Below are 72,089 nucleotides of genomic sequence, written 5' to 3'. Positions count from 1 at the left end.
GTTGATTCAGCCAAGGATGGGGAATGTAACCCCATCCACCTAACTGGGAGCTAATGCAACATCCCTTAGTACAACTGATGCCATCACGTAAGGGGCAGTCACACAGATCTGAGATGTTCCATTCTGGCTGTATCACAGCCTTGTCCCACTGGGGGATTGCAGTTATTCAGCAAGAATGTAACAGATAGTCCACATCTTTCTGTTTAGGGAATGCTAATAGTACTTAACCCTCCATATTTTTGGTGTCAGCCAGTCCTCAGCAAGGCCAATCTTCATTCCTGGAAGCTAATCCCTAGGAGTCCCTAAATAATATCTGAGCTTCTCTCACTCTGGAATTCCAGTAAATGGGTATTTCCACATGGATTCTTTGTATTAGTTTCCTATTGCTATTGTAACAAGTTATCGCAGACCTACTGCTAAAAACAACATAAGCATTAAAGGTGCCTAGGTGGCTCAGTTGGTTAAGCATCTGACTCTTGATTTCAATTCAGGTCATGAACTCAGCATCCTAAGATCAAGCCCCACATCAGGCCCTGTGCTCAGCGTTGAGTATGCTTGAGATTCTCTCTCCTTCTTCCCCTCCCACTGTTCTCCCTCTCTCTCTAAAACAAACATTATATGGTCTCATTCATTTGGGTAATATAAATAATAGTGAAAGGGTAAAAAGAAAAGAAAGGGAATAGAGGGGAAGGGAGAAGAAATGGGTAGGAAATATCAGAAAGGGAGACAGAACATGAAGACTCCTAACTCTGGGAAACGAACTAGGGGTGGAGGAGGGTGGGGAGTGGGGATGACTGGATGGTGGGCACTGAGGGGGGCACTTGATGGGATGAGCACTGGGTGTTATTCTGTATGTTGGCAAATTGAACACCAATAAAAAATAAATTTATTATTAAAAAATAAAAGAAATTAGTAAATCTTTAAAAAAAACAGAAACATTTATCTTACATATCTAGAAGTTTAAAGTTTCAAATGGGTCTTATGGGAGTAAAATCAAGGTGTCAGCATAGCTGAGTTCCCTCTGGAGACTTGAGGAAAGTTTGAATTCTTGTTTTTTTCCAGCACCTAGAGGCTGGCTGCATACCTTAGCTAGTAGCCCCTCACTCTATTTACCTTTCAAAGCCTACAGTGCAGCATCTTCAACTGTAACTCTATCACTCTCTCTCTCTCTCTCTCTCTCTCTCTCACACACACACACACACAGACACACACACACACACACTCTTCCTCTCTCCCTTGCTTCTGTCATTGTATCTCCCTTGCTCTCTTCGACTTTCCTGCCTCCCTCTTTCCCTTAAAAAGACCTTAATCATTACATTGCCTCACTTTCCATTTATAATACTTAATTTTATCTGGAAAGTCAATTTTTTTCTGTGTAAAATGAAATATTCACAGGATCCAGAGATTAGAATGTGGGCATCTTTTGTGGAATCCTTACTCTGTGTACCACACTATGGTAGGATGTCTACTGTACATAGGTTTGGTTTGCATATTGTAGAGCCACCAAAATCTGCCTCAGGTTATAGTATTTGAGTAAATATCAACCCCACCCCCTGTGATGATCTATACAGTGAAAAACATACTTTCTGTGAGAAAAATAGCACCTCAAAGCCAAGGAATGTATTAAAATTTGAGTAATCTTATCACTGTTTCTACTGTCTTTGGGAAAAGGACTAAGCAAATTCATTCCTTTACGTATTTGTATCTTCTACTGTCTCCTAAAATTTGGTGCCTCTGGTGTTTAAAGATATAAGGAATGTTTCCCTCTCATCCTGTCATCTCTTCTGTGGTGTCCTGTAGTCTTGTTCAAGAAAAGCACTTGTGTTTAGTTCTAAGTAATTTCATGATGCATATTTTTTATAAGCTCATTGTGTAGAGATAAGCATGTGAAGTTGCCTAACTCAAAAACCAGAAATCACACTAAAGTTCCTATAGACACAGGAACAAATAACTCATATTGGGAATAACAAGGATAAGTGGGAAAAGGAGAATTCAGTGTTTTTTCCTTTATATCTTAGCTGATTGACAACAGATAACATTTCTTTTTTTTATAAATTTATTTTTTATTGGTATTCAATTTGCCAACATATAGAATAATACCCAGTGCTCATCCTGTCAAGTGCCCACCTCAGTGCCGGTACGTTTCTGACCTTGTGTTAATTTCTCACTTACTGAAACGCCTAGGTGGCTCAGCAGTTGACCATCTGCCTTTGGCCCAGGGCGAGATCCTGGAGTCCCAGGATTGAGTCCCACATCAGGCTCCCTTCATGGAGCCTGCCTCTCCCTCTGCTTAAGTCTCTGACTCTCTGTGTCTCTCATGAATAAATAAATAAAATGTTAAAAAAATTTCCCATCTTTTTAGTTTCTCTATATGTAGAGTAGCATTTCACAAACCCTGTATCAGAGCGATTTGGACATACATCTTGAAACAGATAATATTTTTCTATCGCACATTTCATTACTCTTATCTTTTGTAACTTAGGGGTTAAGAAATATAGGGAGATGGGACTTCTGGTGAAGATGTCAGAAATATCTGATATTTTACTCTGACATATTCACTTGGCAAGGGGATTTTGTGACTGAAAGCTTCTTAAATTTCCTATATCTTTTTTTCAAAGGAAACTTTTAAAAAAGAGTTGTTGATTAATTTTGAGAGAGAGAGAGGTGGAGAGGGAGGGACAGAAGGAGAGGGAGAGAGAATCTCAAGCAGACTGTGCACTGAGTGTGGAGCCCAACATGGGGCTTGATATCATGGCTTTCATCATGACTTGAGCTGAATCCAAGAGTCAGATGTGTAACTGACTCAGCCACCCAGATGCTTCAAAGGAATTTTTTGAATTATCTTTCTGTAGTCTTGTATATCATTTCTAAATATTTTTTTTCTAGGTTAATTAAAAAATCTGATGAATTATATCCCCATCTCCCATGGAAAATTGGAACTGTTAATCTCTGAGCCCTTGAGTGAGGATAAACAAGACTTCATTGTGTGTGTATTTCAAGAAATTCACCATGTCAACAGTGTGAAAGAAGTCAACCTTGCTTGATACTCAATGCCTGCAAAATCTGGAATTTGTCTGTGCCCTTCAGTGTGCTTAGAAAACTCTCAACATATAAAGAGCCATCTGTGGACCAATTTCTTGGTCACTTTGGTTTACAACCTTTTCTGAAGCCTCTCCTTCCTACAAAGATGCTTCTAGATGCTGAACGTCTATGAGCAGGAAAACCTGCCTCAATGGATTTTCCTACCTACAGCAACCATGAAAGTGGAAATGTTCACCCCAGAGTCTGGATTTTGAAATTTCTTTGTTCTGTGTTCTGTGAGCTTAATTATTCATACTTTCAAAGATATCAATTTCTCACTAGGTCCAAGGGAGTGATCACAAGAGACACAGGTTTAACCTTCATTGAGATTTCAGGGGGAAATAAAGTGATTTTCGCAGCTATGGTTGACTCAGAGTCTGAAAGATTCCTATAAATCACATCTCTATAGCTGGACAACTGAAACATGAACCATTTCACAGTCATCGCTGTCTTGTTTCATCATCACCTGATGATACAGATAGTTGGAAAACTCCGATCATGAGATGTATGTTTCAGGCTTTGTGGGCCAGTGTATTAGTCAGGGTTGTCCAGAGAAATAGAACCAACAGAACACACACACACACACACACACACACGTTTTTATGAAGGGATTATATATATATATATATATATATATATATATATATATATATATATATATATAAAATATATTTGTATATTTTTTATTGGAGTCCGGTTTGCCAACATATAGTATAACATCCAGTGCTCATCCCATCCAGTGCCCCCCTCAGTGCCCGTCACCCAGCCACCCCATCCCCCTACCCAACTCCCATGAAGGGATTTATAATGAAGTATTGGCTCAAGTGATTATGGAGCTGAGTCCCACAGTCTGCTTTCTGCAAGCTGGAGACCCAGGAAAGATGGTGGTTTAGTTTAAAGGCCTGAGATCCTGGGAGCTGATGGTATAGATTCCATACTGTGTCTGAAGGCCTGAGATTTGAGCCTGTTGATTGTAGAAGATGTACGTCCCAGTCAATTTACCAGACTGAATTCTTTCAACCTTCTTCCACTTAAAAAAATTTTATTTAGGCTCTCAAGGGATTGGATGATGCCTATCCACATTGGAGAGCACCTTCTGCTTTACCCAGTCCATTGAAATGCTAATCTCTTCTGGAAACACCCTTACAGATACACCTAGAAATCATGTTTAACCAGCTATCTGGCATCCTGGGGCCCAGTCAAATTAACACATGAAATTAGACATCACTGCTAGAATCTATAGCAACAATATGACTCTGCCATTGTAGCATGAAAACTGCTATAGACATTCATAAATTGATGGTTATGACTGTTTTAATAAATCTTTATTTTTAGACACTGAATTTGAATTTCATGAAATGTTCATATGACACAAAATATCATTCTTCTTTTGATTTTTTCACATGTTTAAAAATATAAATACTGTTCTTACCTCGTATGAATGGGAACCTGCAACTCAATGGTGCATAGACCTGGTGTTGAGCCAGATTTTGCACATGGGCTGTTGTTTGCTGACCTGTATCCTAGGATGTTTGGGGGAACTCTTCATCCACACCAATTTATTCAGGCACTTTTCAAATATTTGAGTACTTACTGTTTAAGGCACGATGTTAAATTGAAAGAAATGGAAATGGCGCTTGACAGGATGAGCACTGTGTTATTCTGTATGTTGGCAAATTGAAGACCAATAAAAAATTAATTTATTATTAAAAAAAAGAAATGGAAATGAAGAAGGTAGACATGCTTCCCCTGTCCAGGAATCCTGAGGACCTTGTATTAGCTTAGACTTCCATAACAAAATACCATAGACTGAGGGCTGAAACAACGGAAATTTATTTTGTCCCAAACGTGGAGGCTGGGAAGTCCAAATCTAGTTTTGACAGTGTTTGGTATTTGGTGAGAGCACTCTTCCTGTGTACCTTCTCACTGTGCTCTCTCTCTCTCTCTCACACACACACGCAATCATTCTATAGGCATCTATTGTTTACAGTTTTGTATCTATCCTTATTATCATTATTTCTGTACATGTACATATGTATTTATGTATCTCCATACATGTTATAGAAATGGATTCATGCTGTGTGGATAAAACTGTGGAATTTATTTTTTATACACAGCTTTTACACAGTTATAGAGTAGTCCCTAGTATGGCTATATCGTGTTTAACTACTTCTTATTAATGAACATTTGGGTTACCTCCTGGCAGTGAAAATTCTGAATATAGAAGTTGCATATTTGATATTTTAATGGACATTTGGGTCAGAAGCTACTGTTCTGGATACCACACTTATAATGGAAGGGGATGAGGCCTATCTCTGAGATCCTTCACCTACTACACCAGAGGTCAGTAAACCTTCTTTAAAGGTCCAGATAGGAAATATTTTCAGCTTTGTGAGCCATATGGCCTCTTACAAGGCCTCAACTTAACTCTGTGGTTGTCCCCCCAAAACAATTATGTAGACAATACATCAATGAATGGGAATGACTATGTGCCAACAAAACTTTATATACAGACTCAGGCAGCCAGCTCATGAACTGTTGTTTGCCAACCTCTAAAATAAACAGAAGTAAGTCCTAGGGTCAGAGTCCGAATTCAGGGACCTGCACATCTGAGAAGACAGAGGAGAAATTGAATGGGGTAAGACAGAGTGTTCATATGTAAGTGGCCCTCTTTGCAGCCCTGACTACATCAGCATAGTCCCGCCCTGAAGCTGGATCTGCTGGATGTGACAGCACACCTGATTCAGTGCATCCACGTGTTCCAACTGTTACTTCCTGTTAACAGTACCCTGTCCTCTGCTGTCCTCTGCCTGCAGTTGTTTCTGATAAGAGCTCAGTGAAAACTTATGTTGCGGTTTCTCCTCATGTAAAGTGTCATTTTTCTTTGTTTTTTAGGATTTTGATTAGGATGTCTGTAGATGTGCTTTTCTTTGTATTTGTCCTGGTTAGGGTTTACAGGGCTTTGTGAATCAATAAATTATGTCTTTCAACAAATTTGGGGAATTCTTAGCCATTATTTAAATATTTTTCTGCTCCATTTCTCTCCTCTCCTTATTTCTTTTTTTAAAGATTTTATTTACTTATGAGAGAGACTCATTCCTGGGACTCCTAGATCATGCCTTGAGCCGAAGGCAGACGCTCAAACACTGAGCCACCCAGGCGTCCCTTTTTCTCTCTTTTCCTTGAAATTCAGATACAGAGAGTCCTCAGAAAACTGTATAAAACATTACTTTAAATGTAGAATGTGTGTTTTTCTTTGTGAAATAGATTATTTGTAATTGACTAATTCATAATGAAAATGAATGGCTATCAATGTACACTCATAAATACCCATAAAAGGGCTTATGTTTTTGTATTGGATGACAGTCCTTTGGATGTATTCTCCCGACCCACTGGTGATCTTAGAACCAATGTAAGGATGACCACGTTAAAGCATTACTTACAGGAACATCTTAGGAGGAAGGGGAGCAAGTGGGAAACAACAAGAAATTTGGGACTGGGTGACGGGCACTGAGGGGGCACTTGATGGGATGAGCACTACTGGGTGTTTTTTTAAAAATAATAAATTTATTTTTTATTGGTGTTCAATTTGCCAACATACAGAATAACACCCAGTGCTCATCCCGCCAAGTGCCCCCCTCAGTGCCCATCACCCATTTACCCCCACCCCCCGCCCTCCTCCCCTTCCACCACTCCTAGTATGTTTCCCAGAGTTAGGAGTCTTCATGTTCTGTCTCCCTTTCTGATATTACCTACCCATTTCTTCTCCCTTCCATTCTATTTCCTTCACTATTTTTTATATTCCCCAAAAGAATGAGACCATATAATGTTTGTCCTTCTCCGATTGACTTATTTCACTCAGCATAATACCCTCCAGTTCCATCCACGTTGAAGCAAATGGTGAGTATTTGTCATTTCTAATGGCTGAGTAATATTCCATTGTATACATAAACCACATCTTCTTTATCCATTCATCTTTCGATGGACACCGAGGCTCCTTCCACAGTTTGGCTATTGTGGACATTGCTGCTAGAAACATTGGGGTGCAGGTGTCCCAGCGTTTCATTGCATCTGCATCGTTGGGGTAAATCTCCAGCAGAGCACTGGGTGTTATACTATATGTTGGCAAATTGAACTCCAATAATATATATACCATAGTCCATAGTTTACATTAGGGTTCACTCTTGGCATTGTGCATTCTATTGCTTGCATAGTTTTCAATACTTCACTCTTGCAAAATGGATTAAAAAAAAAAAAACCTTCTCAGCCATTAGAAATGACAAATACCCACCATTTGCTTCAACGTGGATGGAACTGGAGGGTATTATGCTGAGTGAAATAGGTCAATCGGAGGACAAACATTATATGTTCTCATTTATTTGGGGAATATAAATAATAGTGAAAGGGAATAGAAGGGAAGGGAGAAGAAATGGGTAGGAAATATCAGAAAGGGAGACAGAACATAAAGACTCCTAACTCTGGGAACTGAACTAGGGGTGGTGGAAAGGGAGGAGGGCGGGGGATCAGGGTGAATGGGTGATGGGCACTGAGGGGGGCACTTGACGGGGTGAGCACTGGGTGTTATTCTGTATGTTGGCAAATTGAACACCAATAAAAATAAATTTATTATTAATAAAAACCTTCTTGTAAATATCTTCCTATGAATATGGTAGTGTTTCTCTGAGGTAAGATCAAAGGAAGTGGGATTCCTGGGTATGTAGGTGTGTGGGTATGTGCATCTTAAACTTTCATTGCTAATAACAAATTGCTGAATAAAGTGTTTATATCATTTACCCTAATGCCATAAAACTATAACCATTTCATCCTGGTCTAACCCATATTGAATACTGTACAGTTTTGAGGATTTAAAAAAATATCTTATTTATTTATTCATAAGAGACACAGAGAGAGGCAGAGACATAGGTAAAAGGAGAAGCAGGCTCACTATGGGGAGCTTGATGTGGGACTTGATCCCAGGACCCTGGGCCATGACCTGAGCCAAAGGCAGATGCTCAAGCACTGAGCCATCCAGGTACCCCTTGAGGATTTTTTTTTTCCCCTCGAGGATTTTTATTTCAATCTAATTAATGCATGATAAAATTAGCTTCTTCTGTTAGCTTTCTTGATTACTATGTATTTTTTAGTAATTTGTTTTTTCTCTTTCTGAGAATTACCAATTAATTTTAAAATATTTTATGAACCTTTTTATTATACAATTTTAGAAGTTCTCTGTACATGATAGATATCAGTCTCATATGAACATAGCAAATGTTTTATCTGGTCTTTAGGCTTTGTTAACATTGCCTTCTATCATCCCAAAACAATTATTTAAGTAATAAAGCCATCTACGAAAAGCCCACAGCAAATATCATTCTCAATGGGGAAGCACTGGGAGCCTTTCCCCTAAGATCAGGAACAAGACAGGGATGTCCACTCTCACCACTGCTATTCAACATAGTACTGGAAGTCCTAGCCTCAGCAATCAGACAACAAAAAACCATTAAAGGCATTCGAATTGGCAAAGAAGAAGTCAAACTCTCCCTCTTCACCAATGACATGACACTCTACATAGAAAACCCAAAAGCCTCCACCCCAAGATTGCTAGAACTCATACAGCAATTTGGCAGTGTGGCAGGATACAAAATCAATGCCCAGAAGTCAGTGGCATTTCTATACACTAACAATGAGACTGAAGAAAGAGAAATTAAGGAGTCAATCCCATTTACAATTGCACCCAAAAGCATAAGATACCTAGGAATAAACCTTACCAAAGAGGTGAAGGATCTATACCCTAAAAACTACAGAACACTTCTGAAAGAAACTGAGGAAGACACAAAGAGATGGAAAAATATTCCATGCTCATGGATTGGCAGAATTAATATTGTGAAAATGTCAATGTTACCCAGGGCAATATACACGTTTAATGCAATCCCTATCAAAATACCATGGACTTTCTTCAGAGAGTTGGAACAAATTATTTTAAGATTTGTGTGGAATCAGAAAAGACCCCGAATAGCCAGGGGAATTTTAAAAAAGAAAACCATATCTGGGGGCATCACAATGCCAGATTTCAGGTTGTACTACAAAGCTGTGGTCATCAAGACAGTGTGGTACTGGCACAAAAACAGACACATAGATCAATGGAACAGAATAGAGAACCCAGAAGTGGACCCTCAACTTTATGGTCAACTAATATTCGAAGGAGAAAACACTATCCACTGGAAGAAAGACAGTCTCTTCAATAAATGGTGCTGGGAAAATTGGATATCCACGTGCAGAAGAATGAAACTAGACCACTCTCTTTCACCATACACAAAGATAAACTCAAAATGGATGAAAGATCTAAATGTGAGACAAGATTCCATCAAAATCCTAGAGGAGAACACAGGCAACACCCTTTTTGAACTCGGCCACAGTAATTTCTTACAAGATACATCCACGAAGGCAAGAGAAACAAAAGCAAAAATGAACTATTGGGACTTCATCAAGAAAGGAAGCTTTTGCACAGCAAAGGATACAGTCAACAAAACTAAAAGACAACCTACAGAATGGGAGAAGATATTTGCAAATGACGTATCAGATAAAGGGCTAGTTTCCAAGATCTATAAGAACTTTTCAAACTCAACACCAAAGAAACAAACAATCCAATCATGAAATGGGCAAAAGACAGGAAGAGAAATCTCAGAGGAAGACATAGACACGGCCAACATGCACATGAGAAAATGCTCTGCATCACTTGCCATCAGGGAAATACAAATCAAAACCACAATGAGATACCACCTCACACCAGTGAGAATGGGGAAATTTAACAAGGCAGGAAACCACAAATGTTGGAGAGGATGCGGAGAAAAGGGAGCCCTCTTACACTGTTGGTGGGAATGTGAACTGGTGCAGCCACTCTGGAAAACTGTGTGGAGGTTCCTCAAACAGTTAAAAATAGACCTGCCCTACGACCCAGCAATTGCACTGTTGGGGATTTACCCCAAAGATACAAATGCAATGAAACGCAGGGACACCTGCACCCCGATGTTTATAGCAGCAATGGCCACGATAGCCAAACTGTGGAAGGAGCCTCGGTGTCCAACGAAAGATGAATGGATAAAGAAGATGTGGTTTATGTATACAATGGAATATTACTCAGCCATTAGAAATGACAAATACCCACCATTTGCTTCAACGTGGATGGAACTGGAGGGTATTATGCTGAGTGAAATGAGTCAATAGGAGAAGGACAAACATTATATGGTCTTATTAATTTGGGGAATATAAATAATAGTGAAAGGGAATAGAAGGGAAGGGAGAAGAAATGGGTAGGAAATATCAGAAAGGGAGACAGAACATGAAGGCTCCTAACTCTGGGAACCTAACTAGGGGTGGTGGAAGGGGAGGAGGGCGGGGGGTGGGAGTGAATGGGTGATGGGCACTGAGGGGGGCACTTGTTGGGGTGAGCACTGGGTGTTATTCTGTATGTTGGCAAGTTGAACACCAATAAAAAATTTATTATTAAGAAAATAATAAAAAAATAAAGTTTACCTCCCCCTCCAAGCCTTTGACTTTTGATTAAAAGGATGTTATTAATGAAGTTTTAAATTGTGGCCTGTATTTTGTTTGAGATTTTCTATAAATTCATAATATCATCTCCTTTTCCCAGTAGAACAGGATTTCTCAACTTTGGGGATAACAGAAGAGAATATGAAATTTTCCGTTAACAAATAGTTTCTCTTTACACGTATATGTTGCTGTAGAAATTTTCTTGTTTCTAATGGAGGATAGGAAAACACCTGTTTATAGCCAGTATATAATGTAAGGGAGTTCCAGCAGTTTCTCAAGCTCAGCATTATTAACACGGGGTGGGGAAGGTGAGGGCTGGATAATTCTTTTTGTCTGGAGCTGTCCTTTGTATTGTACAACTTTGAGTAGAATCTCTTTCCTTTGTTCACTAAATGCGAGTAGGTACCCCTCCAGCTGTGAAACCACAGATATCTCTAGAAATTGCCAAATATTCCCTGGGGCAAAAGTGTCTCCCAGGTAAGAACTACTGCACTAGAGCCTTTGAAATGTGAAGGAGGGTTATTTTAAACTTCCCTTGCTGCTAGTTTTCTTTAAGTCTGGTTCGGTTGACTTCTACATGGGCTGTTTTACTTGTGTTTAATAACTTTTGATTCAATGCTGGACAATGTGTATAGAACAGCAGACACTGAGGTATATGCTATTTATTACTGGAAATAGGCACACGTATTCTTCTGCTAGGCTATTTTTGAGGGAGCTTGAGTCTAATCAGGAGTCCTTGCACTCTGGGCTTCAATTTATTCTGGTGTTACCTTTTTATTTGTACTTACCGTCTGTTTTGCCAGAAGATTTTTTCTCATTGTTCTTTCAGCTGTAGACCTTCCTTTTGTGGCTGCATCTGAGAGAGTCTCTCCACATTTTTGCCACTCTCTTAAGAGTGGCACTTTCTATACTCTCATGATTGTCTACACTTGGGCCTGAGCAATTCATTCAGAAATGTAAGTTCTCTTTAAGTCTTTCTATGGTACCCAGATGACTTCTTTTTGTCCTTTGCCATAGGTCAGCCAGGACTCCAGATGGTCTCTCTGTGGATGATCCTGTCTTTCCTTAGACTTTAGGCTACTTTGTTGTCTTTACCTCCCCTCTCTTATAGGTTCAAGAAAATGAATGATTTTGTAGTTTATGTGGATTTTTCTTATTGTTAGGTTGAAAGCAATACCTGTTTCCATTTTTTATTTTCTTTATTTTCCAAAGATTTTATTTATTTATTCATGAGAGACACACAGAGAAAGAGAGAGAGAGAAAGAGAGAAGCAGAGACACAGGCAGAGGGGGAAGCAGGCTCCATGGAGGGAGCCCAATGTGGGACTCAATCCCAGGTCTCCAGGATCACTGGATCCCTGGGCCAAAGGCAGATGCTCAACCGCTGAGCCACCCAGGCATCCCCCATTTTTTATTTTCTAGGCAGAAGTGAAGATTCCCTCTATTTTCTTATATTTTAATGATTTTGTTTTACTTTTAATTTTTGATTTTAAATCCACCACCATTAGTCATGAAAATTCTTAGTTTTAGAAAATATCTATTCTGGGGCACTGGGATGGCTCATTTGGTTAAGCTGCCAACTCTTGATTTCAGCTCAGGCAGGTCATGATCTCAGGGTCATAGAATCAAGCCCTGAGTAGGGCTCTGAGCTCAGTGTGGAGTCTGCTTGTCCTTCTCCCTCTGCTCTTTCCCCTACCCTCCCTGCTAGCAAGCTTTATTTCTTTCTCAAATAAATAAATAAAATATTTAAAAAATCCATTCACAAAGTTAGTTTTGTGCAGAGGAAAAGGCATTTTATCTGGACATATAGGAATTTACAAGGGTATATATCTTTAATGAATTAATAGCTAATCAGTATATTACTTACTTTTCTGACACCTTTAAAAAATTAATTAATTAATTAATTAATTTTGGGGGCTTTTTACATATTTTTTTAAATTGAAGTTCAATTTGCCAACATATAGCATAACACCCAGTGCTCATCCCATCAAGTGCCCCCCTCAGTGCCCGTCACTCAGACTGACACCTTTTATTTACCATTTTAAACTTAGAATTTGGAAAAGTGATATAATTAATACTCATATACTCTCCATCCAGAGTCAGTAATTGTTAACATAGTGCCACATTAAAACATTTTTCTCAATGTATTTCCACACATGGATAAATTTTCTTGCTAAAACATATGATAGTCAGTGGCAGACATCATGACACTTCATTCGTCAATACTTCTTTCACAAGTATTTGTGAATTCAAGGAATCCTCTCTACATAACCACAATACTATCATTATACCTAAGAAAATTAGCAACAATTTCAAAATAACTTTCAATGTCTGATACATATTCAAATTACCCTAATTGCCTCCAAAAAGTCATGGACAGCTGTATATCTGAACCAGAGTGCCACTAAAATTGCCTCTGAATTTGTTATGTCACTTTCATTTCTTTTAATTTAGAGTAACATCTAGTCACTTTAAAAAATGATATTGGTTTTAGAAGAGGCCAAGCCAATTGTCTTGTTGAATGCTTATGCTCAGGATTTTCCTGATGGTTTCTTCATGATGTCACTTAAATTGTTTTGTCTCCTGCATTACCTATATATTGAAAGTTACCTAAAAGGATATGTACCAGCAAGTTTCTTCTATAAGGGCCAGGCAGCAAATATTTTTTGTGGCCTTACAGCCTCTGTCACAACTCAACTCTGACATTATAGCATGAAAGCAGCCATAGACAATACATCGATGAATGGGTGTGGCTGTGTTCCAATAAAACTTTATTAACAAAACAGGCAGATGCCTGGATCTGGACTGCATGCTGTACTTTGTCAACCCATAGTCTAAAGGCTGGATTAGATCTCAGACTGATTTGTTAATAATTCTTTATTGACTAAAAATGGGATGTTGTAAATTCATGACATATCAGGAGATACATAGGTCAGTTTGCCCACCATTGATGATATTAAGCTTCATTAATTTCAGGTGATGGCTGTCAGATCTCTACATTGCAAATGTACACTTCAGCCTTTGTAATTAGTTGGCATTCTTGAGGTGATTCTTTGGTGCTATGGTCCCAGCCTGCTCTCCAAAGCCTTTCAGTCAATGCTTTTAGTGGCCACTTACGGGATATTGAAAGAATCATGCTCTTCTAATTCTGTTGTATTTTCTGCATCTATTAGCTGATATTTTAAAGTATCACTATGGATACATGGATATGTTTATTTAAAATATAATCTTGTACAGTCATTTTCCTTGATATTCAAATTGACACAGAATTGGTCAGAGGAAACCCACGTAGAGTTTCCTGTAGGTTTAACTGCTCTAGATTTAGATCTTGCCTAGGCTGCATGATGAAGGTGAAATAATATGTTATCTTGAAATACATTTCACAAAATGTGTAGTAGCTGTATACACCTTTTTCCACAACTCAACTTAAAAAACATAAAGATGCAGATTCTAGTCCCAAGCTCTAATTTTGCTCTGATGAAATTTTTTTCTTCACATTTAAATTTTGTGAAATCAGAAATTGGATCTTCTTGATCTGTTCCCAGCACGTATTTTTGGAATAAAAAATTAGTAAGTCCTTAGAAATGGAGAGTGAAGTTGAGGCATGCCATACAGAGACCAACTGGTCTACTTTTCTGTAACCAAAGTGTTTTCTGGGATGTAATACTTCCAGCACTAAAACTGGGAATGTCTTGAGCAACTGGGATTAGTTGTTTACACTATATGCAGGTATGTGAATTACTTTCCTCTCTTATGCTATTTTAGGAAAGTCCTATGGGGCAGGTTTTCCTTATTATATATCATCAACCCGAGGAAGAATTTTTGTAGAAGAGGCTTCTAATGAGATATTCGGTAATAGTTCTTGATTATACTGGGAGTAAGATGAGAGTGTTGTATGCACCAGAAAATCCAAGTTTCTAGCAACTGAATGTCAAATATTTCCTGCATACTTTCTCCCACAGTGGTGCCAAGAAGAGTTATTTGTAACAAACATGAAAAAAGCATTTTTTATATTCTTTGTCCAAAGGATGGCAGCCAGTATTTTCTTCATTTTCTAAGAGACAAGTTCATCAGGTTTAGCTGTTAATTATAATTCTCCTAAGAAGGAAGGTGTAAACATGATTCTATGTTAGAAAGTGCAAGATGGGTACACAGAAAACTACAAAATACTGTCAAAAGAAGCCTAAAAAGAGAAAAGGTTTTTGTTAAGCTGAACATACAAATGCTCAGTATAATTCACATTGCTGGGATTTCCCCTCTGTCCTCTGTGATTCTCTAGTGGGGTTTTGAAGTATTTGTGTATTTGGAAACACTAGGAATGATTGCAAACTTTGAAGAGAAGTCTCCATTCCAGCTTAATACTTATTTCAATTTAATTTTATGACTATAGATACATATTTATTGTTCATCACATACAGGGATGGCATAGAGTGACTTGAGATAATTAATGTGCGGTGACTCTGAGCATCTTGTGTAACAGTGTTACAGATCATTACTTACTGATTACTTGGTTGACCACAGCATCTTTTTCTGTTTATGAGTACTTTGTATTTTGTCACTAAGTACAATTAAAAAGGGATTGCACCCATGTCACACAAGGTGGGTGCTTTACAATTGTGGGGAAAGAGGACAGTCATGTACAAGGGTCAACATGAGCATATAAATGAATGAAAGTATAAAAAGACCTCCTTTCAAGACAGGGAAGTGCTTTCTGGGGATTCCAGGAGAAAACCAAGTGTGAGCCATCCTAGGGCACTGACTGCTATATACAGGTTGTCCAGTGAGGTAGGCACGAACTTCCCAAGAGGATTGGTTAGTGCTCTGGGAACACTGCAAAATCTTACCACACTGTGTTTGGAGGCATTGGACATGGTCCCACTGGAGAGAGTGTACTGCTCAGACTCAGCTTTGGTTTTCCTGACACCTTTGAACCATTTCTTGTATTGCTCTCGGACCTGCAGAGGCAAAGCATGCTTGGGTCAGCTCATTTGAGGGGACAGAAGTGGGGAGGAGTCCCAGGTGGGAGCTGGGCAGTGATACCTGATGGCTGAGGAGGCAGTACACCAGGAAGATGAAGACACCCTGCAGACTGTTGATGATGGTGAATAGGTAAGCCATGATGTGGGCAGCTGGACCCACCTGAAGGACGCCCAGGCACCATGTGCAGCCCAGGATGAAGAGCTGAGCTGTGGCTTTAAATGTCAGCATCCTGGGTAGGAAGAGAAAGGAGGCTCATGATGCCTGCACAAAGAGCAACACAACCAGAGCTGGTTTTATATCTACTCCATGGATGCTTCTGACTGAGTTGTGATTGACTTTGATCTTTATTGTCAATGATTCCCTAAAAAGAAACACTATTTGGATCCAGGATGGCATTTTGACTTGGACTGAGGATTATGGTGACACTACAGAATGTGGGTCTCAAAAAGCTCATGATGTTTCATGAAGACCCCCAATTTTATTCGACCAACATTACCCAGAGAGTTCTGTGCACCTGGCTTTAGGCTGGGGTCAGGGCATTCAACAAAGACAAGACTTCTATTCTTGCAGGTCTTAAAGTCTAGTGGAAACCCAAAAACAAATGATCACTTATACCCTTTGCAAAGTAAGTTACTTCTGCTCAGGTCCAATCTAGGGCTGTTCCTGTCCTCACCCTCCCCATGAATGAGCCAGGACATGCTTTGCCCAGCATAGAGGCCACTGATTCTGTGCAAAGTTGAGGAGAGCAGAGGACATTCCAAAACTCTCAGATGATGTGATATGTGGATGATGAAGCTGAGTTCACTGGGTGCAAGAGAAGGGGAAGGCAGAGAGCAGAGCATGCATGAAGGTATGGGCATGATGGGGTGGAGTGGTTCTGGAAACTGCTATGTGATTTCCTGAATGCATTATAAGGGTATGAATGTTCTCAGGACCTTTTTCATAGGGCCATAGTAGCAATCCCTGCTTATCAGAACAAAGCTGGTTCTCTCTGCAGCTGAAGTAGTTTATTGGTGGGGTGTGCACAGATGGAATGTTTTTGGCATGGGTGTCAGTAACAAACCACAGAATCTGAGCTGGTGGCCAAGGAGGGTGGTGGCACCTCTCTCCTCCAGTCCCCTAGGGAGCCCTGTGAAGGGACATCAGAGCCTTGGAGCCAGGAGGATAATGCTCTGTATGGGTGGCGGTGTGTACCTCTGACCCATAACACACCTTGTGTTCCGGAGGGTGGATACATCTCTGTTGAGTGAAGAGAGATTCTTTTTCACAATCCAAAAGGTCATCAGAAAGAAAGCCAAATTTATCTGCAGAAAACCCACAGATATATTACCTACACTCCACATCTGGCAAAATTTCCTCTTTGCTCACCCAACACCTAACCCAGCAGGGAAGATTTGAGTTTCAAACAGTCCGAGAAAAGCAGACTAAACACCCAGTAGTAACTCAGGCCCATGTCTGTCCCGTAACTTTGATGACCACTTCAATGCAATTTGCATGGGAATTCCGAATTTTAGTCCTGACAGTGCCATGTCTCAGGAAACACCTTAGTCCTGGTTTTACAATGGGAATTCCTGCCTCCTGGGAGCCTCTCATCATTCCTGGGGCAACTGGAATGATTGCTCATCCTGCCTGTAACCCTCCTGATACACCTGGCCTTTGAATGATCCTCAGCTGGGCAGGTGGGCTGCTCTGATATCATGCACTACTCACGGAGAAGATGGTGCAGATGGGGCCAAGGAAGGTCCATATAAATCCCTTGTCTGTGTGGAGCCAGCACCTAAGAGAGATGGAAAGAGATTCAAGAAAATATGGGCCTTGTGGATTAATAAATAAACATCTCCCTCACCTCCTAGTGTTTCCTCCTGCTTCATTCATTATTTTATTACTGCTTTTTTTTTTGGTTAAAACATTTAACATACCCTCCTACCAAACTTTAAGTATATAATACACTATTGTTAATGATATGTACTATGTGCTATAGATCTAAACTTATTTATTTTTGCAGAACTACAACTTTGTATATGCCTTTGATGGTGGCAATGGTCATGGGTATTAGCCCCAAACTCATCAGGTTGTGTACATTTAATTACATACATCATTTTACATGTCAATCACACCTTACTAAAGTGGTCTTTAAAAAAGATGAGTTCCTTTCAAAAAGCTCTTCTATATCTTGGCTCCCAGGTATGCTGGCAGAAATAAATATAATTTTAAAAAAGAAAATAAAGGTATTGATCAACAAATTATGTTTTTTTTGACAAATATTGAATGTCTCTTCTATGTTAGGATCTGTGCTTGGCTCTGAAGACCCAGATGGATTAGGGTAGAGTGGTCTCAGTTCTCAGGGGGACATCAGTGATATGGGAGGATCAACAATTAGCCCTTAGATAAAAACAAGATGATTAGTTTTATGATCAAGTATGAGGAGCTCAGACACCTGCACCCCGATGTTTATAGCAGCAATGTCCACAATAGCCAAACTGTGGAAGGAGTCTCGGTGTCCATCGAAAGATGAATGGATAAAGAAGATGTGGTTTATGTATACAATGGAATATTACTCAGCCATTAGAAATGACAAGTATCCACCATTTGCTTCGATGTGGATGGAACTGGAGGGTATTTTACTTATTTAAATAAGTCAATCGGAGAAGGACAAACATTATACGTTCTCATTCATTTGGGGAATATAAATAACAGCGAAAGGGAATAGAAGGGAAGGGAGAAGAAATGGGTAGGAAATATCAGAAAGGGAGACAGAACATGAAGACTCCTAACTCTGGGAACCGAACTAGGGGTGGTGGAAGGGGAGGAGGGCGGGGGGTGGGGGTGACCGGGTGACGGGCATTGAGGTGGGCACTTGACGGGATGAGCACTGGGTGTTATTCTATATGTTGGTAAATTGAACACCAATAAAAAATAAATTTATAAAAAAATAAAATAAAATATTGTGTATAACATGCAAAAAAAAAAAAGTATGAGTAGCTATGAGGACATGTAGTTGGATCCATAACTTGGTCCAGAGTATAGGAAATCCAGATACTTGGGAAGGGTTTCCCTGAAAGAACTGAATTGTATTTATGCTGAGATATGAGGGGTGAGTAGGTGTATAGACAAGGTGAAACTTTTGGACCATGGAAGAGATGAGTAAAAAAACACAAATGAAACAACACAGTGAGCCTGCCCCAGTGGTACGGCTCATGAGCACTACATACTTTATTCCTCTTGAGGACACAGGTACTCACATGCCCACAGGTCAGGCATCTCAAGACCACTCTGAGAGCAATGACAGAGTTGGACTTCAGCCCCAGAGAGGGGAGCTGTGAGTGAGGTGGGAGGTGTGAGGGCCAGGGAGAGGGTCAAACGGACCCAGCAAGAAGCATCAAAGTGAAGCTTTGAAGGGAGGCAAATTGCAGCCTGTGGGCCAGGGTGGTTACCACCTGCTGTTGTAAGTGGGTTTTACTGGAACGCACAGTCCTTCCCTCCTGGATTGTCTGTGACTGTTTCTGTGCTCTGATGACAGAGCTGAGTAGTTGCAGCAAAGACCAGAGGGCCCACAAAACTAGAAGTCTTGATTATTTGGCTCTTTATGGACAAGTTCCCTGACCTTTATGCTCAACTCCCTAGGGAGGCTAGCTGGCCAGGGCTCGCTGATGTAGCTGAGTACTCATGTCATCAGGATAGGTGTGTGTTGTGAGTGCCAGACTGCATGTGACCAACTCTGCCATCAACCTGCTGTGTGACCTTGGCCATGTTAGTGAATCTCCTTGTATCTCAGTTCCTCATCTGTATAATGGCTTGATACTAGTTTCTACTTCATAGGTTGTGAGGGGATGATTTGAGCTGACACACAAAACAGTGATTGTATATCAGAAGTTGTTTCTAGATCTTAGCTGTGGTCAGTTACTTCATCATGCAAATGACCCTCTGTTTCTTTTAAAATTAGAAGAGAGGGCAGCCCGGGTGGCTCAGCGGTTTAGCGCCACCTTCATCCCAGGGCATGATCCTGGAGACCAGGGATCAAGTCCCACGATCCCCACGTCAGGCTCCCTGCATGGAGCCTGCTTCTCCTTCTTCCTGTGTCTCTGCTTCTCTCTCTCTCTCTCTCTCTCTCTCCCTGCCCCCTCTGTGTTCTCTCATGAATAAATAAATAAAATCTTAAAAAAAATAAAATTAGAAGAGAGTTTACACAAATCAATGCCATCTATTCATTTCAGTTTTACTTTCTGGAGGATAAAACTGCCCCTCAATCAATGCAATAAATACTATATTAATATATATTTACTAATACATATAAAGCTATTTATATTATAGACTGTATCCATTAATATAAAATAGCTATTAATATAATATACACTTAATATTTATTTATTTATTTTTTTGTCTTTAATATAATCCCTTTTATTTCAGCCTTTCTGCTTACTTCTCTGACCAATTACAGTTTTTTTTTTCAACTCTAGAATATATGTAAAGCCATTCAAAATTGTTAACTAGTGCCCCCGTGGGCAACAATTTACCAACTAGAGTACAATCTTTCTGGAATGTTCCTTCTATATTTAAAATAATGAAATCTAAAAGATTAAAAACCATCACCTCATTTATCTTAAGTAAAGATTAATTTGTAATCATTAAACACCATTAATGTTATAGTAATGTACAGCTATTAACATAATGCACAATATTATTTAAATAAATAATTATTAACATACTTTATAATAAACATTTAAAATAATTACATCCTAATGACTTAAAAACAATTATTTCAGTGAACACAATCTTTCACCAGGTAGATGTTTTTGGAGTGGTCATTGACCTTTTCTCTGCCTATCATGATCTGATGGAATTAAATCACTATTGGTTCTATGATGGCCATGGTCATGCTGGAGAAGAGGACAGTGGAAATTTGCACTTACCGGGTGGGTGTTCCATAAAGGTGAGGCCTGGATGCAGCAGAAATGGCCACAATTACAGCCGGGACTCCGTAGCCCACAGGGAACATGAGCTTCTTCATAAGCATGCTCACACTGGAGTAGTTGATCACTTTCAGGTTGCGTGCAGTGAGGAAGAGGTGTAGAGCCTCCAGCAGCATCCAGGTGAAGGAGGCCAGGTAGAGATAGTGTAAGGCACCCGCAATGATGGAGCACAGCACCTGGGGGAGGAGAAAGGTGCCACCAGGAGTGATTGTCAGAGAGGAGGGTGGCCCCAGGACCTGTTCCATACCTTGCATTGGAGAGAATGCTCATATATATGGTGGAGTTGTCAGGAGACGATTTGTCTTCTAGTTCGTTAGTCAATGTGGAATAGGCTATTTACCCTTCAAAATATCCCTGGGACCCAATATTATTTTATTAAGATATCAATGCAGCACAGCTCCATGAACTGAGCATCCTCTGGGGCAGGGCAGGGGCTCCCTTGAGACTGTGTCAATACCTTGATCTTGGTCTGGTCAATGGCGATGAGGAAGAGCAGGTGGGCCAGGAAGAGGCAGATTGAGAGCTGCAGGTGGAGGGAGGTGCTGGTGTTCTGGATTGCTTTGCACAGCAGGAAGGTGAGGGCTGCCAGGAGGAGGCACAGCAGAGAGAGGCTCAGCCCCATGTAGGTGATCACAGCCAGCACGGGATCATCCTCCTGGGATCCAGCCAAGAGAAGCAAAGACATCACAGTCACATTTTCCTGGTCTGGGGTAATGACTCTTCCATTTAAATTTTTTTTTGTTGTTTTTATTTTTGTTGTAGCCAAGTCAGGAAAGAAGGAGGCAGGTAAGTTTATGTTTTTGATTAAGTTCCTCCAGGATCAGAATGCTAGAATTTTATGGAAATCTGAACTGATTAACTCAGTCCTTGGAAGTGAGGAGTAAGAGAGTCCTTACTTAAGACAAAGCTCTGGAACCCCCAACGGTTTATTTTACTTTACAGATCACCTAAGTAAGTCTTTGGTTGTAATCCAGAGGAAGTAACCAGTTCACGTGGCCAGGGGAGCAGGCAAACATAACTCCTAACCCACTTTCACTCACTGGCTTTCCTGGCCCCATTGGACCTCTGCCACCACGGAATCTTTCTTTTAAGGCCCCAGAGAGCCCCTGTCTACAGCCTTCCTGTCCTGAAGACCCCTGTGATAGGCAGAATTTTAATTTGGCAATGATAGAATGTGTACACACAGTTTCTTCAGTTAAAGCCATTTAAGGTGCTGCTGTGAAAGGATTTTGGAGCTGTAATTCCGGTCCTGTGTCTATTGTGGGTGGGCCTGGCCTAATCATGTTAGCTCTTAAAAGCTCTGGGTACTCTGAGAGAAGATTCAAAGTTTGAGTGTTTGCGGTGAGAGGGCTCCTCCTGCTGGCCTCTGGTTAAAAATGGCAATACACTGTAAGAGCCCATGACAGAAGGAATGGAGGTAGCCCCTAGGAGCTGAGCAGGGTCCCCTGCTCACAGTTTGCTAGAAAGTGGAACCCCAGTCTTACAACTGCAAGGAACTGAAACCTGCCAGCAACCAGGGAGCTCACAGGAGGACCCTGAGCCTCAGAGGAGGATGCGGCTCTGGCTGATTTCAGACTTGTAAGACCCTGAACAGCAACTGAGCCACACCATGACTGACTGCTGCTCTGAAGAAACCACAAGATATAAACATCTGTTTTTTTTTTTAAAAAGTAATAGACATGAGGTGCAGCCCCTTTCAAGGCTCTCACCTGCACATCATAGTGGGCCATGAGGACGGCAAAGCTGCTGAGGTGGGTGCACTGGCAGGTGGTGCTGGTATCTCTACTGTTCACCATTGTGCAGCCTCTGGTGGACCAATGACCAGATCCATCCTGACTGTGCTCCCAGAAGACACAGAACACCTTTTGTGTTGGCCCAGCGGTCACTGACTGTAGGAAAAACATAGGTGGGAGTTGGTGGTTCTGGTGCTCAGAAATGCTTATCCAAAGCTGGCTTGCAAAGGGCTTTCCTGGGGGAATGATGCACTAATGGGGGACCTCCCGCAGAACCTCAAGGCTGAGTTAGGCAGCGAGGCTGTGCCCAGGACCCAGGTTCCTTCCACATCCACAGCCCCATGCCATCAGCACTCACATGGTGGGAGAAGATGAAAGTGACGGGGGAACTGAGATTCTGGGTGACCTTGTTGCTCATAAATGCAGAGATGACATCTGAGAGCAGGACAGGGGAGGGTTCTTGCAGCGAGATCTTGTGTGCCTCATGCAGAACTGCCTGCTTCTCAGGCTCCACGACCAGAGGGGCTTCAGCCAGCAACTTGCCCATCCCCGGAGTGGAGATGAGGCCCACCACAGAAGGGCCTGCAGGACGAGACCGATGTTGATATCTTGCGGTGCACAATGAACCCCGTCCTCCTCAGATGGACTCTTTGTGGTCCCACCAAAGCCCCCTTTCCCTTTAATCTTCAGTTCCCTGTTTGTCACATCCTTTGGCATCTTGTGAGCTTCCTCCCATCTTGGCCATTACCTGAGTCACCAGAATCATGCACCACATCCCAGTTCAACATCATCTTCACCTGATTCTGACTCAAGATGACATTTCTGTCTCCTTGCTCCCACAGTTTCAGGGACAGGTCTGTATGATGTCAGAGTTATATAAGGGAGTAAGTTAGTATTTGTGGCTGTAATGGTTGGTATAATATCATTTTATGTGTGTATATAGATATATTTTTATAAAAATATTTAATACATTACATAAATCTATAATATAGATACTGTGTATATAATATAAAAATACACAAAAACCATATAATATATAATATGATGTTGAATATTACATATTGTATAATTTATGGAATGCACACATAATATATAAGTATAATATAGCATATGCATATTTTAGATAGCATATGTAATTTTAGTATTTTATTTAAATTCAACTTGCCAAACATTATATGGTCTCATTCGTTTGGGGAATATAAAAAATAGTGAAAGGGAATAAAGGGGAAAGGAGAAAAAATGAGTGGGAAATATCAGAAAGGGGGACAGAACATGAAAGCCTAACTCTGGGAAACGAACTAGGGGTGGTGGAAGGGGAGGTGGGTGGGGGGTGGGGGTGACTGGGTGACGGGCACTGAGGGGGGCACTTGACGGGATGAGCACTGGGTGTTATTCTGTATGTTGGCAAATTGAACACCAATAAAAAAATAAATTTATAAAAAATAGTGAAAGGAAATAAAGGGGAAAGGGGAGAAAATGAGTGAAAATATCAGTGAGGGTGACAAAACATGAGAGACACCTAGCTCTGGGAAATGAACAAGGGGTGGTGAAAGGGGAGGTGGGTGGGGGTTTGGGGGGACTAGATGACGGGCACTGAGGGGGGCACTTGACGGGATGAGCACTGGGTGTTATGCTATATGTTGGCAAATTGAACTCCAATAAAAAAAACATCACAAGAAAATAAAACTATAAACCAATCTGTTATGAACATAGATGCCAAAATCATCAATAAAATATGAGGAATAATTTTATGCAAGATTGCTCAAGACTTGTACATAGAAAACTGTAAACCATGTTCATGGGTGGAAGATTCATTATTATTATGGCAGTAGTCCTCTCAGAGACGTACAGATTCAATGCAGTCTCTAGCAGGATTCCAAAATAGTTTTAATTATTTAATTTTGCAGAAATGAAAAAGCTCATCCTAATCTTCACAGGGCATTGCAAGTGGGCCAAATACTGAAAACTATCCTGAAAATGAAAAACAAAATTGGAGTACTAAAAAAAAAAAATTGGAGTACTTACACCTTCTAATTTCAAAACTGATTACTAACTTACAGTAATCAGAACAGTAGGGCACTGACATAAAGAGAGTCACACAGACCAGTAAAATAGAATTGAAAGTCCAGAAACAAACCCATACATCTCTGGTTCATTAATTTCCAACAACTGGTGCCAAGACCCTTCAGTGGAAAAAGAGAAGTCTCTCAACAAAAACTGGCACAAGTCCTGGCACATCTGGCTATCCACACACAAAAAAGGAAGCTGGAAAAATTAATTCAAAATGAGTCAAAGACTTACATTTAATTTTTTAAAAATTTATTTCATTTTTTAAAATTTAAATTCAATTTAATTAATATATAGTGTATTATATGTTTCAGAGGTAGAATTTAGTGATGCATCAGTTGCATATAGCACCCAGTGCCCATTACATCAAGTGTCCTCCTTAATGCCTATCATCCAGTTACCCCATCCCCTACTGCCCTCCCTTCCAGCAACCCTCAGTTTGTTTCCTATAGTTAAGTGTCTCTTATGGTTTGTCTCCCTTCCTGATTTTATCTTATTTTATTTTTCCTACCCTTTGCCTAAGTTCATTTGTTTTGTTTCTTAAATTCCACATATGAGTGAAATCATAAGATATTTTTCTTTCTCTGACTTATTTCACTTAGCATAATACTCTCTAGTTCCATCCATGTTGTTACAAATGGCAAGATTTCATTCTTTTTGATGGTCAAGTAATATTCATTGCATCCATATATATACATATATATACAAACCACATTTATATTATATATATATATAACATATATATACAAAACACATTCTCTTCATCCATTCAGCTGAAAGACCTACATTTATGAGCTAAAACTAGAACACTTTGGAGAAAACACACTTTGGAGAAATCTTCATGGCCTTGGATTTGGCAGTGGATTCTTAGGTATGACACCAAATATCCATTTCGCAAAAGAAAAAAAAAAACAGAGAAAATGAATTTCATCACAATGGAAGCATCTATTCATTAAAGTGAAAGACCATGGAGAAAGTGCAAAGATAATCTATGGAGTGGGAGAAAAAATTAGTGGATCATACGTGTCATAGAGAGCACACCTGAACTCCAATGTCCATAGCAGCAATGTCCACAATAGCCAAACTGTGGAAGGAGCCATGATGTCTTTCAATAGATGAATGGATAAAGAAGATGTGGCATATATATACAAGGGAATAATACCCAGTCATCAGAGAGGATGAATACCTACCATTTACATTGACATGGATGGCACTGGAGGGTATTATGCTGAATGAAAGAAGTCACTTGGAGAAAGACAGTTATCATATGATTTCACTCATATGTAGAATATAAGAAATAGTGAAAGGGACCATAAGAGAGAGGAGAGAAACTGAGTGGGGAAAAATCAGAGAGGAAGACAAACCATGAGAGACTCCTAACTCTGGGAAACAATTAAGAGGTTGCAGGAGGGGAGGTGGGTGAGGGGGGTAGGGTAAATGGGTGGCAGGCATTAAGGAGGGCACATGATGAGATGAGCACTAGGTGTTATACTATATGTTGACAAATTGAATTTAAATAAAATATAAAAAAATAAAAGAGTCTACTATCAGAATACATAAAGAACTCTTACAGCTCAACAACGAAAAGCCAAATGAATTAAAACATAGTCAAAGGACTTGCATAGACATTTCTCCAAGAATTTACACATATGTTCAACAATTTACAGAAAAAGATGTGAAACATCATGAATCATCAGAGAAGTGCAAATCAAAACCACCATGAGATATCCCCTGACATATACTGAAAAGACTACAGGAAAACAAACAAACAAACAAAAAACAAACAAACAAACAAACAAAAACAAAAAAAGGAAAGTACCAAGTGTTGCTGAAGGTGTAGAAATTGGAGCCCATTTCTGGTGGGGATGGAAAATAATTTGGTGGTTCTCAAAATGTTGAACATAGAATTACCCTATAACTCACAAACTCCAATGCTAATTGTGTATCCCCAAAGAACTGAAAACAGTTATTCATCCAAAAAACATGAACCCATTTTCATAGTAGCACTATTCACAATAGTTGAAAAGTGGCAACAAACTAAATGTTCATCAGTGCATGGAGGGCTGAACAGGTGCTGTATCCATATGCAATGGAATATTATTCAGCCATAAGAAAGAATGAAACACTGATAGAATCTACATCATGGATGAACCTTGAAAACATTATACTAGGTAAAAGAAGCCACACTATGAAGCAACATAGTGCATGATTCTCTCTATATGAAATGTCCAGAACAGGCATAGAAAACAGACCGGTGTGGCCAGGGATTGAGGGAGGGGAGAAATGAGGAATGACTCCTGAAGGAGGCACAGTGCTTACTTCAGGGCTGATGAATATATTTTAGAAGTACAGGCGATGATTACAACTTTGTAGTGTACTAAATGCCACTGAATTTGGGCACCTGGGTGGCTCAGTTGGTTGAGCATCTGACTCTTGATTTCAGCTCAGGTCATGATCTCAGTGTCATGGGAGAGAGCCTTGCATCAGGCTCCTTCTCGACTTGGAGTCTGCTTGAGGATTTTCTTCTCTCTATGTCCCTCCCCACTGCTCTTGCCTTCTCTCTCCCTCTAAAATAAATAAATAAATCTTAAAAAATAAATGCCACTGAATTGCACACTTTGTTTAAAATGGAGAATTTTATGGTACATGAATTTTACCTCAAATAAAACACTTAAATATCAGACTGTATTAAATTCATATTAATCCAAATTAAATAAATTGCTTTCTTGGGAAGCCATTTCTCCTTTCTCTTAAATTCTTCACTATCATTAATTCATCTGCTCATAATTTATTTTGTATTAACATGTATATTAGTTATACTTTTTTTTTATTTATTTATGATAGGCACACAGTGAGAGAGAGAGAGGCAGAGACACAGGCAGAGGGAGAAGCAGGCTCCATACACCGGGAGCCCGATGTGGGATTCGATCCCGGGTCTCCAGGATCGCGCCCTGGGCCAAAGGCAGGCGCCAAACCGCTGCGCCACCCAGGGATCCCTAGTTATACTTTTATTCATTTCCTTTTTTATTAGAACACTATACTAGTTTCAAGTGTACAACATAATGATTTCTTATTTGTATATATTGCAAAAGGATCACCACAGAAAGCCTAGGTAAGATCTGGCACCACACAGTCAAAAATTTTTTTTCCCCTGTGATAAGAACTTTCAAGATTTACTCTTGCAGCAACTTTGAAATATGTAACATCATATTAGTAATTATAGTCACAATGCTGTGCCTTACATCCCATGGCTTATTTATTTTGTATCTCCTGACCTCCTTCACCCATTTAGCTCACTGCCCACATCCACACACCGCACGAATACCCTTCTCATCCCCACCGCTGGCAACCACCAATCTGTATCTATGAGTTTGTGTTTGTGTGTGTGTGTTTTTTTTAAAGATTCCACATATAAGTAAGATCACATGACACTGTCCTTCTATGACTTATTTTACTTAGCATAATTTATTCATTTCTTTTTAACCACTTTTTAAAAGTTGTTTATAACTGTAACACTAAGATACAAGTATGGTCTCTCTGCTCCAGTGAGATCAGGCAACAAATGAGGTGGGGAACGGGCAGAGCAGGAGCCCAGTACTTACCTGTGCCTGCAGATGCATTGAAGGTCAATGTCCCATTGGACAGAGCCTGGCTCATATTTCTCAGGGAATTCTCCAGGCCAGTGAGCAGATTAGTGGCCACACGGTGTTGCTCTGAGCGAGGCAGGGCCTTCAGGTCCTCGGGGGTCTCCAGCAGCTCATCTACCCCCTGTATGAGGTCCTGGGGGAAAGCAGCTGCTGAAGTAAGTGATTCATGGGCCAGGCAGACTGCATGAAAAGGCTGTCCACTTAGCCTCAGAGTAAAGATCCTAGAGACTATCTATTTGGGGGATCAAAGTGGCATTGTTTGGGATATCCTGGGATTACCCCTGCAATCCAGCCACTCATGGTCAATCCTACTCATGAATGCCAAGGATGACATCAGCCCAAATTCCAGGAATAGTAAGAGGAAGGGTTGTAAGTGCAAGTAGGTGTCTAATAGTGAGTACAAATACTTGGATGTTTGCTTTTCCTGCCCACCCTGGGAGAGGTGGGGCCTCAGAGAGCCTTGATGGGATGCCTCCAATTTGTTTCCCCTGGATTCTGGTCTTACCTGGATGGTGTTCTGGACAAAGTCTGGTTTGAACTCTCTGTGCAGATCTTGGACTCTTTGAAAGAAGCGAGAGAGTGTCTGGGGAGAGGGGAGATGAGGAAGTCAAAGAGCCTCAGTGTGGGTCCTGAAGCTTGAGGAAAATGGTGGCCAGGCAGGGTAAGGGGCTCATGCTTTAAGGAAGGATTTCCTGTCTTATGGTCCCTGCTGGGGCCACTCACCTGGCTCTTGATTCCACGGGGTGGAGTCCAGGTGGGGAAAAAGATGCCTGCAGGGGATAACGGTGGTTCACTAGGTGTGAGAATCTCTGTGTGTGTGTGTGTTGAGGGGAGTGGTCTGGGGATAGGTAAGGCTAGGTAAATTCCCAGGTGGTCACTTGGTTATTTAGGGACCCTAGTTTGGGCATATAAGCATTAGGAAGGCCCTATGTCTCCTCCCTGTTGAGTGGGTGCCTTTTCTTATTCATACAGAGATGCACTATGGGTCAATGTGGTGGCCCAGATGCTCAGCTATCTAGGTGTGGATGGAATTGGACTGAGTCCTCCCTGTCTTCAGCCCCAATGCCCTCAGCTTCCCTGGGCAGCTTTAAGCCAAGGTGAAGAAATCATGGCCATCTATGTCCTAGCCTGAGCATTTGGACAAAGGCCAGAGTAGGTCTTCTAGGGAACCATGTGCAGGGAAAGTGCCACAGTTCCCAGTCAAGATCCTGTCTGGCTCCCAGTGATGGACTTTGTTTTAATTCCATCACGGCAACTGCTTACTTGCTGGTGTTCAATGATAACTTCCATTGGTACCTCTTCTAGATGAAAACCTCTTATCATCCAGCTCTCCATGTGTGTATGGTGGATCCTTGTTATCCAGCTTAGGCTTGACACAACATCCTTCTGGGTTCTGGTCATCTGGTCTGCTCGTAGTATTATGAACTGAAATTATTTGGGACAGTCAGGGTAAGCTTTGTGCAGGGAAATAGACAGAGGCTGGGTAGCTGAGAAGGGGCGCCTAGATGTCATAACTGTTGCCCAGGGAGAATGCTGGCCCAGGAAAGGGGGCTGGCCCTCCCATATTCCCATTGCAGTGTTTCTGGATGGGGTTCCTGGGTCCAACATGGCCAGGAAGTCTGAGGTTTCCTGACATGGGTAAACCCAAGTAGGCTCTGCAGAGGAAAGGTCTCATCCTGGCAGTTGATGATGATGAGAAGGGATTTTGCACTGGAAACAATATCCTGTGAGTTCCTGAAATATCTTTTTTTAAAAAATATTTTATTTATTTATTCATGAGAGACACACACAGAGAGAGGCAGAGACATAGGCAGAGGGAGAAGCAGGCTCCCTGCAGGGAGCCCAATGTGGGACTCGATTCCAGAACCCTGGGATCACAATGTGAGCCAAAGGCATATGCTCAGCCACTGAGACACCCAGATGCCCCAGTTTTTCTGAAATATCTTGAGTGCCATCCTTTTTTTTTTATTTTACAAAAATAAGATAGCAGGGGGGCAAGGGGATGCTTTAAAGTGACCCTCTGCAGAGGGCTCTGAGCCCTGGGGTTTAAAGCTGGATGGGTGACTGGGTAGGTGCTGAGGATGGCTGTCTGATGCCTGGAGAAAGTGGAGCAGATTAAGCCTCATGGATGAGGGTATGGAAGATGGGGAGGTTCTTACCTTGACACGTATTCTCACTCTCATCCATGAACATTGTTTCCCCAGAAGCAAGCACATATCCTGGGATGCACATGCAGTAGTAGCTCCCCTCTGTGTTCTGACAGTCTGCTAACTTTCCACAGGACACTGTTGGGGGTGGTCCACACTCATTGATGTCTAGAACACAACAGGACAAAGGGTCACCTCCCAAAGGTGTGAGTTCCTACAGGGCAGAGGCCTACCTCCAGCCTGACTCTGCCAACAGGACTGGAGAGAACTCAGTTTGCAGGTGGCATTCCTGGAGCAGGTCTGAGCTGGAGCCAGCCACTCTAGAAAGTCTGCTGCCTGCTCTGCTCATCTCTACTCTCTGGCTGGCCCTGAGGGCACCTAGATTCAGACACTCTGCTGTACCATGACGGGGGCTGGAAGGAGATCTGTATCCCCTTCTGCAGGCCTTGTAGGGAGGATGGAGGCACTGAGTCCCTGTTTGCACTACTGGAGATGTGGGGGTGGGTTCCAGTCAGGGTGACTAGTGGCACTGAAGGCCACTCTCAATGCTGATTCAGTGAAGGGAGTCATGGCTGGAATCTGTCCAGGATAACACTCATTCACACCTGAGGACAAAGCCAGGTGGTCAGGCCCCTGCCCATTGACAGCTTCTACCTCTGATTACTCACTGTGACCCTAGTAAATCCCACAGTCTTTATTACCTGCTACTTTAATATCCCAATGTCAGGCATTTTTAAGGTTCTCCAAGATGTCTCTGTGGGAGTCATACTATCTCCACTCTGGAGGGATGTCCTCTCTTATAAAAGACATTGGGGATGTGAAATGAAGAAGCTGCACACAGCTAAGCCATTGGGGATGTTTTCTGGCATCTTATCTCTACCTGTTCTTTAAACATGACAGGAAAGATATCCATAGCCAGATCCTCTTTTAATAGCTCAGGGACTCACAGAGCTGGGCCTCCACCCCACCCCACAACCTTGAGGACAGGTCTCTCACCATTGCCACCATCTAAAAAGAGGAGAGGGCATTCCAATTGCCCAGATGGGGGTGAACATGAATGGATCAGGTGTGCATCTTCCCACATCTGTCATGTCCTGGTGCTATGGTCCCATAGCCTGGACCTGGGGCCTTAGAAGGAAGTCCACAATTTCTGGTGGGAAACTGCTCAGCATCATGCTGAGTCATTTCAGACTCTCAAAGTCTTGTTCCCTTGATTGGAATGTACAAGACCAAATATTCTGTCCCTGCATTCTTACTCATTTTTGCGTCCATGGTTCTTATAAAACTGTTGCTGTATTTAGCCAACAGTGTCCAGCCTCAGCTCTTTGAGTCCCTGAGCTACTCAAAGGAGACGGTTGAGAATGAGGTGCAAGGTGTGGAAGGCATGAGGACAGGAAACCCCTCAACCAGATAGATATGAATCCAGAAAGGAGCTGGGATCCAGTTATATTAGCAGTAGGATCTCCTCAGCATGATCACCCAGCCATGAATCTCCATGACAGACACATGTGCAAATGCATCAAGACTGGCTAATAGTCACAATGATATCTTTTCTTTTTTAAATCTGATAACATCTTCTTCCCAATGACACGTGGATACTTAGAAAACAAAGAAAATGTGAAAAATAAGAACAAAGAAAATCAACTGTAAGTCTACTACATGGACCATTGGATGATTTAGGTTATTTTTTTCCCTCTGCTTTTCAAACATATCAGGAACATTTTCCCTTATTATCAATAAATATGCATCTAAGATGATTTTGAGTAGAAGAATATTTCTTGGTGCAAAAATTGTTCATTTCCCCTTTTCTCCACTATTTTTTATTGTTGTAAAATGCCCATAACATAAAATTTACCTTGTTAACCATATTTAAAGCATATAAATTTCTTTTATGATCTTGCATTCTTGAAGAATAAAAGCTCTTTTGTTTTAGACCTTGATCTAGGTTCTATGACCTTATTAATTGTGCCTTTGGATAAATCAATCTCTTTGAGCCCAATTATGATCTTTTAAAAAGATGAAGGCGGGATCCCTGGGTGGCGCAGCGGTTTGGCGCCTGCCTTTGGCCCAGGGCGCGGTCCTGGATATCCGGGATCGAATCCCACGTCGGGCTCCCGGGGCATGGAGCCTGCTTCTCCCTCTGCCTGTGTCTCTGCCTCTCTCTCTCTCACTGTGTGCCTATCCTAAATAAATAAAAGTTAAAAAAAATAAAAAAAATAAAAAGATGAAGGCATAAAATTCATAGAAAAAAAAAAAACCATGGGATAAGCTCTTTGAAATTGGTCTCGGCATAGATTTTTTTGGATTTGACTCCAAACACAAAGATAAAGAAGTGGGAACACACCAAACTAAAAAGCTTCTGAACAGCAAGGGAAACCATCTACAAAGTGAAAAGGCAATCTATAATTTAGGAGAATATATTTGCAGATCATATATCTGAGAAGTGATTAACATTCAAAAAATATAAAGAACTCATTTAACACAACAGATAAAACCTAAACAATCCAACTTAAAAATGGGGAGTAGATCTGAATAAGCATTTTCCAAAGATATCCAAGTGGCCAACGGGTACATGAAAAGGTACTCATTCATTTCATCATTCATCATCAAGGAGATGTGAATCCAAACCATACTGTGATATCATCTCACAACTGTGGGAATGGCTATTAAAAAAAAGTTAAGAAATAACAAGTATTGGTGACAATGTGGGGAAAAGGGTATCTTGTGTCCTGTTGGAAGGAATGCAAATTAGTGCAGCCACTGTGGGAAAAATTCTGGAGGTTCCTCAAAAAATTAAAAATGATTCAGTAATTTCATTTCTGGATATTTATTTGAAGGAACCAGACACTCACTTGAAAAGATATCCGTGCCCTTGTGTTCATTGCAGTTTTATTTATACTAGGCAAATAATCTGTTTCTATCAATGCATGAGTGGATAATGAAAAAGTGGGTGTATTTATACAGGGGAATATCATTCAGCCATAAAAGAGAAGGCAGTCCCACCATTTGCAATGACATGGATTGATCTTGAAGGCATTATGCTAAGCGAGACAAGTCAGACAGAGAAGGACAGATGCCACATGATTTCACTTATATGCGGAATTTAAAAACAAACAACAAACAAACTAGAACTCATGGAGAGAGCAGATGAGTGAGTACCGGAGGTGGGGAGGGGTTGTTTGGGTGTGGGGGCGGAGTGGGAAGAATGGATGTAAGTGGGAAGGAAAAGCCATGCTAACTGCTTGTCTCATGGGGCTGCTGTGAGGAGCGAGGTAGGAGGAGAACCTGAGCTTCCAGGCCCTGAGTGTTTCTCTCCTCTTGTTGCTTCCACTACTTCTCTTTCCTTGCGCTATGAGAATCATCACAATAATAACAGCAGTGACCATGATAAAAGCTTGTGTTTGACAGTCTGCTCTGTACTAGGCTTTATCTGTTCTTTTTTTAATAATAAATTTATTTTTTATAATAAATTTATTTTTTATTGGTGTTCAATTTGCCAACATACAGAATAACACCCAGTGCTCATCCCGTCAAGTGCCCCCCTCAGTGCCTGTCACCCATTCACCCCCACCCCCTGCCCTCCTCCCCTTCCACCACCCCTAGTTCGTTTCCCACACATGTAAAGTTTAAACCTCACGTCATCCATGGGGGGTAGGTACAATGATTATCCCCAATTTACAGGCAAGAAAACTGAGGCATAGAGAGGAGAAATAATTTCTTACATGTCAGGTATAATCAGTGGTGAGCTGGACCTTGAACCCACGTAGCCCAGCTCTGCTGTGTAAGCTCTCATCACTCTACCTACTGATCATGAAAACCTGATTGTCCACTTCCCTCCTACTCTATTTGCTTTGTCATCTTTTTTCCTTGTTGAAGTGCTGGGTGATGCTCTCAGTGAGGCTGAGGGCTTGAGGTGTCCCCCCATTCCCCCTCATCTCCACTAACTGTGTCTGTGCCCCTCCCCCCCTCAAACCCCTGTACCATGACAACTGTCCAAGCGGCTGGTGAAGATCTCCCCAGACAAAGAACTGAAACCCGGAGAGCAGCGACAGGCGGTGGCATTGACACATGTGGATTTCAGAGGGCACCACGGAGCACAGTCTGTGGGGGCAGAGACTGTGGGAACAAAGGCCACAGTCAGAAGGCTCAAGAAATGGAGGGAGCTAGCTGCCAGCTTGGGGGTCCAGGAGTAGAGCAGAGGAGGGTAGGGAAGGGATGGCTGCCATTGGAAGAGCTCAGGAAACTCTGGATATTTTGGGAGGAGGAAGCAGCTTCTCTTATACCCAGAAGACCATCTGTGAGCCTTATCTGTGGAATAAGATTCTTTCCCCACTGCTTGTCGGTGAGACAATCCAAACCCCAGCATGCACTCCTCAGCTTATGTCACCAATGGAGCTGGCTGGGCAGACTCACCTCTCAGTTTCTGTACAGGTCCCAGTGTCAACAGCAGCAGCACCAACATCCCTAGGGAAGAAAAACAGATGACAAAGAGAGAATAGTCAAGCTCCAGTTTCAACCAGTGTCTGCAAGGTTATTGCATCCTGGCGGGTGTTTCTGCCTGTAGCCCAGGCTTTCCAGCAGAATCCACAAGCCTCCTATAGTGAACACAGAACAAGACTCAGCTTGTCTCCTCCATCTCCCTGGACTCCCTGAGAAGTCAATCAAGATAACCATAGCCTTTATGGGACCCGAGGTGCTACATGTGAGAGGACAGAGAACACACAGACAGCTGATGTCAGAGACACAACCTAGAGACTCCAACCTCTCCCAAAGAAAGGGAGTACATCTTGAAGGAGAAACTCTTCAAATCCAAGTGTCTTGCCCATATGCATGTTCTGTGTTCTCTGGCAATAGCAGAAATATGCCTGGAGAAGGCCCCGTGCTCTCTTCTGTGGTGAGTGGGTGCCTTTTCTATTTCACATGGAGCCTCTTATGGGAGAATAGTGTGGCTAGATCCTCTGCTGTCCATATGTGGATGGAAGTGGCCCAAGCCCTCTTACTCTGTCAGGCCTAGTGCCCTCAGCTTCCCTGGGTGGTTCCCAAGTGGAGTGGGGACATCATGGCCACCTGAGTCCCAGCCTAAGGACTTGGACAAGTCCAGGGTGGGCCTTTCTGGGAACTGAGTACAGGGGAAATGCTGCATTCCCTACCAGGACCTGTCATGGTTCCCAGAGATGGCCTTTGTCCTGACTTTTCCCAGGTGGATTCTCACTGCCTGCATAACTCTTGGAATCCTGGTTGTCCTGGTGGGACAGTAAACTCCCATCCATGCTAACTGTGAGACTCCAGCTTCTTGGAGATAGCCAAGAACCACACCTGAACCAGGCCCTTTAAGGGGCTTGAGGGAAAGAGTCAGGAGAATGAAGGTGATGCCAGATAGGCAAGGTCACTTGGACAGTGAGCACCAGGGCTGTAGTAAACAGTGGGGTTGAGATCCAGTCAGGCAGCTTTGGGGCAGTGAATTTACCTTTTCTGATTCCCATGAAGGAATTATCCAGACTAAAAGAAAGTGGTGAGAATTTGCATCTGAGAAAGATCAGTGGTGGGTGAGGGCGAGTGGCTGAAGAGAGGAGCAGGTGCTGATGGGTGAAAGGTGGCAGATGTTTCTGTGTTCTTGGCCCTTGGCCTCCCACCAGGGATGCAGACCTGTGGGCCATGCCAAGTAGGGATCAGCCTCCATCTTCTGTCTCTGAGTGGTCTGGGTCAAAATAGGGCCTGGGTTGACCTCCTTGGAAGTAGGTCAGGTGTCTGGCAATAGTACCCTCTCTTTCCATCCAGTCCAGATGGCAGCCTCCTCCATTCACCTAAATCTCAGAGTATGTGTAGGGTGGTCCACATCACTCTGCCCACCCACCCTTGTACAACATCTTCCAGGTCCTAGTCATCTGCCCACAAGCCTGTGGACTAAAATTATCAGAAAGGCTCAGGGAAGAGCCTTGCATGGGAAACTAGAGACAAAGGCCAAGAAGCAGTTCACAGTGCCAGGAGGCATCTTCTCCAGGCAAGGTTGTTGGCCAGGGGCAGGGCTGGTCAGAAAAGGTAGGCCCACCTTCGAATTTCCTCCCTTCCCACATTTCTGGACAGGGTTCCTGGGTACATTCTGGCATGGCTGAGCCTTTGTGGATTCTGGGGAGGGGTGGGAAGGTCTCATCTTGGCTGCTACTGATGAAGCAGAGGAAGACAGATATTGCACTGAAACATAACATGCTGTAAGCTTGTGAAGTATCTTGAATGCTACCCTGCTGTTTTCTGAAAATAAAGTGCCATGTGTCAAAGAAGATGTTCTAAGACTGTGTGAGTGGCACGTTGGAGGTATCTGAGCCTTGAGGTTTGGAAAGGGACAGGATACCAGGTAGATGCCCAGGGTGTTCTCTGATGCTTGGAGAAAGTGGGCTGAGTAATCTCAAACCGCAGGGACGAGGAGTTGGAAGGTGCAAAGTCATTCTTACCTTGACACATGTTCTCACTCTCATTCCTGAAGGCTGTCTCAGAAATAAGCTCCTGTCCTGGGCCGCACATGCAGTACTTCCCATCCATGCCCTGGCAGTCAGCATAGGCTGCACAGGACTTTCTCAATGATGGTTCACACATGTTGATGTCTGGAATACAACAAGGTGAAGGATCACTTCTCAAAGGAATAAGTTCCTACAGGGAAGAGGCCCTGGTCTCTAGTCTGACCCCATGATGAATGTTGGAAAGACACAGCTCCTAGGCAGCACTCCTGGGGGAGATCTCAGCTAGAGCCAGCTGCTCCAAAATATTGCTTACTGCTCTGCTCATCTCTGCTCTCTGGCTGGATTTGAGTCCACCTAGATTCAGGCACTGCTGTGCCTTGCATGATGGGGACAGGAAGGCCACCCTCCTCTGCAGGCCTTGTGGGGTGGACAGAGGCACTGAGTCAGGCTCCAGACCCTCCCCTGTAGTGCTGTTTGCACCACTGGAGACCTGGGGTGGTGGGCTCTAGTCAGGGTGGCAGTAGCATAGAAGGCCACCCTTGATGCTGAGGCAGCTTAGGGGCTGTCCAGAGTGATGATATGCATCATTTGCACCTGATGATAGAAACAGATGGTCAGGCCCATACTCAGAGTGGCCCAAGGTCACCTTACAATCCTCATCAAGCACTCCCCCAAATCCCAATGTCGAGCCTTTACAGGTGCCCCAGGATGTCTCTGGGGAGAATTCCCTTTAATCAGAGCCCATAATATATGAGAAATGAAGAAACAACAGGAAGATACTCCTATCTGAGTCATTGCAGGGTGGGTTCCTTGCCTCTTATCTCTTCTTGTTCTCTAAAAATGAGAGGAAAGATGCCTGTGAGCTAGGTCCCCTTTGAGTAGTTTCAGGTCCCACAGAGCTGGGGCTACACATCACTGATTAAAAATAACAGTTTAATAAGAACCAACAAGGGTGGCACGGGTGGCTCAGCGGTTTAGCGCCGCCTTCCGCCCAAGGCCTGATCCTGGAAACCCGGAATCGAGTCCCACGTCAGGCTCCCTGCATGGAGCCTGCTTCTCCCTCTGTCTGTGTCTCTGCCTCTCTCTCTGTCTCTTATGAATATATAAATAAATCTTTAAAAAAATAAGAACCAACAAGACAAGAATGCATCAAAATGCAGGGATAGAATGTTTTCTCCCAGGGCAGCCCAGGTGGCTCAGCGGTTTAGCGCCGCCTTCAGCCCAGGGTGTGATCTTGGGGACCCGGGATCGAGTCCCACGTCGGGCTCCCTGCATGGAGCCTGCTTCTCCCTCTGCCTCTCTCTCTCTCTCTCTGTCTCTCATGAATAAATAAGAAGGAGGAGAGTGGAGTTGGGGGTTGGGTGAAGGGGAGTGGGAGATACAGGCTATCCGTTATGGAATGAATAAGATATGGGAAGAAAAGGCACAGAATAAGGAATATAGTCAATGACATTGTAAGAGCAATGTGTCGATTTATGGGGATAGATGGTAGCTACACTTGTGGTGAACATAGTATAAATTTGTTGAATCGTTATGTTGTACATCTGAAGTTAATGTAACATTGTGTGTCACGTATACTTAAATAAAACAGACTTTAGAAATGTTTTCTTTAATTAGAGAGGGAGACAAACCAGGAGAGACTCCTAACTCTGGGAAGCAAACAAAGGGTTGCAGAAGGGGAGGTAGGTGGGGGGAATGGGGTGACTGGGTGACAGGCACTAAGGAGGGCATTTGATGGGATGAGCACTGGGTATTATACTATATGTTGGCAAATTGAGCTTTAATAAAATATTTAAAAAAGAAATCTTTTTTCTTTTTTAAAGTGTATTTTCATTGAAGTATAATTAACATATAGTTTTATGTTAGTTCAAGATGTACAACATAATAATTTAACAATTCTACAATGGAATATTACTCAGCCATTAGAAATGACAAATACCCACCATTTGCTTCAACATGGATGGAACTGGAGGGTATTATGCTGAGTGAAATAAGTCAATCGGAGAAGGACAAACATTATATGGTCTTATTCATTTGGGGAATATAAATAATAGTGAAAGGGAATAGATGGGAAGGGAGAAGAAATGGGTAGGAAATATCAGAAAGGGAGACAGAATATGAAGACTCCTAACTCTGGGAAACGAACTAGGGGTGGTGGAAGGGGAGGAGGACGGGGGGTGGGGGTGACTGGGTGGCGGGCACTGAGGGGGGCACTTGACGGGATGAGCACTGGGTGTTATTCTGTATGTTGGCAAATTGAACACCAATAAAAAATAAATTTATTATTAAAAAAACAATTCTAGACATTACACAGTGCTCACCATGGTGAGTGTAGTCATCACTTGTCACCAATGTTGTTATAGTATTATTGCCTCTATTCCTCATGCTGTGCTTCTCATCTCTATGACTTATTTATTTTATAGCTTTAAGCTAATCCCCTTATCTATTTTGTCCATCCCCCTGCCACCTCCCCTCTGACAACCATCAGTTTGCTCTCTGTATTTAAGAGGCTGGTTTTGTTAGTTTTATATTTTAGATTCCACATATATGTGAAATCACATGACATTTGTCTTTCTCAGTTTGACTTACTGTACTTGGCATAAGTGCAGATGGCAAGATGTCTTTTTTATGGGTAATTTTCCATTGCAGACAGATGTCACATCTTTTTTAAAAAAATATTTTATTGATTTTTAGAGAGATAGAGGGAGAGAGAGAATGAGCAGAGCAAGAGGGAGAAGCAGACTGTGTTGAGCAGGGAACCTGATGCCGGGCTTGATCCCAGGACTCTAGGATCATGACCTGAGCCAAAGGCAGACACTTAACAGACTGAGACACCCAGGTGCTCCAGATGTTGCATCTTATTTATTCTTTCATCTATGATGGACCCTTGAGTTGCTTCCATGTGTTGGCCATAGTAAATAATGCTGTAGTAAATGTTAGGGTGCATGTATCTTTTTGAATATATATGCCACATCTTCTTTATACATTAATCTGTCAAAGGACATTGTGGTTCCTTCCACAGTTGGGCTATTGTGGACATTGCTGCTATGAACATTGGAGTGCAGGTGTCCTGTCATTTCACTACATCTATATCTTTGGGGTAAATAAGTTTCTTTTGTTTTCTTTGGGTAAATACCCAGTAGTATAATTACTGGATCATATAGTATTTCTATTTTTAATTTTTTGAGGAACCTACATATAGTTTTCCACAGTGGCTACACCAGTTTCCATTCCCACTGACAGTGCATGAGGGTTCCCTTTTCTCCACATCCTCACCAATACTTAAAAACCCCTTAGTTTTATACCTGGATATGCTTCTACCACTTTATTAGTTGTAAGACTTTGGATAAGTCACTCAATCTCTTTGAGCCCAAATTTGATAATTTAAAAAATGATGCTACCTGGAAATCATAAAGTTCATGGAAGAAAACAGAGAGTAAGCTTTTTGACATTGGTGTAGGCAATGATTTTTTTGGACTTGACGCCAAAAGCAAAGGCAACAAAAGCAAAAATAGACAAGTGGGACTATATTAAACTAAAAACTTTTTTACAGCAGGGATAGCACCAAAAAAATTAAAAGGCAACCTACAATTTGGGAGAAAATATTTGCCAATCATATGTCTGATAAAGGATTAACATTAAAAATATATAAAGAATTCATACAATTCAATAGCAAAAAAACCCTTCCAAAGATTAATAATAATAATAATAATAATAATAATAATAACAACAGGTATAGGATTGAATAAACATTTTTCCAAAGAAGACATCCAAATAGTCAAGAGGTACGTGAAAATGTACTCAACATTGCTAAATCATCAGGGAAATGCAAATCAAAACAATAAGATATCACCGTCACCTGTCAGAATGGCTGTTATAAAAAAGACAAGGAATAACAACTGCTGGTGAGGATATAGGGAAAAGGGAATCTTGCGCACTGTTGGAGGGAATTTAAATTGGCAAACCATGACCATGAGGCAGGAGTTCCCCGTGAGCTCATTCTAGGAAGAGAGCCTGAGCTTTCAGGTTTGGGGGTCCTTTCCTCGTCTTATGAAAATAATCACAGTAATAACAGCAGTGACCATGATAATAGCTCATATTTGACAGTCTGCTCCATACCAGTCTTTACCTGTTCTGCACACACATAAACTTTAAACCTCACTCCATCCATGGGGGATAGGTACAATGATTATCCCCAATTTACAGACAAGCAAATTGAGGCATAGAGAGGAGAAATAATTTCTTACATGTCAGATGTAGTCAGTGGTGAGCTGGACCTTGAACCCACATTATCCCAGCTCTGCCCAGTTTCCAGTCTGGGCAGACTCACCTCTAGTCTTCTGGGCTGAAGCTCCTAATGGCAACAGCAGCAGCATCAAGAGTTCTAGGGCAGAAAAAAACAGCGAGAGAACAAAGAGAGGAGAGTGGAGCTCTAGTTTCAACCTCTGATGGCATGGTCATTGCCTCCTGGGGAAGTGGCTCTGGCCCTGCAGCGCAAAGCTTTCCAGCATCATCCACAAGGCTCTGGTACCTTATGTAGAATTGAGGACCAGTCCCATTACCTCCCTCTCCCTGGACTCCCTGAAGAGTCATTCACTAATGGATACCATCCTCACGGAGACTTGGTGCTACAGGTAAGGGGACAGAATATATTCAGACAGCTGATGTAAGGGACAAAACTTAGAAATGCCAGCCTCTCCCAATGGAGGGGGTAAATCTTGAAGCACAAAGTCCTTAGATTGCTGTTCTCTGCCCATAGCCAGGTTCTTTGTTCTCTGGCAGTGGCAGAAATCTACCCTGAACATTTCTCTTTCAGGAACACTTCCCCTCCCTGTTCAACATACATGTTTCATGGCCCATGAGAAGAGTGTGTATTGAGGGATCAGAGAGCCCCAATCCTGAGTCCCAGCTCACAGTGGCATTGGCTAGTCAGGAAGTCCTGGAATCACGAGATGGGGAGCTGATGACAGGTGAGGGGTGAGAACTATGGCACTGGCAGGTGGAACCACCGTCTCCTGATTAAGGAGATGTTGCACCTTTTCAGGTGCAACATCTGTGGTTTCTATGGTTCCTTCCAAGGGAGCTCCTGGCCCTCCTACAACACACTGAGGGCACAGCCTTTCCCTTTCTCTCCCAGGCTGGTCCTGAGCAATGGGTCACAGGCCTCGTGGTATGAAAACCATTGCAGGTGGGAAGGAATCTACCCCACAGGCAATCATCACCTGGCCAGCTGTTAAAGTCTGTCATTCCATTCATGAGAGGCAATGAACCCTATGAAAACCTTTTAATATCTCAGGGCCTTTACAGGATTTTCCTATAATGTGCCCAGCATTAAAAAAAATCATGTTCCACACATCAGATGATAAGAATGTGGTTATTTTCACAACCAGGAAACAAATTACAACCAATGAGGACAATATATAGGAACACTTAATTTGCTATGTATCAGGTATTATCCTAAGCATGAAAGGATAGAAAGGCTAATCAGAATTAAGCTGACCTTCCCATTATGCATCTTTATTGCCCTTTCAACCACCCAAAGCCTATGGACTAAAGGATGATGTTTTTCTTAGCTCATTAGCATTTTCAGAGAGTTTGGTTATATACCCTTGTGAAAAACACAGTATAGGTGACAGGACGGTTAATTTCATGTATCAATTTGGTGGTAATTTCATGTACCACAGCACGCAGGCATTTGGTCAAACACTAGTTTAGATTTGTTGTGTGGATGTTTGAGGAGGGGCAAGACGGCAGAAGAGTAGGGTCCCCAAATCACCTGTCCCCACCAAATTACCTAGATAACCTCCAAATCATCCTGAAAATCTACGAATTCGGCCTAAGATTTAAAGAGAGACCCGCTGGAATGCTACAGTGAGAAGAGTTTGCGCTTCTATCAAGGTAGGAAGACGGGGAAAAAGAAATAAAGAAACAAAAGGCCTCCAAGGGGGAGGGGCCCCACGAGGAGCCGGGCTGAGGCCAGGGCGAGTGTCCCCAGGACAGGAGATCCCCGTCCTGGAGAAGCAGGAGCTGCACCAACCTTCCCGGGGGAAAGGATCCGACCTCCCCCCGGACAGGCAGAGGCCGGGAGGGCCCAGTACCAGGAGGACGCTCCTGCCCCGAGCTGAGCAGATCAGCGGCCCCACCCCCGGAGCATCCAGGCCCTGCAGACGGAGAGCTCCGGAGTTACCGTGGGAGCTGAATCCAGGTTTCCAGAGCTGCAGCCGCCACTGGGGTTGTTCCTCCTGGGACCTCACAGGGTAAACAACCCCCATTGAGCCCTGCACCAGGCAGGGGCAGAGCAGCTCCCCCAAGTGCTAACACCTGAAAATCAGCACAACAGGCCCCTCCTCCAGAAGACCAGCTAGAAGGACAAGCTCCAGGGGAAGTCAAGGGACTTAAAGTATACAGAATCAGAAGATACTCCCCGTGTTTTTTTTTTTCTTTTTGTTGTGTGGATGTTTTTTGGATGAAATTAATAGTTAAATAGTAGACTCTGAGTAAAGCAGATTACCCTCCATAATGTGGGTAGGCCTCCTCCAATCAGTTGAAGACCTTAGGAGGAAAAAGACTGACTTCCTCTGAGGAAGAAGGCATTCTGCTTCCAGATTGACTTCAAACTTGAGATGTAACATCAAGTCTTCCTGGGGTCCCAGCTTGCTGGCCTGCACTGCAGGATATTAACTTCCCAACCTCCACAATCTTATAAACCAATTCCTTAAAATGAATGAATCTCTCTCTCTCTCTCTCTCTCTCTCTCTCTCTCTCTCTCTCACACATACACACACCTCACACACACACACACACACACACACACACTATATTGGTTATGTTTCTCTGGAGAAACTGGACCAATAGAGGTAGTAAAATGAGAAGTCTTTGTTGGATGGGCTCTGGGAATAAATTTTACTGATTTTCTCCTTTGAGACAATATAAATGAGCCAATATCCTTCTTAAAATCTTTTCCCTTTGTCCTTTATAGAAAGTGGGAAAACAAATCAGATCATCAAGAACACAGAATATTCTCTAACTGGATAGAGTTCCCAGATAGCTCTAGTAATCTGTCATTATTGTTATAATTCTACCTACCTGGGAGCAGTAGATTTCTGTTTTTCATGGTGCAAGACACCAGCAAGCTCAAGCACGGAGGACGTCTGGTCTTGGTCTGCGTGTGTTACAAAAACTTCCTGTTTTAAGTCTTATTTGGCCTCCAGAGGATCTGACATAGGAAACCACTGGTCTAGATCCTTTCTTTCCCGATAATCTGTCCTATGATTAACTTCTCAGAAACTCACTTCTGTTTTTAAAAGTATTTGCATAGCATTACTGGGTGTTTGTATTGAAAGCCTCCTTGAAGGTGGTTTTTAAATCTTTGTGGTATGGGAAGATGTGATCCTGTGTATTATAAGAACTTCCCAATGTGAAGAATTACTCTGCTGCTCTTTCTACCCCATGAAGACCTTGGATTAGAGTGAACAGAATTATCTATTTAGTATTTGTTAAAAGACAGTTTTTGAAAAAACATTTTATTTATTTATTTTAGAGAGAGAGAGAGAGAGAGAGAGAGAGCAAGTGTGAGAGAGACCCTATGTGAGCAGGGGGAGATGCAGAGGGAGAGGGAAGGAAGAGAATCTCAAGCAGACTACGTGCTGAGCTTGGAGCCCTACACAAGGCTGGATTCCAAAACTCCAAGATCATGGCCTGAGCAGAAATCAAGAGTTGGATGTATAATGGACTGAGTCACCCAAGCACCCCTAAAAGACAATTTTATTAATGTATAATTGCCTTACGGCACTATATTAGCTTTAGATATATATACACCATAATGATTTAAAATCTTATATATTGTGAAATAATCACCACAATAAGCCTACTTGACATCCATTACCATACATAGCTGCAAATTTCGTGTGTGTGTGTGTGATGAGAACTTTTAAGATCTATTCTGTTAGTGACTTTCAAATATGCAATACAATATTATTAATTGTAATCACCATGCTGAACTTCTATATCCTTAGGACTTAGTGATTTTGTAACTGGCTGAATAATTTTCATATACATATAAAATTCCATTATATATATAGACACCACATTTTATTTATTCAATCATCCACACCATGAAAAATGTTGTGCTATATTCCACTGGCACCCATGATTTTTGATGAGCAATAACAGCTTATTCATACGTGAAATGTTTGTTCCCTTAGTGATGAGAAATCACAATCTCTCATTACTTTCAAGATTTTTTTCTATGTCTTTAGTCATTAAAAGTTTGATCGTGATGTATCTTGGCCCTAATTTGTTTAAGTTGATTCTGTTTGGAGTTTCCTAAGCTTTTTGAATCTATATGTTTTCATCTTTTGGAAATTTGAGAAACTTTAATCATTTTTTTCTCTGAATGATTTTTTCAGTTCCATATTCTCTATCTTCCTTTGGAATACATTAAAAAAAATTAAATTCAAGTAGCCAGGGACACTTGGGTGGCTTAGTGGTTGAGTGTCTGCCTTTGGCTCAGACCATGATCCCAGGGTCCTGGAATTGAGTCCTGAATCAGGCTCCCCACAGGGAGCCTGCTTCTTGCTCTGCTTGTGTCTCTGCTTGTCTCTGTGTCTCTCTCATGAATAAATAAATAAAATCTTGAAAAAGAAATTCAAGTAGCCAACATATGGTACATCATTAGTTTCAGATGTAGAGTTCAATGATTCATCAGTTGCATATAATGCTCAGTTCTCACGGCATCATGTGTTCTCCTTAATGCTCATCACCCAGTCACCCCATCCCCTTCCTTATCCTCCACCCATTCATCAACCTTCAGTTTGTTTCCAATAGTTAAGAATCTCTCATGGAATTCAATGACAGAAATATTAGACTTTTTTTTGTAGTCCCATAGGTTCCTGAGACTCTGATAATGATTTTTAGATTATTTATTTATTTATTTATTTATTTATTTATTTATTTATTTATTTAACAAAGGGAGAGAGAGAGAGAGAGAGAGAGAGAGAGAGAGAAGCAGACTCCCCACTGAGCAGGAAGCCTGATGGTGGACTTGACCTGAGCTGAAGGCAGATCTTTAACCGATTGAGCCACCCAGGCACCATTGATAATTTTTTTTTCTGTAGTTTATTTTGTCTGTCTTATTCAGATTGCATAAATTATGCTGTTTTGATTTCAGGTTCACTGATTCTTTTTGCTCTCTTTTGTCACCATTCTGCTAGCAAGCTTATTCAATAGAGTTTTCATTTCACTTTTTGTATTTTTCAGGTCTAAAGTTTCCATTAAGTCTTTGTAATCATCTGTTTCTTTATCAAAGTTCTGTTTCTTTGCTGAGTCTTTCTACTTTTTTCATTTGTTTCAGAAAAGCTTGCTTGTAATTGCTCATTAGAACATTTGTTTTTTAGATTTTATTTATTTATTCATGAGAGACACACAGAGAGAGGCAGAGACACAGGCAGAGGGAGAAGTAGGCTCCCTGTGGGGAACCCAATGTGGGACTCAATCCCAGGAACTCAGGATTATAACTTGAGCCAAAGGCAGACACTCAACCATGAGCCACCCAGGTGCCCCACGATTGGAAATGTTTACCCCCAAATTTCTTAAAGAAATTTTTAAAGGATTTTATTTATTTATTTGAGAGAGAGCTAGCAGGAGCAGGGTTGGTGGGGATGAGGGGCAGAGGGAGAGGGAGAAGCAGATTCCCCACTGAGCAGGGAGCCCATGGTGGGGCTGGATCCCAAGACCCTGAGATCATGACTTGAGATGAAGGCTGACACTTAGCCTACTGAGCCACCCAGGCATCCCTGTTTAAACTAGTTTTTAAAATTGTTTTCTTTGTGGTACAATATATAAAATAAAAGTTGTGATTTTAACCATCTTAACGTATACAATTCAGTGGTACTAATTACATCGGTAATATTGTGCAATCATCATCACTAATCCTAAAATGTTTTCATCACTCTCTGCAAGAGCTCTGTATCTAGTAAGGACTAACTCTCCCATGCCCTTCCCTGGCCCCCCAGTAGCCTCTAATCTACCTTCTGTCTGTCTGTCTTTTAAATTTTTTTTTTAAATTTAAATTCATTAGAGCACTTTTTATGATGGTTACTATAAAATATTTGTCAGAGAATTCTAACATTTATATTATCTCAGTTTGAGGTTTTCTTGGTTCTTGGTGTAACAATGATTTTTTTAAGCTGTATCCTTGGTCTTTATGGTTATTATGTTTTGAAACTCGATTGTATTAAAATCTCTTTCGGCAGACTCTTCTGACTTCATGCTGGGAGTTTTTAAAAAAATATGTGTATATGTATATATATATATATATGTATATATTTTGTATATTTTTATTGGAGTTCAATTTGCCAACATATAGCCCAGCACCCAGTGCTCATCCCGTCAAGTGCCCCCCTCAGTGCCCGTCACCCAGTCACCCCATCCCCCCCACCTCTCCTTCCACTACCCCTTGTTCATTTCCTAGAGTTAAGAGTCTCTCATGTTTTGTCACCATCTCTGATTTTTCCCACTCATTTTCTCTCCTTTCCCCTATAATCCCTTTCACTATTTTTTATATTTCCCGTATGAGTGAAACCGTTTGATGATTGTCCTTCTCTAATTGACTTACATTCTGGGAGTTGAGGGAAGAATGGCCGTCTTGTTGCTGGCACATGAGGATGGGAATGCAGACTTTCCTCTTGGCCCACTGACACTCCTATGTGGGAGGGGTACCTTGTTGCTGCCCCTCCCCCATGTTGGAAGTTCTCCCTCACTGCCAGGCATCTGAGTACACTTCCCTGACATGGGTCGTGGGGGTCATAGGGATACCTTGTTACTGCTCCCCACAGGACCTCTACTGACATGAAGAAAGTCCCAGCTCCTTTTCTGGCACAACCCCAGGGAATGGGAAGGAATGCGTCATCACAGCTGGGCAAGGGTAAAGGTCTGGGCTTCCAGACATGACCCTTGCTGATAGAAAATAAGTGTGGGGCCAATTTTTCTCTGCTGTTTGGTTGGAGTAGGGCAGTTACTGCTGAAATATTTTCTATTTTGTTATGCACTACCTTTCCTGGTCCTTTGGGTAGGAAGAACTGGCTTTTCCTGGGGACATTTTTTGTTGTCTGCATCTGCTGGCATTTTTGGGTTGCCAGTCTCTTCAGTTCCAAGCCTGGGATAGATGAGGCTAAATGAACTTGAGACTCACCACTGCGTAGTTTTTTGGGTCTCCAAGGTCCCTGTTCTATCTTCCTTCCCTCTATCTTTTTTTTTTAAAGGCTTTATTTATTTATGAGACAGAGAGAGAGAGAGAGAGAGAGAGAGAGAGAGAGAAGCAGAGACACAGGCAGAGGGAGAAGCAGGCTCCATGCAGGGAGCCTGACATGGGACTCCATCCTGGGTCTCCAGGATTACACCCTGGACTGAAGGCGGCGCTAAACCACTGAGCCACCTGGGCTGCCCCCTTCCCTCTATCTTTTAGAGTGGTAATTTTGTTTTGTGTATAAAATGTTTATAATGTTTATAATGTAATTGAGCTGTGGTTATGTTTTAAAATAAAGTTTTTACCACTATGTACTTTGTTCTTAGCTTATTCTTTAGTCAACAATATTTGAAGAGGTTTTTCATGTCACTATATATAAATTCACATCTTTCTTTTTGGCTGCTGTTGTGTATATGTAGATTACAATGAATGTCTCAAAAATACCATTAGGAGAACATTTTTATTTTTATTTTATTTATTTTTTATTTTTTTAGGAGAACATTTTAAAATTTCCTTAGACTAGCTATCAGGTGATTTATATACTGGGTTACAGTGCATATATATTTTACATTGTAATAAATTCTGCAACTCTTCTATTTAATGAGACTGTATCATATTGCTCAGGTGCTATAGGAGAGGGTCAATTTTCCACACTGCTATCATATCTTTCTTTATTTTTCATTTTTAACATGAAAAATTTTGGTGATCTATGGCTTAAGTGATGTCTAAGTTCTGGTTAATCATTTATCTCATTTAGAAGGAAATTAATAGAAGAAAGACACAGGGACTTATAATTGTTAGGAAGGCATGTTCATTATATACTCGTGGATAGGAAAAAAGTCAGACCTCAAGAATATAAGTCAGTCCTTCTTGAGGATGTAAGGTTCTTTTATTGATAGAATGACACAGCAAGTCTAGACAATCTGTAAAGGACATTTCACCTTTATAATTCTAAGTTTCTATTTGACTATTAGGAGGCTTAGGGCTTATAGATGTCTTGGAATCTTGAAATTATACATTATCAAATGTTTTCATCTCCCTCCCCCCATTTGGTGGGTAAACAATTTATCTTAACATACTATGAATTAGGATCTTATTAGCAGTGTTGTTGCAATTGTCATATGTCTTTGTATTTTCATGGTGCCCTTTGTGACTTATATATTCCTATCTTTTGCACACTTTATTTTATTCACTGTATTTTTCTTACTGACTTTAAGGCATTAAAATCATATGTGGGTATGTATGTATCCATATCTAGATATCTTTTGTTAAACAATGCAAAATTTTTTATTGTATCATATGCGTTCAGACTTTGAATATGGTGTCTTTTGTCAATATAAACATTTTTTCTCTCTGGAAACTTTGCCATCTGCTTTATTTTTGAAGGAGGGTAAAGGAAGAAGAGAAAATATTCACTCAAATTTGAGAGGCAACTAAATTAGAAGGAATATTACCAAAAATTTTAGGCCTCAAGCCATTCTGGTCAATAATGGAATACTGAAAATTCCTAGTTTGAAAAGTCAAGAGATAAATATTTTTCCAGAGCAAGAGCATCCATTTTCACAAAAAGAGAAGAAACAAAAATCCCAATAGCACCAGATGAGGTTTTATAAGAGGAAATAAGGCCAAGTTTCTCCTTGCAAAAGCAAAATGTTAATTAAAATATAGTTTTAAAATCATAGTTGTATTGCATCTTTTTAAAAAAGTATTTCATTTTCTTAAAAGCAAACTCCAATAAAAAATATACAAAAAAAGCAATCTCTACACCCAATGTGGTGCTTGAAGTGACCTCCCCAAGATCAAGTGTCACATGCTTTACTGAATGAGCTACCCAGGCATCCCTGGTCTTAGTCTCTTGATTCAACCCTTGTCTTACCCTTAACAGGATCTCCAGGAACCCAAAAATCATGTGCATTATTAACCAGATACAATCCAGCTGCCCCTTCCAAACTGGAATCTGATTGCCTAGCTCAGGACTGCCCCCAGGAATGGGACTCTGTAAACAAGTCAACAGGCAGGACAGACACTGTGAGTGAGGATGCACCAGTCAAATAGTCCTACCACTGTGTATGGGGTCCAGGATGATCTCCACACCCTGTTCATTGTATGGTTTGGGGCCACCATGGGCAGGGGTATCTTGAAAAACCCATGTCACTTGATGTTTCTGCGTGTCCAGGCTCACACTGATAACAAACTGGGTAAATATCAATCCTATTATAATTGTAATAAGGATGAAATTGAGTGTGGTGTCACCATAAACTTATAATTTCATTTTGGTCCAGGTTTTTTTATTTACTGACTAAATGAATTTTGCTTTAACCTTGCCTAGGACATGTCCTTCATTTTCTAATATTTTAATAATTCTGGTGGATTTTAATGTAACTGGAATTTGTTCAGTAAATAATTTTTCCTGGGCAGCCTGCGTGGCTCACCGGTTTAGCGCTGCCTTCGGCCCAGGGCCTGATCCTGGAGATCCAGGATCGAGTCCCACGTTGGGCTCCCTACGTGGAGCCTGCTTCTCCCTCTGCCTATGTCTCTGCCTCTCTCTCTCTCTCTCTCTCATGAATGAATAAATAAAAAATCTTAAAAAAAAGTTTAATTATTAAAAAAAATAATTTTTCCTAAATGAATAGCCTGTTGTCCTGACATCATTTATTGAGAAAATCTGTGACTTCCCTAACTTCACATGCAATGTTTCACACATTGATTTGAAATGCCATCTCTGTGGCACCTTGCATTGCTATACATGACATATCCTTTATCTTGTTTCATTGACTTATTTTTTGTTCCTGGAACAATCCCACACATTAAAAAATGCCATGTTTTTGTTTTTATAGATGTTATGAGGCAGATCTATGTATGGGCTTGAATAAGGAGAGATTTCACATAGAAGGACTATTGCAACAAGGAGAAGATTGTGATCTCAGAAACCCATGAGCATCTCAAAATCATACAGGAAAATATTTTTATTTTATAGTGTAAAGGAAGAAGCAGACAGAAGTAAGCAGCATCTTTGGAGAGGAAGCTAGACAAATAAGGGGAAATTATCAATTTGTGTTGTGACAAAAAGAGGGTCTTGCTGTGGTCAGCCAATTCCCAGGAGAGGCTGATGGGGAGGGCATGTTCCACTTTTTTGGTTACTTGCTCAGAGTTGAGGGTAAGCAGAATTCAGAAGCCTCTAGGAAAGAGAGGCCAGATTAAAGTTAGGCCAAGATGAAGCAGAGAGTAGGACATGGGACATTGTGAGCGCCTGTTCACTTATTCTTTAAGTGAACTCTCTCCTCTGTCACATTTTTTTCTTCTATAAACACCTGCTGGCTAGTTTACTAAATTCCATGAAAAAGTTTTGGGACTTTGTATTGCATTGACTGTGTAATTGAATTTGGAAATAATAGCTTCTTTATAGGATTAAGACTTCCCCTTTACCAACCTAACTCTCTGTCTAGGTTATGATTTCTTCCAGTTACTCTTGATAAGTTTTCTCCTTGAGAACTTCATGCATTTCTTGTAGGATTGTTCTCAGGTAATGTAGAAGTTTTAGTTTTAAATTTTAAATAGCTCTTTGTATTTTAAAATTTGTTTTTCCTTTGATAGGAAAACCATTGCATTTTTTTAAATTTATTTTTTATTGGTGTTCAATTTACTAACATACAGAATAACCCCCAGTGCCCGTCACCCATTCACTCCCACCCCCCGCCCTCCTCCCCTTCCACCACCCCTAGTTCGTTTCCCAGAGTTAGCAGTCTTTACGTTCTGTCTCCCTTTCTGATATTTCCCACACATTTCTTCTCCCTTCCCTTATATTCCCTTTCACATTGCATTTTTAATGTTGACCTTGCTGTTGGCATGTGATTGGACTGTCAGTATTTTTCCAGTGAATTCTCTGAAGCTTTCTTGGCAGACAATTATCCTTTCTCTAAATAATGACTGCTTTATCTTTCTTTCAGGTACTGGTGACTCTTATTTTTTTATTTCCTTTCCAAGGGAATGACCTTGGAGGTAACATAATGAATTGTGAACCTATTCAAGTATTGATTTTCAAATTATTTTGAAATGAGTATTTACCATGGGGAGTGTGAGATTGCTTCACAAGTCTGCTTCCTAAGCAAAAGTAAAGGCCCAATGGCTACTCAATCAGAATCGACAGTTTAACAAAAGATCTAAGCTGTTCTGGATACATAAGGAATTTTAAGAAGCACTGTGGGCAGAAAACCAATTAAGAATTAGAGTTGGACAGCCATTAGAAATGACAAATACCCACCATTTGCTTTGATGTGGATGGAACTGGAGGATATTATGCTGAGTGAAATAAGTCAATCAGAGAAGGACAAACATTATATGGTCTCATTCATTTGGGGAATATAAAAAATAGTGAAAGGGAATAAAAGGGAAAGGAGAGAAAATGAGAGGGAAATATCAGAGATGGTGACAGAACATGAGAGACTTCTAACGCTGGGAAATGAACAAGGGGTGGTGGAAGGAGAGGTGGATGGGGGGATGGGGTGACTGGGTGACGGGCACTGAGGGGGGCAGTTGATGGGATGAGCACTGGGTGTTATGCTATATGTTGGCAAATTGAACTCCAATTAAAAAAAAAAGAATTAGAGTTGGAGTATGTCATGCCTTATACTTTCCTCTTCAGCAACTATATTCTTGCTTTTTCCAGGAGAGGGCAGCTTATTTAAAATATTTACAAACTTATTTTTGATAACAAGTAAAAACATGAACTTATTTTTGTTATAAAAAAATATAACACCACAAATGCAAGAGATATCTGATTGATCCTCACCTTGACCTAATCTCCCTTAAATAAGCATTCTCTATTATCAACAAATTATCATTTGTTCTGCCAAACATAGAATGTCTAACTGAATTATGGAAGTTAAATAAAAGTATATCTGTGTATTGTTTGTCCTTCTTTAATTGACTTACTTCACTCATTATATGGTTTAACTCATATGAGGAATATAAAAAATAGTGAAAGGGATTAAAGAGGGAAGGAGAGAGAAAAAAAAAGAGGGAAGGAGAGAAAAATGAGTGGGAAATATCAGAAAGGGAGACAGAACATGAGAGACCCCTAACTCTGGGAAACGAACAAGGGGTAGTGAAAGGGGAGGTAGGCAGGGGAACGGGGTGACTGGGTGATGGGCACTGAGGAGGGCATTGACGGGATGAGCACTGGGTGTTATACTATATGTTGTCAAATCAAACTCCAATAAAAATATACAAAAATAAATTAAAAAAGAAAATTAAGGCAAAAAGTATATCTGTGCAAACATTAAGATGTTAATAAATCTAGGCTCTTAGAATTATACAGCATTGTATTACAGACACCCAACAACTTGTACATGGAGATTTTCCATGTCAACATAGGTAGAAGTGATTTGGTCTTTGTGTCTATGGACTGGCATTCCTTAAATCCAAGATAACTTTTCATTTTGCCATTTCTTATTGATGGTTCACTTGAGAGGTTTATATTTTTCTGCCTTCCAGTGATTCAGTGAATATACTGAAGTCATCATTTCCCTGAGCCCCCTACTTCAGAGGCTTTTAAGAGCAGAGAAGACTGCACACACTCCTCTGGATGAAGAGCACCTTTATTAGCGGGGACTCAAAACTTTGTGGCTGATTCCTGGAAGCTGGAATCCTTAGAATCTGGAAACTGGAATTTTGTGACTCAAGGAGCCTGGGCACAAGAAGCCCCTGCCTCCTGTACCTAGAAATCCAAGACTGGGTGTTGGGGATTCTATGAAGCTGGGAAGTGGGAGTTCTGCATGTGGGAGATGTGAGGAGTTGTAAGAATGAGCCTGAAAAGGAATTGGAGAGAGTCTGATAATGGGGAAGACTGGTCTGGGCCAGAGGGATACTCCAGAGTGGTTGAGCGGTCCTGATGAAGGAATGTGAGTGCCTGATGGTGGGAAGAGGGGTGGGGTCCTGGAGGAGCAGCTAGGTGGGAGAAATCTGGAGCAGTGCTGGAAGCAGTCAGGGAGGATAGGAGAGGGTTTTGAAATGAGAAAGTTAAGACATCTGATATAAAATAGTTTGTCTAAAGTGTAATAAAGAGCAAATAGCTGAGCCAGTATCTGAACTCAGGCCAGTACAAACTGAATTTCCCAGCTGTAAAAACACCCTAGGAGTGTGCTAGAAGGTCATTCTGGGATTTCTGCTTGGGACTTTGTTCTGTAGGTTCTTTTTGTGGGGAGGGCCTTGTTTTCAGGGGCATTTGCATTTGGGGAAAAGTACTGTATACTGTCTGCTTCAGGTAGGCATTTCCACATAGTGAAGTGGGGAGATCATATTGTGAGTAACTGAAAGTTGTTCACTCCTCCTACTTAACCGATCCAAAGGATATTCTATGTCTTGTGGACGATTAACAGTTTCCAGGAAAAGAGATTGCTGCAAGAGTAACTAGTACGGAAAATATAAATGCACCAAGGAAAGATCTGGAGAAGCCCTTCTAGATGTGAACACTTTATTTTTAAAATTTTATTTATTTTATATATATATATATATATATATATATATATAGAGAGAGAGAGAGAGAGAGAGAGATTGAGAGAGAGAGAGAGAGAGGCAGAGACACAGGCAGAGGAAGAAGCAGGCTTCATGCAGGGAGCCCGATGTGGGACTCGATCCAGGGTCTCGAGGATCATGCCCAGGCTGAAGGTGGGGCTAAACTGCTGAGCCACCAGGGTTGCCCTAGATGTGAACACTTTAAATTGAAAAGTAGGTAGTTTTACACATCATGTAGATTTCTTTCTTTGTGGTTTGTAGCAACTTAGAATTTTTTTTTAATTTTTCAAATCACAAATATGTGAATATTCTTTTTTAAATGATGTGTTTTTTTTGTATATATTTTGTTATTGGAGTTCGATTTGCCAACATATGATGTTAACAACGTATAGATAGGGGCACCTGGGTGGCTTAGCGGTTGAGCCTGCCTTTGGCTCAGATCGTGATCCTCGGGTCCTGGGATTGAGTCCTGCATTGGGGTACCCACAGAGAGCCTGCTTCTCCTTCTGCCTACGACTCTACCTCTCTCCGTGTGTCTCCCATGAATTATTTTTAAAAAATCTTAAAAAAACCCCAACAACATATAGATACAGAAAAATAGGAAACATCTCCCCCACATCCCATGGCTGCCTCCTCCAATACATAGGCACATGTGGACATACATTTTTTTCCTTCTTTACAAAGGCACTTATGATTTACACTTTGAAATGTACTCACTAACTTTCCTAAACATTAATCTACATACATCATAAAATATTGTACCAAGCTATAAGAATAGAAGTGTTTTTAGAACTCAGCCAGGTAGAGTAGTTGAAATATAAAAGATGAAGAAAGCTCAGTAGAAAGACAGGAAGTATTCCAGGGATTGTTAAGACATAGAAGCCAGAGACACAAGAGGAGTATTTCAAAACGGAGGAGGCAAAGATGGCATCCAGTACTGCAAAGAGTATCAAATGCTAACAGAAATGCTAAGAGGACCAAAGGATATTTATTAAGTGGAGAACATTGGAGGCCTAAGATAGAGCTCTTTTGGTAGAATGATGGAGGCAAAATTTGGGTTTGAATATCTGGAGGAGGATGAAGGAAGAATCAAATATATAAAATTAATATTTCAGAGTCAGAGAAAGGTTTGGCATATTGCAATGCAGGTGGAAAGGATGCTTTTGAAAACATGAGAGCAAATATACTAGAGAGCAAATGTATGATCAGTAATGTGAAGTTACTGAGAAGCCAAGAGGAGTGCAGGTAGAGGGGTTAACCATAAAAGATAGGAAGCATATTTTGTCTATCTGTGGTAACAAGATGGAATAAGGATACAATGAACAAGATGCCAAATGATTGGTGTTTTTGAGAGTGCAAAATTGACCTTGTTTCTTGTCTGCTGAGTCATGTTTTTGATATGAAGAAGTAGGTAAGAATATCTGCTGGGAAGAGGAAAGAGAAGGATGAGATTTTGATGAGTAGAGCATTTGGGAAGGAACGGTTTTAGAAGGAGGACAAATAAGTTGGGGAGAGATGTGCAGATGACTCGCCAGCCAGGGTGAGGGGGCACTGAAATTGGGGGAAAGTAGAGGAGGCTGAAGACCTTGCATAATTTACATAAACTCTGTGGGTCTCACTTTCTTTCTGGAATGACATTGCACATAAAGGATGTGTGGTGATTCTGTGCAGTTTTTGCATCACTGCTCTAGATCATTAACTCTTGATTTTTTAGCCGACCAGGGTTCCTTCTCTGCTTATAAGTATCTATCTTTTTATCTTCTCACCAAATACAATTAAAAACCATATGAAACATGTCACACGAAGTGGGTTCTGTACAATTGTGGGAAAAGAGAACAATCATGTGCAAGGGTCAATATGAGCATAGAGTGTAAGTCCAGGAAGACCTCCTTTCAAGACAGAGAAGTGCCTTCAAATGAGTCCAGGGGTAAATCAAGTGTGAGCCATCCAAAAGCATTGCCCACTATACATCCAGGTTGTCTAGTGAGGTAGGCATGAACTTCTCAAGGGGATTGGTTAGTGAAGTGCTTTGGGAACACTGCAAAATCTTACCACGCTGTGTTTGGAGGCATCAGATGTGGTCCCACTTGAAAAAGTGTACTTCTCAGATTTGGTTTTGGTTTTCCTGACACCCTTGAACTATTTCTTGTATTGTTCTTGGACCTGCTGAGGCAAATCACTCTTGGGTCAGCTCACTGAGGGGACTGAGGAGGGGACGAGTCCCATTTGAGAGCTGGGCAGTGATACTTGATGGCTGAGGAGGCAGTACACGAGGGAAATGAAGACACCCTGCAGGCTGTTGATGATGGTGAACAGGTAAGTCGTGATTTGGGCAGCTGGACCCACTTGCAGGATGCCCAGGCACCACGTGCAGCCCAAGATGAGGAGCTGAGCTGTGGCTTTAAATGTCAGCATCCTGGGTAGGAAGAGAAAGGAGGCTCATGATGCCTGCACAAAGAGCAACACAACCAGAGCTGGTTTCATATCTATTGCATGGATGTTTCTGACTGAGTTGTGATTGACTTTGATCTTTATTGTCAATGATTCCCCAAAAAGAAACACTATTTGGATCCAGGATGGCATTTTGACTAGGACTGAGGATTATGATGACACTCCAGAATGTGAGTTTCAAAAAGCTCATGATGTTTCATGAAGACCCCCAATTTTATTCGACCAACATTACCCAGAATGTTCTGTGCAGCTGGCTCTAGGCTGGGGCCAGGGGATTCAAAACAACAAAGATAAGACTTCTGTTTTTATAGGCCTTAAAGTCTAGTGGAAACCCAAAAACAAATGATCACTTACACCATTTGCAAAGTGAGTTACTTCTGCTCAGGTCCAATCTAGGGCTGTTCTTGTCCTCACCCTCTCCATGAATGAGCCAGGACATGCTTTGCCTAGAATAGAGGCCACTGACTCTGTGAAAAGTTGAGGAGAGCAGAGGGCATTTCCAAACTCTCAGATGATGTGATATGTGGATGATGAAGCTGAGTTCACTGAGTGCAAGGTAAGGGGAAGGCAGAGGGCAGAGCATGCACGAAGGTGTGGGCATGATGGAGTGCAGTGGTTCTGGAAACTGCTATGTGATTTCCTGAATGCGTTATAAAAAAAAAAATGATGGCAGGATGAGCACTGGGTGCTATGCTAAATGTTGGCAAATTGAACTCCAATAAAAAAATTAAAAAAAATAAATAAAAAATTGAAAAAGAATAAATAAATAGGGATGAAAATAAAAAAATAAAAAAATAATTAAATCTTAGAGACTTAAATAAAAACAGTCTCTTTAATTAACACAATTTTCCACCAGGTAGATGTTTTTGGAGTGGTCACAGACTCTTCTCTGTCTATCATGATCTGGTGAAATTAAATTACTATTGGTTCCATGATGGCTGTGGTCATGCTGGAGAAAAGGACAGTGGGAATTTGCATTTACCGGGTGGGTGTTCCATAAAGGTGAGGCCTGGATGCAGCAGAAGTGGCCACGATTATGGCTAGGACTCCATAGTCCACAGGGAACATGAGTTTCTTCATGAGCCTATTCACACTGGAGTAGTTGACCACCTTCAGATTGCATGCAGTGAGGAAGAAGTACAGATCCTCCAGCAGCATCCAGGTGAAGGAGGCCAGGTAGAGATAGTGTAAGGCACCTGTGATGATGGCACACAACACCTAGGGGAGGAGAAAGGGTCACCAGGAGGGATTGTCAGAGAGGAGGGTGGTCCCAGGACCTATTCCATACCTTGCCATTGGAAAGAATGCTCATGTATATGGTCGAGTTGTCAGGGGAGGATTTGTCTTCTAGTTCATTAGTCAATGTGGAATAGGCTACTTACCCCTCCAACCCCCTCAGAACCCAAGGCCATTTTATTAAGGTACCTATGCAGCACAAGTCCATAAACTGAGCATTCCCTGTTGCAGGGCAGGGGTACCTCTGTAACAGTGTCAGTAGATTTCAGTCTGGTTGATGGCCATGAGGAAGAGCAGGTGAGCCAGGTACAGGCAGATTGAAAGCTGCAGGTGGAGGGATGTGCTGGTGGTATGGATGGCTTTGCACAGCAGGAAGGTGAGGGCTGCCAGGAGGAGACACAGCAGAGAGAGGCCCAGCTCCAGGTAGGTGATTACAGTCAGCACAGGACCCTCCTTCTGAGACTCATCAAAGAGGGGATCACAGTCACACCTTTAAAAGCATTCATTTGGGGAATATAAAAAATAGTGAAAGGGAATAAAGGGGAAAGGAAAGAAAATAAGTGAAAATATCAGTGAGGGGGACAGAACATGAGAGACTCCTAACTCTGGGAAATGAATAAGGGGTAGTGGAAAGGGAGGTGGGTGGGGGGTTGGGGCAACTGGGTGACGGGCACTGAGAGGGGCACTTGACGGGATGAGCACTGGGTGATATGCTATATGTTGACAAATTGAACTCCAATAAAAAAATAAAAAAATAAAAAAGCACAGACTAGAATGGGAAAACTTAAAACATTGATAGTACCAAATACCAGCAAAATGGAGCAATTGGAACTCTCATATACTGCTGTTTGAGAATATAAAAGATAACTACTATTTTGGAGTGGAGTTTGGGAGTTTTTTTTTTTAATAAAGTAAACATACACTAATGCTAAGCATACACTTGCCATATGACTCAGCAATTCCATTTCTGGGCATTTACCCAAGAGAAATGAGAACAAGTGTCCACAAAAGCAATGTTTAAGATTGTTCATATCAGCTTTATTCATAATAGCCCAAACTGCAAGCAACGCAAATGCCCATTAACTGGAGGACAGATAAACAACTTGTGGAGTAGTGTATATTGGAATGCCATACAGCAATGAAAAGGAGTGAACTATTGTTACATGGTAACATGGTAATATCGGAGACTCTCATAGAATGTTGAGCAAAAGAAGCCAGGCACAAAAGAGAATAATTCTACTTTACTGAATGACTCTGGGACAGTCAAAAGGAAACTGTAACAATAAAATGAGGTCTGTGGTTTCTTGGGACTAGGGATGGGAACACGGAGAGGACACCGAGGGTCTTTCTGAGGTGATGGAATGGTTCTATAGCTCAGTGGGTGTTGTAGTACAGGGTCTTTACAATTGGGAAAACTCATGAAGTGTATGTACACTCATAACCTGATTTTTATTGCAAATATATTGAACCCATAGAATTCATTTTTTAAAAAATGAATTACCTGACGGTCTGATATCTAGAAGAGAAGTAGAGCTCATATTAATTCAGCAGTACCTGTGTGACAGGATAATCCTCCTTCAAGATATCAAGACTTTAATATACTAGGATTGTATTTTGATGCTGAAATTTGTGGATCACTATGTTCATTACTTTTACATGTTGCTCTCCTGGAAATGATGCTTCAGTCCTACTCAGGTGAGATCACCTTCATGAGGATTTGTACCAGGTCAGCTAAAAAATAATATTCTTGGGCTGGGAAAAATAACACGGATCACAAAAGCACATGCAATTATCTGTCTCCCCTGCTTCCCTCCCATTTTTCTCTATTGCTAATGATTCATTACAAATCCTAGTACTTATCAAGTTTTAAAGAAAATCCTTGTTTGTTTGTTTTTTTTGTATATTTTTTTATTGGAGTTCGATATGCCAACATATAGTATAACACCCAGTGCTCATCCCATCAAGTGCCTGTCACCCAGTCACCCCATCCCCTCGCCCTCCTCCCTTCCACTTCCCCTTGTTCATTTCCTAGAATTAGGAGTCTCTCATGTTTTGTCACCCTCTGATTTTTCATGGTGCTGATTACTGTGATAATGGAGCTATTTTCCAGTTATTCACTTATGCATATTTCCAGAGTTCCTTCTATGTGCTAGGCACTGGGGTACAGTGGTGAGAAATACCTTGTTTACCCATGAAGTGTATGGTTTGTGAAGAGTGACTATAATTTTTCACAAACCCTTGATTTATATTGCATTTGTCTATAGGTCTGTCTGCCCACTGGAGTAAAAGCTCCAGAAGACAGAGGCTATGCTTATTTAGTGTTGGAGTCACAGTGCCTATCATAGAGCCCAGAGCAGTGGTAGACAACCAAATCATGCCTATGACGAAATTATTGCCTGAATACTACTAAGAAGTAGGATTTACTTTTTGGACTACTACTTGAAAAGTTTTAAAATTAAAATACACTTATGGAAATATGCTTGAGATTAATGAAAAAGAAAGATAAGGGAGAAGAAAAGCCATTGGCATAATATACCACCTATGCCATTGGCATAGGTACCACCCCACAACATGCTTTTCTGTTTAAAACAAGTTGGAAAGCATTCCAATGTAACTCATCAAGGGATATGTCTTTTAACTCTATTATTAATCATCCTAAACTGTAAACAATCCAAATGTCCCCCGATAGGTGAATGGACAAGCCAACTCCGGTAGAGCTGTACAAAGGAATATTACTTAGCAATAAAAAGGAATGAGCTAGTCATCAAAATTACCATTGGAACTTTGAAGAAATATAAATATCTGAACCACATGTCTAGGCATGGTTCAGTACATCTTAGGTAGGGAGGGCTTAGGCATCTGTATTTTTTTTAAATACAGTGTGATTCTACCAGAGAGCCCAAATTGAGAATTACTATGCCCACTTTTGTAAAAAATCCCTGGACTAATATGACTTGTAGATCCAACAACAGATTAGAATTATGCAGCCCACACAGGGAAAGTAATTTTATGCAACTGTATTATCAGCCAAACCCAGGATCCAGATAAATAGGAGAAGAAAACGGTCATTATAAATCCAAGCTAACTGTATCCATATTTCTTTCTGGAAAATAAAAATTTCAAAAATGGGGGTTTAAGGAGGGCATGTGATGTGAAGAGCACTGGGTGCTATACACTACTGATAAATTATTGAACACTACATCTGAACCTAAGTATGTTTACTAGATGAATGTTGATGTTGACTAACTGAATTTAAATTAAAAAAATTTATCTTTGTGTATGGTGAAAGAGAGTGGTCTAGTTTCATTATTCTGCACGTGGATGCCCAATTTTCCCAGCACCATTTATTGAAGAGACTGTATTTCTTCCAGTGGATAGTCTTTCCTACTTTATTGAATATTAGTTGACCATAAAGTTGAGGGCCCACTTCTGGGTTCTCTATTCTGTTCCATTGATCTATCTCTCTCTTTTTGTGCGAGTACCACACTGTCTTGATGACCACAGCTTTGTAGTACAACCTGAAATCTGGCATTGTGATGCCCCCAGATATGGTTTTCTTTTTTAAAATTCCCCTGGCTATTTGGGGTCTTTTCTGATTCCACACAAATCTTAAAATAATTTGTTCCATCGAAAGATGAATGGATAAAGAAGATGTGGTTTATGTATACAATGGAATATTACTCAGCCATTAGAAATGACAAATACCCACAATTTGCTCCAACATGGATGGAACCGGAGGGTATTATGCTGAGTGAAATGAGTCAAATGATGAAGGACAAACATTATATGTTCTCATTCATTTGGGGAATATAAATAATAGTGAAAGGGAATATAAGGGAAGGGAGAAGAAATGGGTAGTAAATATCAGAAAGGGAGACAGAACATAGAGACTCCTAACTCTGGGAAACGAACTAAGGGTGGTGGAAGGGGAGGAGGGCGGGGGGTGGGGGTGAATGGGTGACGGGCACTGAGGGGGGCACTTGACGGGATGAGCACTGGGTGTTATTCTGTATGTTGGCAAATTGATCACCAATGAAAAATAAATATATTATTATTAATTTTTTATAATTTTTTAAATTTTTATTTATTTATGATAGTCACACACACAGAGAGAGAGAGAGAGAGAGACGCAGAGGGAGAAGCAGGCTCCATGCACCGGGAGCCGGATGTGGGATTCGATCCCAGATCTCCAGGATCGCGCCCTGGGCCAAACCGCTGCGCCACCCAGGGATCCCAAATAAATATATTATTAAAAAAAAAAAAAAGAGGGGCAGCCCGGGTGGCTCTGAGGTTTAGCGCCACCTTTGGCCCGGAGTGTGATCCTGGAGATCAGGGATCAAGTCCCATGTCGGGCTCCTTGCATGGAGCCTGCTTCTCCCTCTGCCTGCATCTCTGCCTCTCTCTCTTTCTGTGTCTCTCATGAATAAATAAAATCTTTTAAGAAAAAGGAAAAGTGGAGTAAAGAAAGGAATAAACTATTGATACACAAACAATATGAATGAACCTCAAAAATGCTACACTGAGTGGAAAGAATATAACTCAAAAGGCTGCATATTGTATTATTTCATCTGTATGACATTTTCAAAAGACAATGCTACAAGTGGAAAAAACATCTGTAGGTTTGGGTTTGTAGGATAGAGGGGTGGAGTGACTGTAAGGGAACAGAAGGAAGAAATGTTTCAGGATAATGGAACTAATTGGTCTAGATCCTGAATGTAGTGTTGGTAGTCCAAATATGTACATGTGTTAAAATTCATAGACCTCTTTGGGGCCCCTGGCTGGCTCAGTCAGAAGAACATGTGACTCTTGATCTTGGGATTGTGAGTTCGAGCCCCTTGTTGGGTACAGAGTTGACTTAGAAATAAAATCTTTGAAAAAACTCATAGAACTGTTCATCAAAGGGAAAAACAAGTTGATAAAAAGGCTCTGAAGCTTATCATTGTATGGCAGTACCATAATATGTCAGACTCTTCTCCATTAATAGAAGTCATCTGTTTCCAATCTTTAACTATTGCATACAATGTTGCAATAAAGAATCTTCTAGATATACCTTAACATGGCACTGTAAGTCTGAACAAGAATGAGAAATAGGAAGAATGAGCCTCTGATAGACCCAAGGTACTCTCTCCTGGACTCTCAGACCTAAACGATAACGGTTCTAAGACAATTGTCAAAATTGACAGGATGAGGTTGGTTCTGGGAGTGGGAGAAATGTGAGTCATGGGAAGCTACTTACCTTGAAAAGTGTTCTTCTCTTTTTAAAATTTGGTGCTGTCTGAAAGGAGCTTTTGCCCAGAGGCACACTCACAGTAGTGACCCTCCTCCACATTGTGACAATGTGCAAGGCTTCCATAAGACATGTAGAGGTGGGCCACACTCGTTGATACCTAGAACACAAGTCAGAACTGCTAGGAATGTCCAAAATTCTGGTAGGATTGGTAGCAGCCAAACTCAAATGATTTTACCCCTTACATTTTCTTTCCAAACAAAATAATGTGTTTATTGAACAAAACTAGGAAATCAGAAAATGCACACATAAAGACCCTACCACTGAGATTGCAACAATTTTTTTTAAATAATGGAGAACAGTATAATAAATCCACATATACCTGTCACCCAGTGTTACCAATTATGAAAATAATTCTACTACTTTTTCTTTTTTCTTTTTTTTAAGATTTTATTTATTTATTCATGATAGTCACAGAGAGAGAGAGAGAGAGGCAGAGACACAGGCAGAGGGAGAAGCAGGCTCCATGCACCGGGAGCCCGACGTGGGACTCGATCCCGGGTCTCCAGGATCGCGCCCTGGGCCAAAGGCAGGCGCCAAACCGCTGCGCCACCCAGGGATCCCCTCTACTACTTTTTCATCAATTTCCCATGGCATCAGACCATAGCTTAAAAAAAAATTCACAGCTTTTGGCATATACAAATTCTCCTGGGATTTTAGAATATTTTATGACTACTATTCCACATCAAAATAATAAGTGATTTTAATGCCTCTAGATATTCCATAGAAGTATTTTATATTTTATCCAACTCATGACCACCCAGACAGACATCAGATTGCTACAGTTTGAACCATGGGTCCAGATTCTTCTACTTCCTAGTTGTGTGACTTTGGACGAAGGGATTTCCCTCTCTGAGCTCAGTTTCCTTATCTACAATATGGCACCAACTCGACTTTATCAAGGGGCTGATCGGAACTTCTTCAAGGACAGCGTTTGAGAGATTTGTGGACTTTAAATTATCCCTTTCTGAATTCCAGCTGTATGACCAGCTGTATGAGTGTGAGAAAACCACCTCTCAATGTCTCAGTTATCTTCTCTATAAATCGGATAATAACAATATCCACCCATTTGGTTGTTGGGTAGTTTAATTTTAATTTCAGAAATAGTATTTTACAAATGGCGAATGGCCATCCTGGCATGAGATTACATGTGGGTATTTTTGGATGGAGGAACTGAGATTATAGCTTATAGGGAGTTCCCAGAAAGTGAGTACTAGGGTTGGTAGAACATTCCAAATCTCTCATGGTTGCACTGCCCTCCCTAAACACCTCCTTCAACATGCTGCCTCCATCTTTGACCAATTAATAGCCAACAACAATAACAACAACAGCAAAATGTATTGGTTTCTTATCAGGTGCAAGGCGCTGTTCTAAATGTTTTGCATATATTAATTTATCATTTATGTATTTTTTTTATTGAGGTAGCATTCACATAACAAAATCAACTGTTTTAAAGTGAACAATTCACCGGGATTGATTACATTCACAATGTTGTGGAAGCACTAACTGTCTCTAGTTCCAGAACATTTTTATCACTCCAAAAGAAAACCCCCTTTGGTGAAAGGGGATTAAGAGTACAGTTCTCATAATGAGCACTGAATAATTGTGAATCACTGAGAATTTTTGAATCACTACACCACTCCTGAAACTAATATAACTAATATAATACTGTATATTAATTATACTGGAATTAAAATTAAAAACTTAATTAAAAAAAAAGAAAAACCCTTACTCAATTAAGTAGTCACTCCCCATTCATCCCTCCCCAGCATGTGGCAGCCACCAATTTGCTTTCCGTTTCTATGGATTGTTTATATGTATTCATTGATTTAAAGCACATAATAAGTAAGCAGGTGGATATTATCATTGTCTCCGATTTACAGATAAGAAAACTGAGGCACTGGGAGATGAAACAATTTGCTTGGATTTGCACAGCTGGTCAGTACAAGAGCTGGAATTCAGGTAGTCCTGCTCCAAATTCTAAACTTTCAACACTATACTGCTTGACCTTGAGACATGATTGCCTATCTCTTGGCTTCTCTCTCCTGCCCTTGGCAAAGAACTTAGTCTTGCTTCAAGGGCTGAGGAGTCTGAATACACCCAAGAGATGCCTCTATGATGACCCTTTCTACTGTCTCTCAGTAGAGACTCTACCTGTACAGACCTCCAAGGGGGTGGTGAAGATGACCTCTCCAGACAGAGAAGTGAATCCAGGATCACAGTGGTAGGAGGTGGCACTGGTACAGTAGGCATTCCATTGGCACCAAGCACAGGGAGCTGTGGGGAATGAATATATGGGTTTGAGGGCCCTCAGAAGATGCCAACTGTCAGTTGGGAACAAGGAGATGGAAGGAGGAGAAAGATGTGATGCTCGTCTTCATATAAGGACTTGTCCTTGGTAATGAACTGGAAGATTGAGAAGCAGGGTCTAAGTTCTCAAAGCCAAGAAGACTACTCCCAAGGAAAGGCCCTTGCTAGTGTAAAGTCCCTTTCCTCAGCTTCAGGTTATGGGTGGGATTTGTTACACATATAAGCCTCCATTCCTGTGGGCAATAGCTTCCAGTCATATTAGTGGGACACAGAGCTCTAGAACAGGGAGAGGAAGTAAATATAGCTGAGGAATGAAATCCAAACCAACCCCAGAAATAGGTACTACAACTTGGTTAAGGCATCTGTACCCCATGGCCCCATGGCTTCTAGATCATCCCAGTGTTTCCTTCTGAACAGACTCTTAGACTTCCCCACAGGACCTAGGGGGACACATGTTCTCCCTTTTATCTTCTGGAGGTCTCCTGGGGGAATTGATAACAGTAGGCTTTTGGTATTGGAACAAAAATCTATACAAATGGAAAGTAATAGGCACACATATTAGAACATCTATTCCCATCCATTTTACAAGATACATTTTATGGAGAAATTTTCAGATCTGCCTGTCTTTATTCAATACAAATACTAGTTCTTTACAGTCAGGATCTTTCTTCTTTTGACGTGGCTTAAATCCATTTTTATTTCCAGGCTGACCTGAGATTACACCATGGTCTTGGAGCTGAATGCAACGGAACTTAAATTTTAGTTCTTCAACTCACTGGCTCTGTGACTTTGTGCAATTTGATCTTTACTTTAGATTGTTCTCAGTTTAATAGAAAATTCCAAACATAGTAAAAAGTAGAAAACAGTCAACTGAAGTGTGTATTAATCACCCTGCTGCAATAATAATAAACTCATGGTCACTTTTTTTTTTTTTGTTCATGGTCACTTTCAATTCTTCTACACCTCTACTCAGTTCCTGCCCCACTGGATAAGCTGGAGGCAAATTCTAGGCACCATATTATTTCACAGGATTTATCCTAAGAACAAAAATATTTGTAGGTAATAATAACAAAAATATATAGATCATAAATTGAGAAACCCCAAAATAAACCCCATATTTTCCCTTGGTGCAAATTCAAACCACTTCCTTCTTTGAAAGCTTATTAGAATTGAAAAAATGTCCTCTTTTGGTTCTTATCCTTTTGGAAAATAGTGCAAGAGCAAGCTGTGAATCAAGCAGAGGAAAAACATTGCTGCAAGTCACAGAGAATACTAAAATGGTTTTAATTGAAGATTCTCACAATTCTACCTATCTGAATAAAATGCAAAATACCTGCCCCTTATGTACAGAATCATGAAGCCTTAGCTGTGGGAGAATTCAATCTTGAGCTGTGGGTCAATAATATTTCCTGTTGAAGCAACTATGTTCCCTAGAAGAACTGACTTGGCAAATAGCAAGCCTGAATGCTTTCTTCCCCTTCCCCCACTAATTTGAACTTACCAAATCTCTCTGTTCTGCTTTTCATTCCTTGCTTGGCATTACTATTCTTTTCACCACCAATCTCTGTGCTGATTGATGATTCTTAATTTCCAATGATGAAAGAGTGAGTGATGGTGAATCTAGAGGGTCTTTCTAAATGAGTAAATCTGCTGGTCCCTGGCCAATGATGCAGTTCAGTATTGTTGAATAAGACCACTGCCTAGCTAACATTCACTGAGTACTACTACATCCTGGTATCTGAGCCATATATGTTATTCTTCTTCATTCTTAATTTTCTCCATTGATTTCACTCTAGTGATTCCAGCCAAACAAGAATGTGTTTAGGTGGGAAAGCTAATGAATTTATAATGACTAGTTTATGATTTCAGGCACATATACCCCTTAAGATTTTTATAAGTTGGAAATACTTATTCTTACCAGGATTTTGGGAGCATTCACATTACATTGTCTCCTGGAAATACCTAACAAACAACATTCTTCATATTCTCTTTTGTGAAAGGCAGTTAATCATGCCAATATTAGTTATATCCACTATTTCATCAACAGTAGGCTATTTTTATTAATTTTTGCTTTTTTTTGAAGTTTCTTAATATTATTCAGTTGTTCCCATATTATAATCGCAAGATAAATAGACCTGGTTTTGATATTCCATTTAAATTACTTAGAAGTGGGCAGCCCTGGTGGCTCAGCAGTTTAGCACCGCCTTCAGCCCAAGGTCTGATCCTGGAGACCGGGGATCTAGTCCCATGACGGGCTCCCTGCATGGAGTCTGCTTCTCCCTCTGCCTGTGTCTCTGCCTCTCTCTCTTTCTGTGTCTCTCTTGAATAAATAAAATCTTAAAAAATAAATTACTTAAACGTTTTAAATCTTTTTCATCAACAAATTATACAACTATATATTTGATTGTTAAAATATTTCTTGTAGGCCAATATTCCTGATGAATGTAAATATCCTCAATAAAATACTGGCAAACCAAATTCAGTGGCTCATTTAAAAGGATTATTCATAAATTCAGGTAGCATTTTTTTCCTGAGATGCAAGAGTGATTCAACATTAGGGGCATCTGAGTGGTTCAGTTGGTTAAGCATCTGACTCTTGGTTTCAGCTCAGATCATGATTTCAGGATCATGATATTAAGTCCTACATTGGGACTACGCTCAGTGTGGAGTCTGCTTGAGATTTGTTTCTCCTTCCCTCCCCCTCCCTTTCTGCTTCTTCCTCCCCTCATGCTCTCTCTCTCAAATAAATAAATAAATAAATAAATAAATAAATAAATAAATAAATAAAATTTAAAAAGATTGGTTCAACATTCACAAATCAATGTCATATTACACTAATAAAATGAAAGAAAAGAATCATTTGATAATTTCAATAGGCACAGAAAAAGGATTTGACAAAATTCAACATCCATTGACAATAAAAACTCAACAAATTGGAGATAGAAGGAACATATCCTAACATAATGAAGGCCATATATGACATATAACAATTCCACAGCTAATATACTCAGTGATGAAAGGTTTTCCTCTAAGATCAAGAATAAGATAAGGTTGTCCACTTTCATAACTCCTATTCAACATAGTACTGGAAATCCTAGCTAGAGCAATAAGGCAAGAAAAAGAAATAAAAGGTATCAGAACTGGAAAAGAAGAAGTAAAATTGTCTCTATTTGCAGATGGGATAATTTATATATTGAAAATCCTAGACCCAACCTGTTAGATCTAATCAACAAATTCAGGAAAGTTACAGGATACAAAATTAACATACAAAAATCAGTAGCAATTCTATACATCAATAGTAAAATTTCTGAAAAGGAAGTAAAGAAATTGATTACTTTTACAATAGCATAAAACAATGGAATATCTGGGAGATGAATTTAAAATTAAAATTTAACTTGATGAAAGATTTATGCATTACCTGACATTGATGAAAGAAATAAAAGAAGATACATAAAAATGGAAAGGTATCCTGTGTTCATGGATTGGATGAATTAATATTGTTAAAATGTCAATACTGGCAGAAGACATCTATAGAGTCAAAGCAATCCTTATCACGATCCCAATGGCATCTTTTCCAGAACCAGAAAAAACATTCCTAAAACTTATATGGAACCACAAAAGACCCTGAATAGCCAGAGAAGCCCTGAGAAAAAAAAAGAACAAAAGCGGAGGTATCACACTCCCTGATTTCAAGCTATGCTATAATGCTGTAGTCATCAAAACAGTATGGTACTGGCATAAAAACAGACAACAGACCAATGGAACAGAATAAAGAGCCCAGAAAGAAACCCAAGTATATGGTCAAATAATATTTAACAAGGGAGCCAACAATACTCAATGGAGAAAAGATGTACAGTAAGACGTGAAACTGTAAAATTCCTAGAGGAAAGCAGGAATAAAGCGCCTTGACATGAGTTAATGTTAAAGATTTTTTTGGGTATGACACCTAAACGCAGCAACAGAGTTGAAATAAACAAGTGGGACTACACTAAACCAAAAAGCTCCCATACTACAAAAGAAGACATCAGAATGTGAAAAGACATCCTATAGAATGGGAAAAATATTTGCAAACCATGTACAATTGACCCCTGAACAAAGTAGGGGTTAGGGGCGTTGATTCCAAAACTTGACTCTCCCGAAACTTAAGGACTAATAGCTTACTGTTGACTAAACCTTACTGTTAACATAAACCATTAACATGCATATTTTATGTGTTAATTATATTTTTTTACTACATTCTTGCAATAAAGTAAGCTAGAGAAAAGAAAATGTTGTTAAGAACATCGTAAGGGGGACACCTGGGTGGCTCAGTGGTTGAGCATCTGCCTTCAGTTCAGGGCATGATCCAGGGGTCCTGGGATTGAGACCCATATTGGGCTCCCCACGGGGAGCTGACTTCTCCCCCTGCCTATGTCTTTGCCTCTCTCTGTGTCTGTCATGAATAAATAAATAAAATCTTAAAAAAAGAGAAAATCATAAGGAAGAAAAAATATATTTACAGTACTGGACATATGTTTATGGAAAAAAATCTATGTATAAGTGGATTCATGCAGCTTAAGCCTGTGTTGTTCAAGGTCAACTGTATCTGTTAAGGGGTTAATAACTGAATTATATAAAGAACTCATGGAACTCAATAGCAAAGTAATAATAATAATAATAATAATAATAATAATAATAATAAGTTCAATTAAAAAATGAGCAAAGGACCTGAATAGACATAGATATAGAAGATATTTGAAAGGCCAGCTGATATATGAAAAGTTGCCCAGCATCATTGTCATTAGGGAAATGCAAATTTAAAACAGAATGAGGTATTACCTCACACCTATTAGGATGGCTACTTTTATTTTTTATTCTATTTTTTATTTTTATGATAGTCACAGAGAGAGAGAGAGGCAGAGACACAGGCAGAGGGAGAAGCAGGCTCCATGCACCGGGAGCCCGATGTGGGACTCGATCCCGGGTCTCCAGGATCGTGCCCTGGGCCAAAGGCAGGCGCCAAACCGCTGCACCACCCAGGGATCCCGGATGGCTACTTTTAAAAAGACAAAAGGTAATACATGTTGGCAGGGATGTGGAGAAAAGACCCTTGGTGCACTGTTGGAAGGAATATAAATTGGTACAGCATTTATGGAAAATAGCACGAAAATTTGAAAAATGTATAGCTATCATATGACAGCAATGTAATTTTGAGTATGTATCCACAGGAAATTAAGTCAGTATCTCAAAGAGATATCTGTACTCTCATTTTTATTTATTCACAATAGTCAAGATATGGAAACAACCACTTGTCCATCAATGGATAAATGGATGAAGAAAATGTGGGTATATGTGTATATATGTGGGTATACACACATAATGGAATATTGTTCAACCTTAGAGATGAAGGAAATTTATCATTTGTGACAAGATGGATGAACCTGGAGGACAACTGCTAAGTGAAATAAAACAGACATGGAAAGACAAATAGTGCATGATCTCACTTACATGTGGAATTTAAAAATGTTGATCTTTGAGAACCAGACAGTAGATAAATGGTTAGCAGGTGCGGGAGGCAGGGGCAAGGGGAGAAATATTAATAAAAGGGTATAAGGTTTCAGTAATTCAGGATGAGTAAGTCCTGGTGATGTAATGTACAGCATAGCAAGTATAATCAACAATACTGCATTGTATTCTAGAAATTTGCTCAGAGAGGAGATCTTGATTGTTCTCACCAAAGAAAGAACTATGTGAGGTGATGGGTATGTTAATGAGCTTGATTGTGGTAATCATTTCACAATGTATACATATATGAAGGCATTATATTGTGTACTTTAAATATATATGCATTTGGGCAGCCTGGGTGGCTCGGCGGTTTGGCACCTGCCTTCGGCCCATGGCATGATTCTGGAAGCCCGGGATCGAGTCCCACATTGGGTTTCCCGCATGGAGCCTGCTTCTCCCTCTGCTTGTGTTTCTGCCTCTCTCTCTCTCTGTGTCTCCCATGAATAAATAAATAGATCTTAAAAAATATATATACACATTTTATTTGTCGATTATACAATCATAAAGCTGGAAAAAAGTCATACGGCTGTAAATTTTCTATATCTTTTTTGGATTAATTTTAATGAATTATGGTTTCTATGAAATGTGTATAATTTCTCTTTTTCTTACTATACAAAGAACTTCCACAGGGACTCCTGGGTGGCTCAGCAGTTGAGCGTTTGCCTTTGGCTCAGGGCATGATCCCAGAGTCCTGGGATGGAGTCCCACATCAGGTTTCCTGCATGGAGCCAGCTTCTCCCTCTGTGTATGTCTCTGCCTCTCTCTGTGTCTCTCATGAATAAATAAATAAATAAAATCTTTAATAAAAAAAGAACTTCCACAAACAGAAAAGAAACACAATCAAGAGAAAATTGGGGGAAAGTTTTGAGTTTC

General features: G+C 40.8%; 2 protein-coding genes across 4 annotated transcripts in view; one reads left to right on the top strand and one right to left on the bottom strand.

Moving 5' to 3' along the window:
- Window positions 1–3,671, top strand: part of LOC112666864 (adhesion G protein-coupled receptor E2-like) — a 55,018-nt gene extending 51,347 nt beyond the window's left edge. Inside the window, exon 18 of the mRNA XM_049098216.1 lies at window positions 2,887–3,671. The gene's annotated coding sequence lies outside the window, so the exon portion shown is untranslated. The remainder of the gene's footprint in view (window positions 1–2,886) is intronic.
- A 9,714-nt stretch (window positions 3,672–13,385) lies between these two features.
- Window positions 13,386–43,918, bottom strand: LOC112666643 (adhesion G protein-coupled receptor E2-like). Of its 3 annotated transcripts, XM_025457825.3 has the most exons (20): window positions 43,717–43,915; window positions 40,961–41,014; window positions 36,625–36,774; window positions 34,589–34,639; window positions 34,157–34,291; window positions 30,188–30,343; window positions 29,325–29,453; window positions 28,752–28,798; window positions 28,534–28,611; window positions 27,984–28,161; window positions 23,063–23,170; window positions 22,673–22,896; window positions 22,291–22,470; window positions 21,039–21,236; window positions 20,522–20,757; window positions 17,322–17,388; window positions 16,824–16,915; window positions 15,672–15,840; window positions 15,476–15,586; window positions 13,386–14,729 (listed from the first exon to the last, which is right to left on the bottom strand). In XM_025457825.3, the coding sequence occupies exons 1-20, from the start codon at window positions 43,742–43,744 to the stop codon at window positions 14,715–14,717; spliced, it is 2,406 nt and encodes an 801-aa protein (XP_025313610.1). In that variant the 5' UTR covers window positions 43,745–43,915; the 3' UTR covers window positions 13,386–14,714. The 3 variants fall into 3 exon arrangements, with proteins under 3 accessions (XP_025313610.1, XP_025313612.1, XP_025313611.1); XM_025457827.3 differs by lacking the exon at window positions 34,157–34,291 and having other exon boundaries at window positions 43,717–43,918; XM_025457826.3 differs by lacking the exon at window positions 28,534–28,611 and having other exon boundaries at window positions 43,717–43,916.
- Window positions 43,919–72,089: the final 28,171 nt, after the last annotated feature.

This window comes from Canis lupus, chromosome 20, assembly GCF_003254725.2.
Source record: "Canis lupus dingo isolate Sandy chromosome 20, ASM325472v2, whole genome shotgun sequence".
NCBI classification, from domain to species: Eukaryota; Metazoa; Chordata; class Mammalia; order Carnivora; family Canidae; genus Canis; species Canis lupus.
This window is presented reverse-complemented; position numbering and strand designations above follow the sequence as displayed.

Coding starts and splice junctions, on each gene's coding strand:
- LOC112666643 (XM_025457825.3), bottom strand. CDS start 43,744: ATGAAAAACAGAAATCTACTGCTCCCAG. Junction 41,015..43,716: donor CAGAAATCTACTGCTCCCAG/GTAGGTAGAATT, acceptor TTTCTGCCCTAG/AACTCTTGATGCTGCTGCTG. Junction 28,162..28,533: donor TTGTCCAGAACACCATCCAG/GTAAGACCAGAA, acceptor GCTTTCCCCCAG/GACCTCATACAGGGGGTAGA.